The 60,948-nt window shown below is 34.4% G+C and overlaps 3 protein-coding genes across 3 annotated transcripts; 1 reads left to right on the top strand and 2 right to left on the bottom strand.

Annotated features, from left to right (window-relative positions):
• Window positions 1–6,726: 6,726 nt before the first annotated feature.
• LOC115696321 (protein NRT1/ PTR FAMILY 5.5) lies at window positions 6,727–10,006 on the bottom strand. Its single transcript, XM_030623225.2, has 4 exons — window positions 9,909–10,006; window positions 9,585–9,799; window positions 8,333–8,886; window positions 6,727–7,797 (listed from the first exon to the last, which is right to left on the bottom strand). The coding sequence occupies exons 1-4, from the start codon at window positions 9,943–9,945 to the stop codon at window positions 6,903–6,905; spliced, it is 1,701 nt and encodes a 566-aa protein (XP_030479085.1). The 5' UTR covers window positions 9,946–10,006; the 3' UTR covers window positions 6,727–6,902.
• A 23,036-nt stretch (window positions 10,007–33,042) lies between these two features.
• On the bottom strand, window positions 33,043–34,692 carry LOC115696319 (protein NRT1/ PTR FAMILY 5.5-like). Its single transcript, XM_061118490.1, has 2 exons — window positions 33,939–34,692; window positions 33,043–33,251 (listed from the first exon to the last, which is right to left on the bottom strand). The coding sequence occupies exons 1-2, from the start codon at window positions 34,636–34,638 to the stop codon at window positions 33,043–33,045; spliced, it is 909 nt and encodes a 302-aa protein (XP_060974473.1). The 5' UTR covers window positions 34,639–34,692.
• A 22,224-nt stretch (window positions 34,693–56,916) lies between these two features.
• On the top strand, window positions 56,917–60,764 carry LOC115697488 (dihydropyrimidine dehydrogenase (NADP(+)), chloroplastic). Its single transcript, XM_030624512.2, has 7 exons — window positions 56,917–57,840; window positions 58,419–58,682; window positions 58,763–58,933; window positions 59,634–59,746; window positions 59,836–60,022; window positions 60,203–60,312; window positions 60,402–60,764. The coding sequence occupies exons 1-7, from the start codon at window positions 57,571–57,573 to the stop codon at window positions 60,556–60,558; spliced, it is 1,272 nt and encodes a 423-aa protein (XP_030480372.1). The 5' UTR covers window positions 56,917–57,570; the 3' UTR covers window positions 60,559–60,764.
• The last annotated feature ends 184 nt before the right edge of the window (window positions 60,765–60,948 follow it).

Genomic DNA, 60,948 nt, shown 5'->3' with positions numbered 1-60,948 from the left:
AGAGGTTCCAATCTATGGGCCGCCACCACTATCTCGGCACAGGCGGCGGGGTGTGCCACCGGAACTACGGGCCTTTGGGCTGCGGGAGCACCCCGCTCGTCTCAACCTCCGAATCTCGAGGTCTTGCTCTTCGATCCGGGCTTGCATCTGCGCAAACCGTAACTCCCACCCTGGGCTCCCCGATCGGCCGGGGAGCACAGGCAGCCTATGGCGGGTTCTCATCACCCCGACCACGAGCCCTGCCTCGGGGACCTCTACCTCGGCCCCTAACAGGTGGGGGAAACTGAGCTCCCTGTCCTTGGTTCGACCCTACGGAGTTGCCCTGACTCCTGGTAGTCCGCCTGGCGTCCATCTGATTAGAACCGCCTGCGAAACCAAGAGTTGGCATATTAGGTCGTATTCAAGGAGAGCTTATTAATGCCGCTTAATTTGGAAATTAAAAACGAAACATGCGCCTATTCTACTATCAGGCTACTAACATGCTTCCTAACAGGCTTTTCTTTTTCATAACTGAATAAAATAAACTACTAAAGCAATAAAGGCTTACTGAACCGTGAAACGAGCTAACTGCTGATGATGATTGTACATGTCGTGACGATCTTCAAAATTCAACCTGGCGGCTCTGATACCAAATTGTAACACCCTAACTAACATAGGCGTATTACGTGATTTTCAAACATACTGTGCAGCTCGTTGCTAATCAACGAGGTTTATGGAAAAACGTGATTAATTAAAATTTTGCTTTTTAATTAAACTTATAAAACAATATTACAAAAGACTCGGGATCCCGATTATAAAATTATTTATAAAAGATTTAACTGTTTAACTGATACATAAAATAAAGGTCGTCTAACGACCAGTTACAAAAATTAGCCTCGCTGTCCCGATGATCGTACGCTCCAGGCCTAACCGCCCCGACATGTACAATCTTCACAAGCTCGCTCACGGCCCATCAGCTTTAGCCTTGCCTTTACCTACACATAAACGTAAACTGTGAGTCGACAGACTCAGTAAGAAAAGCATAATAATACTCATACATAAGCCTAACTGTCGTGTCCAACACGATACTGAGTCCCGCTACTGCCGTGTCCAACACGGTACTGAGCCACTACTGCCATGTCCAACATGGTACTGAGTTTTGAACGTTCACAGGGACGGTACTATTGACAAGTATCCTCCTGATCGGTCGAACCGGTCATACTCATTCTTGGTCATACTCACGTACCTACGGGATAGGTCAATAGTACGGAACCACCAACCAAATGTCGGCTGATCGGTCGAGCCGGTCATACTCCATTCTTGGTCATACTCCAGCCTGTACCGACGTGACAGGGTTGGATGGTTCGAAGCCAACATACATAACTAATGTAATCTAACAGGCTTCCTACATGCACGCTAAACATGTAATCTACATATGCATACTGTTATACTAATCTTACCTGGATTCCGAATTCAGGTGTGCCGGTCAACCTGACTGGAACTTTAGCCGACGGACATGTGCTCCTAAACCATAAAAATCACAACACTATAAGTGACACGCTAAATCACTTCCCGGGGACTTAAACTAGGAACTAAAAGTTTCCCTATCGATAAAAAGCATGGCAATACCCCTTAAAACATAAAAACGAGGAAAAACACGGAATCTGAAAATTCCCCAACCGTGACAGGGTTGCCCAACCGGAATTCCGGTTCTGGGAATTACTGAACCCTCATCCGGAATTCCGGTTGCACAACCGGAATTCCGGTTCCTCGCAGGAACTTTTCAAAAATTCCTAACTCACTCAAATCAAACCCAATTCAAACCAAACTTTCCAGACCTGCTCTAAATACCCCAAAGAACATTTTCAAAGCATAAAAACAACCCAGAAACCTCAGATACAAAATTTGCCATTAAAGCTCAAGCTTTGAGTTCTAAACTCAAACTTGAGCAAATCCCACAAACATGCATTCAAACCTGGTTAATTCTACTTAAATATGCATGATTAAGCTTCTGAAAACAAACCAAAACAACAACAACAACACAGAAACAGATTACACAACATTTCATCAAAATCACATATTTTACATAGAAAACTCAAAGCTTTAAACAAGGTAGCAAGCATGCAATAAAACCTAGATAATCCATTCATTTTAAACCTAATTTAGTTTCTGTAAACAACAATTAAACACAGTAACAAACAGCCATACAAACTAACATGCAACCTACCATTTTCACCTCAAAAACTTCAAGAACATAAAGAAAGGTTGAAGAAAAACTTACTAGCAACTAGGGATCACAAAATCTACACAAGATGAGCTTGAATTACCAAGGAAAATTCCTTTTTCCTTGCTGCACAACCCAGCCGAAAAGGAGAGGAAAAGAGAGAAAGAGAGCTTTCCAATTTCTATTTTCTAAACTTAGTATTTTTTTTGTAAAATGAAGAAAATGAATTAAAGCCACATATCATATTACATTTCAGCCAACAATTAAATAAAATAACATTTATTTTCAATTTAATCAAGTCACTAAAAGACAAAAGTCATTGGGGCAAAAAGACCATTTTGCCCCTCCACACTAAAATCACATAAATCATACAAAAGGGGTATTTTTAGGAAATTCTAAATTCCCGGCCATTCCCGACATTCCCAATGTCTAAAACCCGTCCCAAACTACTAACGTACTAAATTGTGATTTCTACTGAGCCAAACCCCGAGTTCCAAAATACCGGGCACCGGAAATGCAAAATATGAAAACTACTGAATAACATAACCATGCATTTCTGAATTCCATAAATAACAGTATAATAAATTATTTAAATAGCTATAAATAATTTTCGTAATTAATCATAAACAACTGCTAATTTCCAAATTAACTAAGCGGGCTTTACATAGATACTCACTTAGATCATGCTGGCTTCCACTTTCATCACTTTCAATAGTCTCAATTTCTCTTTGACTAGCAGGTGCTGGTGTAGATTGAGGCTCCACCTCAATTTGTACATTCTCATCTGGTGTAGTTTCATTGTTCTTAGAATTGTTTACAGCTTTGAGAGCCATTTCATCTTCCTTGAACACTACATCCCTACTAATCATACACTTCTTATACCCAGGTTCTAGGCACCATAGCCTATAACCTTTAACTCCTTCAGGGTAACCCACAAATATGCATCTCAATGCTCTTGGTTGGAGTTTGTCTTGCTTAACATGCATAAAAGCAGTACAACCATAAACTCTTAAATGTTCTAGGTTAGGAGCTTTACCTGTCCACATCTCTTGAGGAGTTTTAAAGTTGTTGGGCACTGAGGGTGATCTGTTGATTAAGTAGCATGCTGTTTTGATGGATTCTCCCCAAAATGACCTGTCCATTCCAGCACTCAGCAGCATGCATCTTACTCTCTCAAGGAGGGTTCTGTTCATTCTCTCAGCAACTCCATTTTGCTGAGGTGTTTTGATCACTGTTCTATGCCTTTGAATTCCCAACCTGCTACACAATTCATTAAACTCATTAGAACAGAACTCAAGGCCATTATCAGTCCTTAATACCTTGATTTTGTTCCCTGTTTGATTTTCCAGCAGCCTTTTCCAAGTGTCAAATGTAGGCAGTGCTTCATCCTTGCTTTTCAGTAAATGAATCCACACTTTTCTACTGAAATCATCAACCATGCTTATGAAATAGTGAGCTCCTCCTTTAGTTTGAATTCTAGAGGGTCCCCAAAGGTCTGAGTGCACATAACCAAGCTTTTCAGCAGTGTTGTGTTCAGCCTTAGGAAACTTCAGCCTGCAAGATTTCCCTAACACACATTCATCACAAAACTCAAGTCCCTTGTCAATTTCTTCTTGAATAGACCTTGCTTATTCAACTCCTCAAGTCCTCTTTGACTAACATGTCCTAATCTGAGATGCCAAAGCTTGACATGACTCAGTTTTTCTGAATTTACAGCAGGTGCAGCACTCCCTGTTGTAGTGTTGATGTCCAGAAAGTATAGACCATTCTTAAGTGTTCCCTTGAACACAGTTTCTGACCCTTGGTCAATTTTCATTACTCCATTCTCAATCTTGACAATAAAACCTAGTCTATCAAACATTCCAATAGAAAGAAGGTTTCTTTTAAGATCTGGTACATACCTCACATGCTGCAAACTTTTCATGATTCCATCATGATTCTTTAACTGAATTGTGCCAATACCTTGTATTTCACAAGCCTTGTTGTTCCCTAAGAGAACTGTACCCCTGTGATTCTCCAATGTTGAATCAAACAGTTCTTTATTTGGTGTCATGTGAAATGAGCACCCTGAATCTAAGATCCATTCACCATCTGATCTCGAGCTAGATACAACAAGTGCATCTGATGACACATAGCCATCTGCAACATCAGCAACACCATGTTTCTTGAACTTGTGCTGATTCTCTCTCTTTAACTTAGCCTTCAAAGCCAAGCAATCATCTCTAAAGTGCCCTTCTTTCTTGCAGTAGTAACATTTCTTCCCTGCTGCAGCATTGGAATTGGAATTCTCTGAGTTGTTCTTTGAACTGAACCTAGACTGGTTTCCTCTGAAACCACTTATGCCATGCCTTCCTTTGAACTCTCTTCTTGGGACTTTACCAGTAACAATGAGCAAGCCATCACCATTGTTATTCCCTTTCTCATCACCTTTCTTCTGAATTTCCTTAGAGTTCAGGGCTGCCTTTACCTCAGTCATTGTCAATGTCTCTTTGCCATACAAGATTGTATCAACAAAGTGTTCATACATCTTGGGGAGTGAGCTTAACAGGATTATTGCTTGATCTTCATCCTCAATTTTCACTCCAAGGTTGTTTAGATCCAAAATGATCTTGTTGTAGTCATCAAGGTGCTTCCTTAATTCTTTAGTTTCATCCATTCTCGGGGTGTACAGTTTCTTCTTGAGGTAGAGTTTGTTTGCCAAGGGTTTCTTCATATAGATTGAAGACAACATGTTCCAGAGGCCTAGGGCCTTTTCTTCATCAGCAACTTCTTTCAGAACCTCATCTCCAAGACTGAGCAAGATAGCACTGTGTGCTTTTGTTTCAATTTCCAGCTTCTTTCTCTTGTCATCGATCAGGTCAAATGCATCAGGATCCAATGCCTCATAGATCCCTTGATGCACCAGAAAGGCTCTCATCTTAATTCTCCACAAGCTGAAATCATTGGAGCCAGTGAATTTGTCCACCTCAAACCTTGCAGAAGTCATTTCAGATTAGATTCTTGAAGCTTGAATCTGATTCTTGATGACTTGAATTTGGTTCTTGAAAGTTTGAAGATGAATCTTGATCACTTGATTGCTGTTCTTGATCTTCAAAGACAGCCTTGCTCTGATACCATTTGTGGTGAAAAACACCCTCAATACTTGGCCAAATCAGTGCCAATTAATAACAAGAACAACAACAACATAACAAGCAAACAAGATTAATACAAATCAGAACAACTAAAACCAGAAATGAATGAAAATTAATTAAGACTTAACATTGAATCAATTGAACTTTATTCAAAAATGTCTAGCACCTTTACAATCCGATTCATGTACTCAATTTGAGTCTAAGTGTAAGACACATTACATATCAAACCTCACATGGTAGAAGTCATCTCATAGGATGAGCAATTCTACTTTTACAACCCTCCTAAACACTCACAAGATTGGTACAGAAAATTAGAGAGAAAGAGAGAGAGAATTCTAGGTGAGAGGCTCGGATTGGACTCACTCCTTCTGTAGCCTTGGTGCCTTTCTTTTTATAGGCATTGGTCTTGAATTGAGTAGGTAGGTATGCTTAGGTGTCAAGTTTATATAACTAACTTAACTAACCAATGACAAGGATAAAATAATATGGTGATGTGGCAATAGCTTAGTTGAGACAAATCATACAACAGGTACGAGTTTAGGAAGTACAGGCACAGGCACGACTAAACATTATAAATTAGAGCACGATACTACACACAAAAAATATAACACACAACACTATATTAATATAATGGGTAAATACTATTTTAGACTCTATATTTTCAAAAGTTATCAATTGGATCCTCTGTTTTGTTAAATGATAAAATGGACCCTCTGTTTTGTTGGTAAAAATAAAATCCTGAGTTCAATTTTCAACAATTTTTTTTAATATAATAAACTTTAAAACAATTTCTAAGAGAAGCAGATACAGAAAATGTAACTAGGTTTGTCATAACATCTCTAGATCGGAATATTATTAAGTTTTATTTTGACAAAAAATCAATTCATGGTCCTATTTGTACAATTTTGAAAAATACATGGTCCATTTTGACATTTAACAAAATAGATGATCCAATTAATAACTTTTACAGAACACAAGGTGCAAAATAGTATTTACCCTAATATAATTGGTGTTGTATATATTTTTGGTGCCTTATAATACTAGGTTTCTCATTTCTGTGTAGTGACTAACATATAATAATGTCCACTCATTATAGAATTTTGATATTTTGTTTAATAACTACACATAAGGATTAATTAATGTAATAACTAAGAAAATCTAAATTGAAGAAAAGAGTAATATAAAAATTTAACAAGTAGATTGGGTAATGTAAAATTCTTATTGGCATATTTGATAAATTTGCCAAAATTAATTTATGATTATATTTTTGAAATATATTATGTATGATATTTTTGAAAATTGGCTGTTACTTATTTTGGGGTGAAATGTTTATAAAAGGAGAATATTTTATTCATGAAAGTAAATAAATTAATTTTTCTATACAAAGTATATAATATGGAGAAATTTTATTTCAATTAATTCTTTTTATTATTGATTTGTACATAGTCAAATACATAAGACTTGATTTAGTACAAGAAAAAAAGACTAATATACCATACTATAGTTTAAAAGAAAATAAAATAACAAAGAATTTCATTATATGGCCTCACAAATTAAAAATCATATGATTAACTTTGAGCATCATCCTCAAAAGGCTCATTAGTAATTTCAACATTTACTTCTGGTGCTTCTCTGTCTTCTGATTTTGAATCCCTATGAGCATACCAAATTGCCATCAAAATGAAGAAAACAAGATTGACTACACATAAAATAGCCAAAAGCCAATAGTACTTATCTAAACGACTCTTATTCAAAGTGTATTGGAACCAACTAGGCTTAATTCCTTTAGAACTAGCCTTACCAACAACATAAACTGATAAAACACTTGCTAAAATTCCAACCCCAGATATTCCAGAAGCAAATATAGTCACATATGGAGCCATGGTTTGAGGTAATTGATTGGCTAACATTCTAGTTATGTTATTCTCTAAAATTCCATCTAACCCTCCAAGGAGAAGATATTGTGGTAACAACCAAAACATGGTCATGGGAACTGTTTCTTCTGGCTTGTCAACTAAGCCATGACTTACAACAACTCCTAATCTTTGTTCCTCCACCTTAGCTGCTGTGATGGAGCATAATATAGCAAATATCATCGACACGGCGATCCCAATTGGAGCAACAAAGCCGCGGTTTAATTTTGAAATACGAGACAAAGATCTTGCGAATTGTGAGTAGGAGGATGCGTAATAAGATTTCGATTGATCGTAAAACCAAAGGAAGATTGGAATTGGAACAGTTAACTTTCCAACTTTTTGATTCATGTGGTTTGCTTGTTCAATGAAGTAAGTGTTTCCAAGGGAAGATACTAATCCTAGCACTAGGAAAGATAAGCATATGGGAATCATACATATCATGCTCTTGGTTTCTTCCACCTCTGAAACCCTACAAAGTCTCCACTTATTCTTCTCTTGTTGTTCCAAACTTTCACTTTGAACTATAATCGCAGCCTTGTCTAGACACCTATATATGAGTAAAACAATCATTGTTATACTTTCATATAGATATAAAGAATGATGATAAGTGCACACTCGATCCCTAATACATGTATAAAACAATATAACACAATTATCTGAAATAAATATGATTAGTGTTAGACTTTTATTCAGGCTTAATTAATAGTTAATAGGCTTAATATCTGTATGTAAAGTCTAGGTGAATCAGAAGTGTGAGCTTTTCTAGTTAATTGAAACCTTTGATAAGCAAGATCAGTCCAATTAAGGTTCTGTAGGTAAGTCCCTTCCCTACTCTATAAATACATATTATTTCATCACAATTGTATATTTTTGATAATTAGATATAAAATAAAAACGACTTCTATAATTTAAAGACATATGGAGGAAGATTTAATTGATAATCAAATTGAGATTACATGCTATGGGTCAATTAAATACACATATCTAATGTGTTCTATATTATATACAAATTCATCTTAAATTTATTATTAATTTATCTAACAATTAGTACTAAAAAGAAATTGTCATATTTTAATAAGTACCTTAGGCGAGGAGTATGAGGATGAGAAGGAAGCTCGATTTGATGTTTCTCATATAGTTGATTGGTGTCTGTTGGGAGTTTATGGAATAATTTAGAGGCAAAGGCGATGAAGACTCTAAAGACAGTAGTAAGAGGACTTCCTTGTGGTTTGGCATACTTGTAAGAACATGAGCTAGTCAAGAAAATAGTGGTTGCAATCACAGTACATATAGCTGGGATTCCAAACCTCAGAGACCATGGTTTTATGAAAGTAATTGCTAGAATAATGGCTATGTAGACAATAACCATACCAAACATTCCAAAGCAGAAAGACCAAATCTGACTGGCTTGAACTTCTTCTTCTTCTTCTTGTGTTTGTCTTTTTATAGTGGCATGTTCAATCATGAGTGAATTTAGTGATGTTGAGTGACCAGCCATTCCCATGACAATTAGAGCTAATGCTGTGTAAAAAAGGACTTTTTGTGCTTCACCAATGCACTCAGGCTTGTATGCACTACAAGTTCCTGTTGCATCTGCCAACACTGGTGGAGTTGACATTGTAATAAACCCTAATCCCTACACACATTAATTTTATAAAAGTTATATTTATTAATATAGAAATGTTATTAGAAACGTAAGAATTTCTAACATTTTATGATATATAATATAAAATATCACGTCATATAAGACAAATTTATCTTGTCACTAAGATTTTTTTTTTTTGAAAACAAGTCATGTATTATAGCACAAACAATTTACAACGTAAAAGCGCCTAATTAATTAAAAGGTCTTTCAATCAAATATTTATACAAAAATTGTTAATTCATTGAATATATCCTCATTTTTTATTTTGCCTTTGTCAAAAGCACTTAATCTATTTACTTGTCACTAAGATATTTTTTCATCGTGATATATATATATATATATATATTATATTCAAGTGTAAAATTTTGGTTAAATATACTCAAGAAAAAACCTCAATATATATAGAGTTTGTCATTTTTAGGGAGATTAGAAGTTAAGACTTCCTCTAATAATGTATAAAATGACATATATATATATATGTATGAGCATTGTTATTGGATACTAGTAGTGCTAGCACTTCTAGATATGTCGTTTTGCGATTGATTAACAACACTTTCTAAAAGCTATTATATTAAACTATACGAGACTTGATATTTATTTAGACTAATAATAATATTAATACATAAGAGGACACCGTTGGTATCTATATATGTAATATTTAAAATGATTAAAAGATAGAGAGTACTGACCGCACAATATGCAAAACTGGATATAAGAACCATCCAAAAACTACCCATGAAAGTATCAACAATGAATTTCAGAATCAAAGGTATAATGTGAACTAAACCCCAAAAGACATTGACAATAGCAGCTGCATGAGTGAAGCTTATTTTCCACACATCTGTTAGGTATGCCATCATCAACCACATAGCATAGAATGACAGTAAGTCTGCCCATATCAAAACTACACCAAAAAAGAAAAATCAAATATTGTCATGATTAGTTATACATTACAACTTATTCAGTTATTGATCAAGAGTTGATCTTATAATAATTACATATAATATATATACCTGTCATTTTCATTATGGATGTTAAACTACCCGCCATTTTTTCTTCTGAGAAACCCCGATTGAGAAAGAGAGATGATTTAGAAGTAATAAGTTGATTAATGAAAACTTTATGGTCTTTATATATATTAGCTATTGATGATAATAATTAATTTGCAATAAGCTGTTGCAAAGTCATGAAGTCTAGTTTGACATAGTAATATTATTCTCACGTCAATGTTTATACATATATATGTCAAGTAGACAAATATAATATCAGTGACTGAGCTGGAGAGACATCGTAATAATTATAGAGTTGGTGTGAGTTGTATCAAATAATATAGAGAGGTACGTAGAGTCATATTTAATTTATTACGTATATATAGTCCCCTACGTTCATGGGTCAATATAAATTATTCGACTCGGGTTTTTAACCTTAATAATCTATCTATGAGGCCACGTCATAACCAGCGTATATATATAAATATATTGACTTTTACAAAATAATGGTCAGAATACTTATGGTTTATAGGTTCTTCCAATCATTATTTTCTATATATAAAATAAAGGGATATGATTTTGTCCCGTAATAACTAAAGTAGAGAGCTAACTAATCTTAATCGATTAATTGTACTAACGGTCAACTAACAACAATTCTACCTTGATCATTAGGACAGTAAGAAACAATAGTAGACAGTTAAGAAAAAACAGAATAAAATTATAATAGGAACAACTTAGAACATAGAACAATTCTCATTCCAAAATTCTAAGTAGGTTCAAACAATGTTTGAACTTTGTTGTAGCAAACAACCTTGATTAGCATGTCTGAGGGGTTTTCAGGAGTAGAGACCTTGTCCAACTTGACTTTTCCATCTGCAATTACATCTCTCATGAAGTGTAGATGCACATCAATGTGCTTGGTATGCTCATGAAATATTTGATTCTTGCTTAAGTGCAGTGTACTCTGACTGTCACTAAACACTTGCATTTGTGTCTATTTTACGCCAAAGTCAGTTGCCATTCCTTTTAGCCACAAAGCTTCTTTTACTGCTTCAGTATAGGCTATGTGTTCTGCCTCTGTTGTTGATAGAGCCACTATAATTTGTAAGTTGTCTTTCCAACTAATTGTACAATTTTTTAGGCAAAAAATATAGCCAATTTGTGACCTTATGGTGTCTAAATCACCAGCATAATCTGAGTCGACATATTTTGTGATTTTTGGTGTTTTAGATTCTGAATGATACTTTAGACCCAAAGTAGATGTTCCCTTTAGATACCTCATCATCTATTTGACAGCCTTCCAATGCTCAATTCCTAGATTTGATTCGCATAAACTTACTGACCATACTCATTGCATAACATGTCTGACTGAGTATAAATCATGACATACATAATACTACCTACCAAACTTGTGTATGGAACCTTCTCCATGTACTTGGATTAATCTTCTGTTGAGGGTGCTTGCATGTTGGACAGTTTGAAATGTTGAGCTAATACTGTGGTAATAGGTTTGGCATCTTGAAAACCAAATCTGTTGAGCAGCTTTGAGATGTACCATGCTCGAGATAGAACCAATTCTTTTGACTTCTGTCTCTGCATATCTCAATTCCAAGAATTTTCTTGGTTGGTCCAAGATTTTTCATTTTAAATTCTGTACAAAGCATCTGTTTCACCTTCTTGATATCTTCCATATACTTTCTTGCAATCAACATATCATCAACATAGAGTAATAAGTAAACTGTTGACTTTACCTTAGAACTCTTGATGTAGACACAACTATCATATGCACACCTTTTGAAACCTGATTTGATCATATACTCATCAAATTTTCTGTACCATTGCCTTGGTGATTGCTTGAGTCCATATAGTAGCTTCTTGAGCAAGCACAAATGATTCTCTTTTCCCTCAACCTCAAATCCCTCTAGTTGCTTCATTAGAATCTCCTCATCTGATTCCCCATGTAAGAAAGCAGTCTTAACATCTATTTATTCAAGTTCAAGGTCCTAGATTGCTACTATTGCCAAGATCATTCTTATTGATCTATCCTTCACAAATGGTGCAAAAATCTCATGAAAGTTCACCCCTTCTTTTTGTGTAATGCCCTTGGCAACCAATCTAGCTTTGTACCTTGCTCTCTCAACTCTTGGGATCTCCTCTTTGTATCTATAGACCCATTTACAACCTATTATTTTTCTATCAGAAGGCCTTATGATCTGTGAAGGCTCGATTTTGACCGAGTAAACAAAAAGACAAAAGAAAAAAAAAGATTTCATAAATATGGTGGGACCCTTATTTTAGTTAATAAACCCCTTTCCCCCTATTTTCCCACCGGACAATCTCTCTCTCCCTTTCCCACTTCTCTTTCTCTTTCTCTTCAAAGCTTCAAAGAAGCCATAACCACCACCACCACCACTTTTTGGTGACCACTCTTCGCCCATCATCCGACCCCATGTGCCAAACCATTCAAATCCCCAGGCACCGATGACCTCAACCCCCAAGTGGCGGTACCCCTTTTAACGCCGTTAGCCCAGGATCACTAGCCAAAGTTTGGAGGTTCAAACTTTGAATAGATTTTTTGGCAACCTCTAGTGTCTGTTTGATGAGTTGTCTTCACCACTAGAGTCAGCTTCTTGAGGAGAACAATCTGCACTAAGCCATTTCACCCAGACCGCTACTTTTTTCAGCGACGATTTTGTAGCTCTGCCCTCTTCTGGCAACTTTTCAGCGATATCATGCACAATTTTAATAAATAGTTGGCATGGGTGTGATCTACTTGTCGAGGTTGTCATTTTGATATATATACTACCTCTATTTTCAGTGATGTTTCTAGTACACCAATTTCTATTGCCACCGATAGTTAATGTGCACCGCTTAGGTAAGGTTTTGAAACTTTAAACTTTAAATATAGTCATGTTATATGTCGTTGGACTCGGTTTTGAATATAGAATAAAATGATGATAATTATTTTGCCATTTAATGGTATAGGTAAGAGCAATATCTAAGATTTGACTAAATAATTAGAGCTCGAGACTTGAGAGCTTAAGATTATCTTTTTGGACAAAGTTTAATGACTTGGGAGAGGTAGGGAATCAAATGGACTATTAGACTTGATTTTATATGTGTTGAATAACATTAGACATATTGTTGGTTTTTATGGTCCATATAAGAGTTATAAAAGTAGAAGCAGAATTTTGATAAAATAATTTTGCGACCCTTCTTGATTAGGCTACAATCTTGGATTGGCTAGAGCCTGGCTGACCATACCCTGGGAGTGGGTATGTTCAAGGCTGGCCAGCCCTAAGCCGGGCAACTAGCTTTGGCCAGTTAGCCTTGGGTTGGGAAAATAGCCATGGCTGGCCAACCCTACTTTGGGCAGCTATTCTTGACAAACCAGCCCTATGCTGGGTAGGATCTGGTCGCCCGTTCTTTCTTAACTGGCTGGTTCAGCCTGTGCATTGCCAGGGGGTAGATCACGCCAATTGCTGGGTGTTTCCACACGTTCCCAGACCTAGCCGTTTAAAGACTGGCCTTTGGGTTACTTGCTCCTAGATGTTCTGGGATGGGAGTTCACTTGGCTGGCTGTAGGTGCACCACTAAGGGGCTGGCCGACCAAAGGTTTGCCAATTGGGGGTGTAGTTGTGCTAGAGAAACCTGGCCAGCCCCCTAAGCCGTCAATTGCTAGAGTCTGGCTGTTCTCTCCATTAGATCTTTATGGCAAGACTTGTCCTCCTTCGTGGGGAAGGTCTGTCCTAGTTAGACTGTCTGTTTGTTGACCCTCCCCATTTGTCGACTAGTCTCCCTTGGAGAAAATCTCAGATGAGATCCTGACCTCTTCCGACAGTTCTTTCATTGAATCTCCTTATCAGGTCGCTAGCTTTTCTGTTACGGTGGTCTAGTTCCGCTTGGTGAGATTGGAGGATCTACTCTTGCTCATCCATCCATCTCAAAAATTTGCATCTCTGTTGGGTGAATACATTGATGCCAACAACACGTTGTCCTTCAGTTTGGCACACCTGACAGACGACCTCTCTAAGTTTGGGTAACTCGAGATCTTCTCCCAAGTGTACATGGGGCTTGCCAATGGCTGCTCGCCAATTCTTGGCCTCGTCACTCCAACATAATATCGGGGACCAGATTTAGTCGTGGTGCTCGGGAGTTGCTCCACGTTGGCCATTCCTTCAGTACAAGGCACCAGTGGAGCGTCTGTTGGGATTTTATGCCCTAAATAAAACCCATTTCAATGTAATCTGATTTATTATCAATGAAAGATTAGAAGTCATTTATGTTTGCATGTAGTTTTCATGTTTATGGTTTAATATATACAAAATCTGTTAAGTCCAGAACATATAGTCATTCATAATTACAGTGATGTCAACATAGTAGAATGTGATTGTGATTATATGCTTCAAAAGACAAAGTCCCTGATTCATTAGTGCACTGGATTTACACTGATGTGATAATCACCGATGAAGTGTACTTACACTTTGCATAAGTGTTATGTTCTTTCCAGAACATTGGCAAAGTATGTTACTTTCGAATGTATAGAGTATACATTGGACTGGGACCGATATTGATCTTGGTAAATATATTATAATCTTACCATTGTATCTTTCTAAGTCAATATCACTAGTTGATCTTAGATCAAAAGATCTTAATCCTGACATGCTTAGGTTCAATCTCAAGAGTGTTATTCATGTTCTTTGATTTGTTAGTTAAGCCTACTTTCTAGTCAGGGTGATACGTACATTTTGGGAACATGGTAGTGTAATTGAGTGGGAACGCTAAACATAGATATGGAATCTATAGCTTCTATCAGGACATAGAAGTAAAACAATGATTTCCTTCGAGCTTGGCTTAATAGAGGTAAATGGAAGAGCTCTTGTTTCAGTGATTGTATATTAGTTCACTGAAATATCATTTATAGGAAGTTAAGTGTTTTAAGGATAAAATACATTGAGGGGTGAAACAGTAAATTTATCCCTACTTGGTGTAAATCATCTATAGAGGATCTTTGATTATTGAGATTAGAACGATGGTTAAATGTTTATAGCGTATTTATATCGTGGAACATATAGAGCGTTCTATATGACTGAGAGTCCAATTCCAAGTTCTATGGGGGATGCAATAAGGAATTAACAAGTTAGGGAATTTACTTGGTAAATTCTATTTCTGCTTATTGAAAGCTCAGTTGTATAGGCCCATGGTCCCCATACTAGTTGAAACCATACTGCTTGTAAGACTCAAATAATTGATTTTAATTAATCAATTATAATTCTAAAATTAGACTATGTCTAGTTTGTGAATTTTCACTAAGCAAGGGCTTAATTGTGAAGAAAAGAGATTCTAGGTCTTATTTATTAATTGAGAGACTTTATTATGTCTAATTAATAAATACATTAAATGACAAATTTATTTGATAATTAATTTTAATTATTAAATAAATAGTTTTGGCATTTAAATGGTTAGAATTGGAAAAATGGTATTTTTGAGAAAATAAGGAAAATTTGTCAAAAGTGGAAAAATTCCAAAGTGGCGCCCATTACTATGGCCGGCCACTTGGATGGTAATTTCCACTTAATATTTCCATTATTTTAATGCCTAATAAATCCTAACCTAAATCTAGGTGGTTGCCTATAAATAAATAGTGATGGCTCACACTTAAAAGATGATGAAATTTCTTGCCTTTAGGAAAAATTGAGCCATCTATTCTATACCTATATTCGAACCAACCCCTCTCTTCATTCTTTATATATTATTTTCATACCTTGAGTGATAGAGTGAGTGCCCACACACATCAAGTGGTATCTCAATCATAGTGTGTAAGGCTGTGAAAAATCCAGAATCAAGAGAAGGACATTCGAGCTCAGATCTTGGTGATACTCTGCTACAGACAGCATACAAGGGTTAGAGATCTGAGTGGAAGGAGCCATTAATATTCCGTTGCACCCACTGTAAGGTTTCCTAAACTTTATATGTGTTTATTTACATTATTTTAGAAATTCATATTTAGGATGTTAAATAACATACACGGTAGTAAATCTAGATCCTGGTAAAACATATTCCAATAGGGTCCTCCTTGGGCGGCAAAGGTTGGTCATTAAGACCAACCATGTTGGTAGTGTCCACCTAACCAGTCGCGATGGCCAGGTTTGTGATGCCTGCTGAGATGGCAAGGTTGGCCACATCCATCAGGTTCGTGGAGATTCTAATTGTTGCTGGAACACGAACATTAGGATCAGCTTCCATAGGGTCTTGAGAAAGACCCGATGAGGCAGAAGTTGAAGTCGGAGTTCCCCTTATGTTAACCATGGTGTTTGATCAGGTAAATTGACAACTCAATTTCAATGAAAGCACCAAACTATTGACCTCAAATTTGGCCAACTGACAGCGGAGTCGTATTTATTACTGATGCTTTTCACGTGTTACACAATAAGAATAGAAAAGTAAATAAGACACGTGATTTAATAAAGGTTCACCCCCTTAGTTAATAAGTAATGATCTACTCTCCTTTTGGTTGTATTAATACTAGAGATAATACCACTCAGATCACAAGTATTGTGGAATTTGAAGTGGCTCTCTTAAGATTACAATATGAGAATGGAGATGGAAAATCTCAAGTGATGGAGAGAATATGCCTATGACGTGTGAGAGAAAGAGAGAAGAGAGTTGAGTTTCAAACTTAAAGCTTGAGAGTTAGAACTGAGAGCTTAAGACTTAGACTTAGGGATTAGGGTTTAACTAATGCCCTTTATATAGTAGAGATTATATCAAGATTAACCACTAATAATAGGTAAACAAAGCCTTATTTACATAATTAAATAATAAACTTTAAATGAGTTAATTATCCCTTGAGAATAAAGAAGTTGTTGATATTTTCCCCTATTTTAGGGGTTCTGAAGGCCCAACTCGTAGCTTAGCATGCTATCCACAGATGAAGGCTGCACACCAAAGGCTTTCCAGGTAAAGGCTAGCTAGCCATGCACTTGCTAAGTGCAGGCTGACCGACCACACAATGTTTGTAGGCTGAGGTTTGGCCATCCATTTGCTTGCTAGGTCTGGCCGACCATGTTCTTGTTATGGTCTCGCAGGTCATGTTCCTGCCAGGTCATGTTCCTGGCGGAATCTGGCAGGTTAAGTGCCTACCAACTTTGGCAAGTGTTGGCCAACCTTAATAGGTGTTGGCTAACCTTTGTACAACTTTCCTTGCAAAGGTCAGGCTACCTTGGTCGAACGGGCCCCTTCTTGGTCTAGCAGTCACCTTTGGCTACCTAGCTTGTGTTCAAACTCTGGTTAGCCATACAAGCTCCTTCTAGCCAACCTATGTACTCCTTTTGGCCGGCTAGACATGGTTGTGCAGCTTCTTGACGACTTGCTTAACTCCTCTTGCTTGTTGCTTGTTGGTTTTGCCATGCCTTGTAAGTAGACTTTGTCTTGCTATTGACAAGGGTTTATTCCACATGTCCTCAATCTTAGCTTATGTGAATATGCTACTTTAAGTGGACAAAATTTAGGATAACATTATTTAAGTAGAGAATCTGGAGATGTCATATTGTCAACCCAATTACAAGGTTTTGTTATAGTATTAGTTTCCAAATCTTTTTCAATAAAAAAGTCTCTTACTTGGGGTGCCAATTAAAAATATTCCTAGAATCATGACCCACATCTTTAGCCACCTTTTCTGCCTTTCCTTTTTCAACATAGTCAAATTGTCCAGCGTTATGACCCTCTATAGGATCACCGTGTACGACTTTTTCCTGCTCACAAAACTGAACATGTTTAGTACCAACAACATAAGCTTTCGCTGGAGCAGGAACCTGTATCCACTCCCCATATTTCAAAATGACATGTTTTGGAATATTTGGAGGCTTCAACTCTTTAAATAGGTAATAAATAATACCACAAAAGAAACATATGTCGGACGACCTCTCATAACAAAGTGGGAAGACAATCTTCAGAGACATTGCAATCAACTTCTACAACCTCACCAACAAAGTGATCATAAACCCAACTTTGGCTCATACCAAACATAAGAACTTTATGAATCTGAGCCAAAAAAAATCTGTTGTCCCCACCAGAAAAAATCCTGTCCCAAAGGAGAGAAAATTGTGACTTGTGAGTAATATTAATAATTGTGCAATTATGTGGGAAAAAAATCAATGATTAAAAATTTTACTTAACCCACTTTAAGGTTCACAAATATTTTCCTTCTCAATTTTATTGCTTGTACCCATATTGCATCCAAATCTAATAATGGCATTATCATAATCAAATAAAATAATGCAAAACATTAATATAACAAAATAAAAAAAAGTTCATATGATATATAGTCCTAGTACACAAAAATAACATGCATACTAAATTAATCTGTTACAATAAAAATACTATTAATAACTAATAAATACTCTATCCAATTTCTATGAGCGTAATTACAATCTATGATTGAAACACTCCATTAACTACGTCGTCTAATCTGAACTCTCTCACCTTAGATTTAAAACTAGTACAATAGTAGAAGTTATTATAGTAAACAAGATTTACTATACTAAAGGTAGCCAATACAAAGTAATACTTGTCCAAACGACTGCCATTTAGGTTCTCTACAAACTAACTAGTATTATCTCTCCATGTAGAAGCCTTTTGAAACACAAGAACCAATAAAAGAGTTCTTATTTTTCCTAAATCATTTTTTGGATATAGAAAAAAGACCCACGACATGATCTTGAGGAGTTTGAGCTTGATTGTTAAAGAAGAGATGAATGCTTTTGCATAAAATCCCATCAAAGCTCCCAAGGAGAAAGAATTGTGGCACCAACCAAAACATGTTCATTGGAATTTTTCCATAATAATTAGTACCATGTAAATGATACATGTCTTTAACCACATCTATTTGCACTTTTCCACGTGTGAGGCAGAAAAACAACATAGTATTGTAAAAACTATGGACACTGTTATTCCAACACAGCCAGCATATCTAGAGGAGACCACATCATATGAATTATTACTATTAATATCGAAATGGAGTAGCTTTCTAATTATTGCCACATAAAGAATACTCATAGTTTTTCTAGATAGTCTGTAACATACTTGAAGTACAATTAAAGGTACTGCATACCTAAATGTGCTTGTTGAGATTCACTGTAATTGTTGTGTTGTGAAGGAGAAGCTAATAAGGAATGTTCTTTTTCAAAGGATGGTTAATGATGGTCTTTACTAGCTTCAAGCACCAAACTAAAATTTGGCTTCTCAATCTTCATGTTTAATCGAGTCCAATAGTTCTAAGAGTCAAATATTTTTTGGTATTACTACTAAGTCTAAGTCCAACGTAAAGTGATGTATGGCATATGAGATTAGGCCATCTATCATATAAAGTCTTGAGTCAAGTATAAATTTCAAGACAAGTTAAAATATCAAAAATGAACTCATTATGTGAAAATAGCGAATTCTATATAAACAAAGTAGAGTGAGTTTAGGAACGATTATCACTTTCCCTTTCTCTGAAATAGCTTCCCTACAATTCTTTAGTATTTGAATACAATCTTTGTCTTCCCAGTCATGAAGAACCCACTGCATATATAAATCCAATATTAAGTACTGATCAGTCTAAACTGAATAATTTTATATACTATATATATATGTATATAAGTACGTACCATAAGAACCTTCCTATTTCTTTATCGTTGTTCGTGATCGTACTTGATTCTCCATCGTTCTGATCCTCCAACAAACTATCACGGTAAATATCTCTCTCTCTGTTTTCTTTTTTTCTTTTTCGTAGACTGAATTCATTCCATTTTATATAGTCGTATTTCGATATTATGTGAATTGTGATCATGATTTTGAAGCAACTTTTATGTAGTTTAATACCTCTTGATCATATTCATTGTTCAAGCTACCTTAAGAGTTTTATTTTAATTTTCTTTGTCTATCGTTTGTTGCTGTAAATGAGTTCAATATTTTTCTTTCTTTTTTGTTTCATAACTCCTTTTTTTATTCTTTCTTTTTTCAATGTTTTTCTTTTTGTTATAAGTTTGTTTTATATTGATTTTGTTCTATTTTGTGCCATTATTTATGGCTTTGGCGCCTTACAAGGCTTTAGCACCTATTATATGGTTTGGCCCCTAATTATTTAGGGTAGTTTGTTTAAATTTTCACGTTTTTCGGTATTAAATGTATAAAAAAATTTGACACAATAATATTTTAAAGTTAATAAGTTATGCACTATACAGATTTATTAGTCGGAATAAAAGGATTATTTTGGTTAAGGTATGATTTAAATAATATATTAAACTGAAATAAGGTTTAAGAGGGTTTACTTTAAACGCTAATTCCTATTAGCTATGTTTTGGTTTATAATTTTTTAGGAATTTTCAGCATACAAGGAAAGTGTTTAGAATTTTAGTATTCGGATTCTAATATTATAATTAATTAAGTAAATTGAAGAATAAGAATCTTGAGGATCTTGTAATAAAGGGAGGTGGAAACACTAATGGTCTAATGAGAATATATTGGTTCAGATATATTTAGGAAGTCAAATTATTATGGAAATTTGGTTTGTTCTCAATATTATGGGAATGTACTAAAATGATTATATTATTTGTATTTTTAAAGAATTTCTGGATGAGTGGTATTAGTTTTTATGGAAGAAATGGAAGTACAAATTTGATGAATGAGCTGTGCCATTGTTTATGGCTTTGGTGCCTTTTAAGGTTTTTGCTCATGATTTATGGCTGGCCCCTAATTATTTAGGGTAATTGGTTAAAATTACAAGATATCATGAATTGTAAAAATATTCTAAAATTTAATAGCTAAAAATTATGGTATATAATTATGAGATTATTGCCTTATTAGTTTATTATAGATAACATAATATTAATTTTGGGTATATAAATTATAAATATGAGTTTATTATAGATAACATAATATTAATTTTGGTATATAAATTATAAGTGTGAGATTTTGTAATAAATTGGAGGTAGGGACATTAATTGTGAATTGAGAATACTTATTTTATTTTATTTTTTATTTTTGGAAAGATATTGAAATAAATGGGAAGTAAATGCTAATGAAGTATTGAGATTATTGCCTTATTAGTTGTATAGGAAGATACTAATATGAATAGTTTTTATAATAATTTGAATGGTATAATAATTAGGAGGTTATCTATTTAAATAATAAATAAGGAAGTATTATGTCATAATACCGAATTAGATTAATTAATATTAATTATTATTAATTAAATTTATGATGAAGTGGTATTAGGAAATTGGTACTTTTGAATGTGAAAGTGCAATCTTACGTTTTACGCTATAAATAAAATAATAAATAATTTGATTTATTAAGGATTTTGACATGTTTTAATCTATAAATAAGTAATATTTTTAAGAGATAAAATGAAATAATTAGTATATAATATTTTGAATATTTAAGGAATAATGGGTATTAAAAGGAAAATTTTATTTATGTTTGATTTTAAAAGGGTAAAAGTAAGGAATATGGATCCTATGAAGGTTATGAAGTAGAATGTTATAATTTAGTTGTTACTAGCCAAAGGGTAATCCCTTTGGCTAGTTTTAGTATTTTTTAGGGAGATCTAGTTGCTTAGTCTTGGTGGTTGGTTGATTCTCTTCAGTTTGAATAGTTTTCTAATTAAAGTTTTATGCTGTTTTTTGAATTTTTTTCAGGTGGAACTCCAGTATTTTATTGAGTTAGGAGCGTTATTTGAAGATGTTATAGCTTTATTGTCTAAATTTCCGGGGGCAGTTTTGTCTCATGGGGCTTGCTCTAAGATTTTAGCGGCCCATGGTTGGCAAAGCATGCTCTGCGGTTAGACGATGAGCTATCCTGGTTCGAGGAGGTTCCAGCGCCGGTGGCGGACGTGGGCGTCGTAAATTCACGAGTGATTTTAATCACTTTGTCAAAAAAAAAAATATCAAAAATGAAATGAATCATTGCTTGTCAATTTGATAAATCACATGCTCTACCTTTTAAGTCTTCCAATATCAAAGCTAGCAATGATCTTAATCTTGTGCATAGAGATCTATGGGGTCCCTCTCCAATCATGTCAAACAATGGTTTCTATGTTGATGATTGTACACATTTCACTTGGATCTATCCTCTAAAAACCAAAGTTGAAGCTTCTAAAATTTAAAACTCTTGTTGAAATTTAATTCGAAAAGAAAATTAAGAGTTTAAGAATGGATGGGGATGGGGAATATCAATCTCTAGAAAGCATTGATCACAAATATTCTTTTGAAGCATTGTATGCTAGGGAAACCAAATTATGCATTTCTTAGTCTTTGGTGTAGCATGCTTCCCTTGTATAAGACCATTCCAAGCTCAAACATTTCAATTCCACTATCTGAAATATGTCAATTTGGGTTATAGTGAATGTCACAAAGGCTATAAATGTCTCACTCCAATAGGAAAAGTCTACATCTCTAGAAATGTAGTTTTTAATGAACTAGAGTTTCCTTTCCAATCTTGCTTTCTCAACAACTATCAACCAACAAAACCTGTCATAATTCAAAGTGATTTCTTGTCTGTGCTCCCTTCTTTCCATTTTCCTATAGGTTCACCTTCTATAGCACCACCTTCTCGACCCACTTCCTTAAGCATGCCTAAAGAAGTTCCTTCCAAATAAACAGAGTCTCAGGTAAACTCTTATGACCCTACTCATGTTATTTAATCTCCTATTACTTAACAAGATGCTTGAGCGTTAAGAAGTGAGAGGAGAATTTCATATGTCTTATCTTTTCCACCAGATGATGCTACCATTTTGTAGAAGATGTTGCTGCTGCTCACCCTGCTATCATGCATGATCCTCCTCAAGGACATCCCATGACAACTTGAGCCAAGGGCGACATCTTCTAGCCTCAAGTCTTCATTGGGACATGTTGTGTGGAATCCTAGTTCATCTAAACCTTGCAGTGTTGAAGAAGCACTTTCACATCTAGGTTGGAGTAAAGCCATGAATGATGAGAATACTACTCTCAAAGCTAACAACACTTGTGTACTTTTACCACCAACCTCATATCAAAATTTGATTGGCAACAAGTGTTAGAATTTATGCCCTGAAAAGCATAAATGTTAAGTTATTAATATTTTTTTATTAAATAATTTATATTAAATATTAGAAATTTTCTCATTTATATTTGAGATTGTGGCTTGTAGCTGTATAGAAAACTAACATCACTTAACTATGAATAAAATAGTCAAAAACATATTAAAGTTATAGAATCTTCAATCAATGGTTGCTAGTAACAATTCACTAATGCATGTTCTATGGTGTAAGTAATCTTTGTTCATATTACTGATGTAGTGAGACATCTAAGTTAATCTATTGTATGTAATACAGATTATATATGACAATGACCGATATGAATAAAATTATCTTTATTAACATGTCGTTTATCATAAAGACCTAATTCATATTATAATACTTATCAATAGTAGATCGACCTAAATCTTAAATTATCATGAACTCTTATTATTAGTTTTTTTTGATTCACTCATTAAAGTTTCTCAGATAAGATAATTCTTACAACTTATGTTTTGAGAATCTAACAATATGGATGGCTGGAAAAATGATGTACAATTATAGAATCCTGACTTTCCTAACACATCAAATGTTGGTTCCCTTTAAGTGTTAATTCTGGAATTGGAGTGTTGTGCACCAATTCTGATGGGATATTGAATTATACTTCCGCTAGTAAATTAATGATACTAAATGATAAAGAAGTAATTAGAAGAGTAAAACAGTAATTTGATAAAAACTAATTACGAACCAACACATGGAGGGCTAATCACTGAAATTGATTATATCAATGGACACTCCAGTTAAACTCATTAATATAATTCTACAATTACTAAGAGTTCAATTCTATATTTATAGTAGCGTAATCATGAAATTATTAAACAATAGATTATTTGGTTGATGAGACTCAATAAATAATCTAGTTTATTAGAGCTTAAAATTATAGGTCTATGGTCCCCAAATTACCATCGTGAAACTGTCAAGGGTAGGGATAAAAGAGTTGTATAAAGATATTTGGAAAAATTTATTTTGAATTGACAAAATAGTAATTGTTTATTTTTGTAATAAATAAATAATTTTTTAAATTGATTAAATAGGGAAAAGATAAAGATTGTTAAGATAAATTTGTCAAGACAAAAGTTGTTAGGAAAAAATACACCAACCTTGTCCTAAATAGACACGGTAGGTGCTTATAGCGTATGCTATCCCTATAGAGTTTGTTTTTTTGAATTAATTAATTATTTAATTAATTCAATTAGGTAAATATCTATTTGGAAAAGTGCTTATAGATATTTTAAGGTTGTTGAGATCTTCTCTCAAGTCGTTGAGAGATTCTCTCATAAATATCATTAACCGAATTTGGTTATAGATATTTATTTATTTAAACAATTCAATATGATTTAATTAAAGGAATTTAACTACTATAAATAGAAGCATGATTTGAGAAATCAGATTACTCTTCCTGAACTTAATTTTAGAAATTTATAGATAGAAAAAGAAATTGTTTTTCTCTCAGTTTTTCTTGCTCATGTGTTGAGAACTCAACAAGAACAAATGTTATACACTTTATCCTAATTGCCCACACTATTCCTTGTGTGTGGTGAAATGATTTGGAAGATACTGGTGTGAGTCCAATTGCAATTTCCTCATCATCTAGATTAAGAGATACAATATACGGAAAGTTTTAAGGATACCTTGATACGCTTCAAGAGGTATACTCTAAACTTATTAATTTTTTTTATTTTGAGTTAATGTACACATATTTGGAGATCTATTGGGATATGGTACGATGATAATCAGATAATATGAAACTCTTTTATTGCGTACTTGATTTAGTAGCATAAAACTAACAACAAGTTGATATTTCATGAATGATTCAACTGTTATGGATCATTTCAAAGGTATAAAGCTTGACTGGTTGCTAAAGGGTTCCATCAAAGACCTGGCATTGATTTTGATAAGACATTTAATCTAGTTATCAAAGCTTCAACTGTAAGAATCATTCTAACCATTACTATTACTCGAGGTTGGGAGATTAGATAGCTAGATATTAACAATGCTTTCTTAAATAACTCATTGGAGGAGGATGTTTATATGGTGCAACCTCAAGGATTTAAGAAACAAGGAAGATAAGAGTATGTTTGCAAGCTAAAAAGAGTCACTATATGGCCTAAAACAGGCCCTTAGAGCATGGTTCGACAAGCTAAAAGCTACCCTGCTCAGCTAGCACTTCAAAGGCTCCAAATCAAAAACTTCTCTATTCTTTTAAAAACATGGTACTAATATCATTGTTGTTTTGATATATGTCAATGACATCATAGTGATAGGAAAAAATAACAACAAATTCAAAGGGTTGATCACTGAACTCAACAGGAAGTACACTCTTAATTGGTCCTTTACACTACTTCCTTGGAATAGAAGTGTTTAGGGATGAGATATGCCTTCACCTACCACATATTAAATACATAGAAGATTTGGTAAGAAGAACAATTTTACAAATCTAAAACCTTGTTCTACACCAGCTACTACAGGAAAGCTTGTGTCATTAACTGATGGAGAAATACTGTCTAATCCTACTGCCTATAGGAGCATAATTGGTGGCCTGCCGTATCTTTGTCACACAAGAATAGATAACTCATATGCAATTAGCAAGCTCAGTCAATTTTTAAAGGCTCCCATCGCAGTTCAATGGAGTGGTGCCAAAAGAGTGTTGAGATATCTTAAGGGAACAATGCATAAAGGATTGCACATCAGTGATGAACCATTAAATACTCCAGGATACTCAGATACAGATTGAGCATGTTTCCCTGATGATAGGACATCAGTGGCAGGATATTGTGTGTGCTTTGGAAACACTCTAGTGTCCTGGTCATTAAAGAAGTAGGTTGTGGTTGCAAGATCAAGTACTAAATTTGAGTATCGAGCCTTGGCACATGTTGCAGCAGAGATTGCATGGATTGAATCCTTGCTAAGAGTACTTGAATTTCCAATACCTATGGCAGTTAGTTGGTGTGACAACATGGGAGCTAGTGTTGTAGCATCTAATCTAGTTTTTCATGCTCAAATGAAACATATAAAAGTGGACATACACTTCATTCGTGAGAAAGTTTTGAATAAGTAGCTAGATATAAGATATGTTCCCTGTTCAGATCAAGTGGTGGATTGTTTAACCAAAGGCTTATCAAGCTTCAGGTTTCACTTCTTAATTAATAAACTTAGAGTGATTGAATCATCCTTGCCTTTGAGAGGGGATGTGAAGATATAAAACGAAAGGATTTTTCACCCTTACTTTGAATTCTATTATGCATTGTGGTTCTAAATGGACATGAGTCAAAAATGTTGATTCCTAAGCACATTGTGTCATTCGTACTGCAATGATGTTTGCATTATGGTGTATTATTATTATTCCCTTTTATGTTAGAATTAGTGCTATTTGTATTTGAGCCTTGTGGCTCTAGATATTTTGTAAATAGCCTTTAGGCTTTAGTCTATATAAAGGAACACTTTGGCTCCAAAATATGTGAGTTGAGTTTTACAAATTGCTTTCAATCTAAATTTTGTCTTTTAAGATCTTTTTGAGTGTCCATTTGCTAAAATTATTCGGCAGCTTCTCCTGGGCTCAATTGATTGATGTTTGGAGGAAAATTCTTGTTAAGGTAGTTATTCATGATCATACTATGTGGTTGCCTAATGATGAAGTAGTTGTTTTTTTTTATTCATGTGCTCTGGTTGCTTTAGTATGAACAGAATAAGGCTCGGCATGGGGAGAAGGCAGGTGATCCTAAAGGGGTTCTAGAAACAGCTTCTTTTTGCATAAATTTCAAGAGAACTCAAAACTTTTATCCTTATCGTATCCTTCCCTGAAGGTTAACCATTAGGTTCAAACAGGGGAGGAGGTTGCAGTTGGTTCCGCTATGTTCCTGCCTTCGCAGAGTGTTACCAGGTTGCCAATTTGGAAGCCTCTAGAGGTAGGGACTTGGAAGATGAATGTTGATGCTGTGATTTTTGAGTAGCATGGATGTATCGGGATGGGGGCGGTTGTGCGGGACAATAGTGGTATTGTGATCAGCTGTTATAAGGTTTCTTTTGAAGTTATTCTGTCTCCCATCACTGCCAAATTGATGGCCATTTTAGCTCTCAAATGGATTCACCATGAGACTATTGCTATTTTTCTTTTGAAAGTGATTGACTAAATGTTATTAGAGTTTTTAATCAGAAAGGGGAGATGACACTGTAGATGAAGTGATTGTTGGAGATATTCTCTATTTGATGAATCTTTGCTAAATTGGTTCTTGTTATTTTATTCCTCATGAGGGGAATAAGGTAGTCCATTTGTTGGCAAAACTGAGTCTACACTACTACAATGTTGGCCTTTAGAGGCTGTTTTTTCACTCCCAGTTATAAAAAGGGAAGCTAAAGGGTGTGAAAATACCCGTTTTTTTCGAAATTGACATTTAGAGGCGGTTTTTTGATAAAAACCGTAGGTATAAAATTGCATTATACCATTTAGAGGCGGTTGGAAAATAATGTTTTTTTTTTTTAGGCTCAGCCCTATGGCGTCGGTTCCTTTATAGGAACCGACGGCATAGGGTACACGTGTTTGCTGACACGTGTACCCTATGCCGTCGGTTCCTATAAAGGAACCGATGGCATAGGGTTATAAAACAAACCCTCCCTCAGCTTTCTTCCTCACTCGACCAAACCCAGCCAAAGCCAAAGAACCAGTACCTAGCAGAGACGAAAAACCCTCGCCGACCACCGCCTCCATGCACCACCCATTTCTCCCCCATTTCTCAACCATTTGAGCCCATTTTTGTTGCAAAATCTTCTATTTTCGATACTTAATCCTATACACCCAAAAAGTTTTAATTTTTTTCCCTATTTAACTGTCATCCGAACCTATACAAAAATAGTGGGTATAACTCCGGCCACCATTTTTTGTTGAGAAAACATTGAATCTCAACCTCTTCTAAGGTATAAATATAGTTTCTATTCATTTTTATAATGTACATTGTTTTATTTTTAGTTTTTGTAAATTATTTTTTGGATTTTTTAATTTTAATGGTAATATTGTTGTGTTGTATGTGTATAGTGCCCGGATTTTGTACGGAATTGCTCGTCGGATTGCGGTTATTAGGTAAAAATTTAAAGCTCAATATATAGTATATATATGTATTTTTATATTTTATTGAATATGTGTGTATATAATGCGTGTATATATTGTGTGTATATTAGTGTGTGTATAGTTTAGAAATAAAAATTTTAAAATTGAATTAGTGTGGGAAATAATTTTTTTTTTTTGAGATAATAGTGTGAGATATAATTGATTATATATATATGTATGTATAATTTAGTAACTAAGTAACTTGTTACTATTTTTAATAACTAGTTATAAGTAATGAAATAATTAATTTTGCAATTTCGTTGTATTTGTTTATATTGTAGGTTTGGCATAATTTTGTGTGTAGTGTATTTGAGCTTGCATTGATAGGTATATACTTTAACTAACTTTTTCTTATTATATAATTAATTATCAATGCATGTTAGTTGAGTTTGAATATCTTAAATATTCATCCGTAGTGAAGTAGGTTCTGCGAATACATGTACTGCGGTCGGATGGGTGGATAAATTTTGTATTGGTTATCTATTTTGTTTGTTATTTTAGGCACTTTTAAAATTTTTGGGAACGTCCAATTACGGTAGTTATCTTTGCGAAATTTCGGTAGAATTAGGATAAATCTTACTAAAAAAATATTAATATTTACATCACCCAAAGAACTAATTAATTATAACATAGTAATAAGATGTTAGGTCACTAAAAAATAATCTAACCATTTGCTATGTCAGCTTACTAATCTAGTGAAAATGGTGACCTTAATTTTAAAATTTCATTCAAAATTAGAATCAAACATGCCCAAAAATTCATCTTTGCCATAACTAATAAAAACAAAAACAAATCCCAATATCATTTCAATCATCTTTCTTTTTGGGTATAGTTGATGACCATTGTAATGATTAGCTACATGGTCCACAACATGTTTAACACTTTACTAAAATCACAATCCTTAAGCTAAAAGTCATTCATCATTACACATAATAATAGTAATAAAAAAAAGTTACTTTAATTTTGGAAGAAGAATACAAATGCAATAACTAATAAAAATAATAAAAGTAAATTAAAGCAAAAAACACATTTCTTATGCTTAAATCATTGACTCATTGTTCTGTTAACCTAAAATAGAAACCCAAAGAAATCAAACGAGACTTACTTCCATTAACATACTCCAAGTCGGGAATGACATTCAATACTTAACAATTTTTTTATGCATTTAATATTTCGTATACAGTACTTGTTATATATATAGCTAACTTTAAATTTTGTTTGTTAATGGTGTAGACATGGCCAACTCGGAATCAGGATCTGATTCAGGCGCAGAAAATGAGTGTCCAAACGTAATACCTACACGAGGGCCGACGCAGATGAATGAAATATCCAAACTAATGGATCAGGGCAAAAGAGTGGCCCTCGAGGTTAATGACAAAGGACAATACTGTGGGAAAAGCTATGCGAAGCTCGTATCCACTCTAGGAGTCAGATGTCGGCAGACGATAGGGTTGTCCTATAAAAATTGGAAAGAAGTCAACCCGACTCTGAAAAATAAAGTTTGGAAAGACATACAGGTAAGCTGTTATTTGTTAGAATTTTGATTTGTTTTTCTATTACTTCAAATGTTGACTCTAACCGTGTTTGTTTTCCTTCAAAATAGACGGGGTTCATTGTGCCGGACTCCTTCAAACATGATTGTCTCATCCTAGCTGGGAAGTTAATGAAAGACTTCAAGAATAGGATGACAAAAGACATCATAATGCCCGCTTTGAAAGAGAAGGATCTGGGACGACTGGCACAAGTCCCTGAAAAGCACCCCGAGATCGACGCTGCTGATTGGTGCAAATTTGTTGAAAGTCGACTAACTCCTGAATTTCTGGTACGCTAATTATATTAACACTAAGATAAACTCTTAAATACAAGTACATGTATCTAATGTATTTTTTTGGCATTGTAGGAATTGAGTAAGGTGCAACGTGAACGTTCATCGAAAATTCAATCCAGACATCGAAGTGGTCGGAGTGGAATGGTGAATGTACGGGAAGCTGTGGTAAGTAATGCTTAAAATTTAATGTGCTATAATGTGCTATAAAATTTAATTGGTACTCATTTAATTGTTATAACGTTATGTAGAAAAAGGATCTCAAAGTTGCAGATCCCCCCCGCCACCGTGTTTGGATTAAATCTCGCACCAAAAGTCGAAAATTTGTCACTGATTACGACAAGGAAATTGCAGAGAAGATAGTAAGTATATATTAATCCTTAATTCAGTTCTACTCATGAGTTAGTGTATATAATTCATATACTAATTGCTTGAATATATGCGTGCATTAGGCTCAGTTAGAGGAGAAGCTAAGTCAGGGACAAATTCAGGTCCAGGGCCAAAACGATATCCTGACGCAGGCGCTCGGGACACCAGAGCATCCTGGACGTGTCAGGGCTACTGGGTATGCTATTACTTGAAATGTTATTTATTTAGTTACACAAATAAAATCGTAGCTAATTTGCATTTTATGATTTGTAGGTTCCTGACCAGGGCATCTCAACTGTTCGGCAGGAAGAAAAGGGAAGTGTCTGATGTTGTGGCTCGGCAAGCGAAGGAGATTGAAAAATTAAAAGCCGAAGTCCAATCCCTTAAGCAGCAAAGAAACACTGCCGAACAAGAGGAAGAAGGAGAGGTGGCTGGTGAGGCGTATGTTCCACAACCATACGCTCCTCAGGATGAGGTACAATCACAAACTTATGCTGAGGAGTTTATTTCCCTCAACGACCAAGGTATCCTGTACAATTTCGATGACCATGCGGCCCTTAATCAGCAAGTACATCTCTGCTCTGACAACATCGATAACATTGTGGCCCGAGGGTATTTGTACGAGCATGTTGGTATAATCCAAGTTCACTGCCAGAACTACGATGATTCACATGCCCGGATTATGGTTTTGGAAATCCTGCAAGAGGACGCTGAAATCCCAGTCCCAATTGAAGAGTGCAGATATGTTAGGGACGTATACCAGATGTTCCTTCCTTGGCCTAAACACTTAATTCTAACAACCGAGGTAACTTCGCTTATAAATTAATTATTAATGATTAATGGAGTTTGAATATCTTCAATATTCATCCGTAGTGAAGTAGGTTCCGCGAATATATGTGCTGCGGTAGGATGGATGAACAAACTACTGTTATATATGTGTTATTTGTCGTTATACAGCCATGTTTAAAATTTTTGGGGTCATTCAATTACAACCGTTATGCTGCCGAAATTTCGGTAGAATTTGGATAAAATTTGATATATATATATTATGTTCTGTTTTGTTTAGGGTCCACTCGCTCAACCGCCCTCAAGACGTGATGCGTTAAAGGGGAAAGCTCCGATACTTTCTCCACAAGGCCGTGGTGCACGGGAAGATGACTTGTTCACGGAAGAGAAGATGTCGTTGATCCCTAATTCGCTAAAATTGATGATTCATGAATTCTTGAGGCTCAAAGATAAACGTGATATAATCAGAATTCCTGTCCCCCGAGGATTCATTGCACCGCGTACCCAGATCACGTTATCTGGAGAGGATTTGCAGCAGGTTGCTACGTGTGACTACATCGGCAACCAGGGAATGCTGTTTGGAATGATGTATACTCTTCTTTAATCTAATTAACCTTATATCAAATTATAGTTAAATTATTATAAGACACTAACACTTTTTTTGGCAGGCACATATGGGAGAGCATCAACGGTCTGAGGAAAATTTTCAAGTTTTACGACCCAGAGCTTCTCATAGTGCATGGGATCACCGATGAAGAAAAGAGTCAGTCTTTTGAAGATGCGGCAAGAAGATTGGCTAATTGGTTATCATTAATGAACAACAACCACCAAATGTTCTTTATTCCTTGGAATATCGGGTAAACTTTATTAAATTCTTTAGTGCTAATTGTTCATTTCTATATTATGTCTTCAAATTATTTTTATACTATCTTACTTATATTCCAATATAATTTTTTAGGATGCATTGGACGCTAGTGGTGGTTACGCCAAGGAAAATTATCCATTTAAACCCTTTAAGTGGCCGCCCAATTCTCGAAGTAATAGAACAAATGATCAGAAGGTAATAATTTAATGACTTCTTATGTAACTAATTTAAATTAACTAACGAATTGAAATGCTAATATAATTTTCCAAAACAGGGCATTCATGTATATAGGGAACGCATATGAGTATCTTGGCCTGTGGCAAGGAATTAACCAAGTAAACTGTCCAAGACAACCTAAAAGCCAAGAATGCGGTATTTATGTTTTGAAATATATCACTGACATCGTCGCACGTGCCAACCCCAGCCGTTACATACAAGATCAAAAAGCTGTAAGTTTTAATTATTGATTATAGTATATAAATTCTATAATAACAAATATATAATATACATATACATAAACTAAAATAAATTTTTAATTTTTTTAACAGTTTGGGTGTAAGAAGCAATACGATCCAAAAACAGAATTGTTACCACTACAGCGAAAGTGGATCGAACAATTGATGGCGGTGATTCACGGTGACTATTGAGGTTGAAAGGTCCAAGAATTTTTCTTCATTATGTAATTTTTATAGATTAACTTGTAGTTAGATTTATTAACTTATTAATATTTTTAACTAATTTTACATTAGTGTTTGTGTAATATTTAATTACTTTTATGAAATTAAATTATGTATTTTACCCAAATTTAAATAATATTTAATTTACATTTTAAAAAATAAATATGTAATTTAAATTAAATAAAATAATATATAAATTAATAAATATATAATTAAAATGTAATTAAAATTATATAATTAAATTAAAAAAAAATGAAAAAACTGAAATTCGCGTACCTATGGCGTCGGTTGCTACGCCACATATGGCGTCGGTTCATATAAACCCTTTAGCGTCGCCCTGATCAGCGTCGGTAGCGAATTTCGCGAAAACTGACGCTGAAAGAGCTTAAAAACTGTCTCTAAAGGGGGTTTTTGTAGTAGTGCTACAAGCTGAGTATAGTCAGCTGTCTTGTATTGAACTTGAACATTCATCTTTCTCACCTTCTTGGAGAGGAATTGAATTATTAAAAATATAAGCCAACTTCTCTTCAAAAAAGAAAAAAACAGCTTCATCGAGGGCAACAATATAATCAACAACAATCAATCCAACATGCAACAACAGTGGTTGAGGAGAGGTTAATTGGGTGTACTTGTTGATTCTAATGTGCACTACAAAAAAAATAGTTACTTTTAGTGACAACTTTTTAGTCACAACATAAATTTTTTGTGACTAAATGTGGCTTTTAGTCATAACGAAATGCTACTTGTGACTAAAACATAGTATTTAGTTACAAGTATTCACTAATTTAATTTTAGTCACAACAAATATTGTTATTAAAAACACATTTAGCCATAACAAATTATAATTTTTGTGACTATTATCTTTAGCCACGGATCAATTTTAGTCACAACATAAGAATGTTTATAATTAGTCACCTTTTTTTTTTTAACTTTTAGTCACAAATTTTGTTGTGACTAAAAGTAAAATTTTTTGTAATGGTGATCGAGAAGATCGTATGTATAGCCGAAGGCCCTACACAACGTTGTACATAGTTAGATTGCGGAACATTGTTGTACTATGCTTTTATTTGTTGACATCATTTGAATTGGAGAGTTGAGATAGTTATGGAATTGAGATAGATTATAATTACTCCTCAATATTATAGTAATACATCAAAATTAAATTTTACAAAACACGGGAAACAACTGACAAGTAATCTATATATTCATGGAGTAATAAAGATAATAAATAATCTTAAAATTCTTAACACTAAGTGGTATGATTTACCACTCTCACTTCTGACCTCAAGCTAGTAAAATCATACAAGATTTTGTAGTAAACTATATTACATATACATAACGCAGCCAATATCCAATAATACTTATCCAAACGACTGTCGTTTAAGTTTTCCACAAACCAACTAGTATTATCTCCCCATGCAGTAATCTTTTGAGCTATAAGAGCCGATAAGACACTACTAACTTTTCCAAAACCGATAATGGCCATAGAAAAAATACCCATGACATGATCTGAAAGAGTATGAGCTTGATGATTAAAGACTAGGTCAATGCTTTTCTCTAAAATCCCATCAAAACTCCCAAGAAGGAAGAACTGTGGAACCAACCAAAACATACTCATGGGAATTATATCATCATTTTTCATGTAAGGAACTTTATCTAATCTGCGCTTCTCAATGTTTGCAGCAGCAAAACAACATAGTATTGCGAAAATTATCGACACTGCTATTCCAACACAACCAGCATATTTTGAAGAGGCCACATCATTGTCATTTCTGCCTTCACTATCGAAATTGAGTAGTTTTTTCATAATTACCAAATAAATTATGGGAAAGATTATTTGGGAAAATTCATAGCATAGTTGAAGTACACCGAGAGGAACTTTATATCTTCCAACCATGTTGTTCATAGTGTTTGCTTGTTCAATAAAGTAAGTTTCTCCTAGTGAAGATACAACACCTAACATGAAAAAGGTCATGCAAAATGGGATTTTACATAAGGCCTTTTTAGTTTGATCAATATTTTCGATAATCTCCATTCTTTGCTCCTCATTGTCATATGGTAATGTTATTATTGCTCTATCTAGGAACCTGCAAAAATTGTTGTATAATTAAATAAATCTACGTGCTATGTGTGTATTGTATAAATCATTATGAGTGCTACGTTTATCAATAGAATGAAAAGAGGGAGATATATATATGCTATTATATCTAAAGAAATCTACAATTATTGCAATTTTTTTTTAGTTTATAGCTTAGATGATAACCTTAGTTTGATAATTAGATGTGACTAAAACACTTAAACTATAAATATGAGTAATGATAAAAACACTTTGGTATCGTTTCATAATACTTTAAATTTAATAATTTAATTATAAAAATAAAAGTAAAATTTGTATTTTTAAAATTTTATTTTTAAAAATTTTCAAAAAAAAAAAAATTTAAAAAATTGAAAATGTGTTCTATAACTACTTTTGTTTTTTAATTTTAAAAATAAAAAATAAAAGCTATGCTTTTATTTTTATTTTTATTTTTTAATTGTATTTAAGTCGAGTCGAGGTTTGAGTTTGGGACTAAGGGTGTGGTCCGAGTCCAGGACTGGGGCTGTGGTCCGACTCCAGGGCTGGAGCTGGGGCTAGCGTCCGTGTCTTAAGGTCCAGGTTGAGGTTGGAATCCAAAATATTAACTAAGAAAAAAATTGTTTAAAAAAATTTTGAAAGTGTTTTTTTTTTTTTTTTTTTTTTAAATTTTGATTCCCAATTAAAAAATTAAAAAGTGAAGAATATGTTTTTGGAAAATATTTTTACTTTTCTAATTAAAAAAAACAAAACTGATTAAAAAAGTGTTACCAAAAGTACCCTTAATTTACACAAGATGAATAATTTTAGTTATAAATTTTCTTAAGTAGAGATAGAATTTTTTTATGCTGAAAAAAGAAAGAAAGAAGTGGAAAACTACTAAATTATGTCTATTAGACCAATACATCAAATTTAATGCATGGTTAATGATAATTTTACACATCATGGTGTGTGACAATCATTCAAATTAAAGGTACATGCAACATATATATTTCAATAAAAAAATTTATAAAATATATAAATATTTTTTATTTTATTATTTATATTACTATAAAGATGATAAAAATTGAAAAAGTAATAAATTTACTATATGTAGGATTATATATTTGATATGATAAAAGAAACTTTTTCTAATTATTTTTTTCATAGTTGTTTATTTACTATAGTGATTGTTTGTTTAATAAACTCCAACTTCATTAATAAGAATCGTCTTCCATAACAATAATACGTAATTTAGGAAACTATCTTGCTCCTGAAACACACGACATGTGGAAAATTAAGAACTCCATGCCAAACAATGGTGAGTAATCGATCTATTTGTTTACAGATTGTTCAACAAAACAAATCGAAACATTACTCAGACTAGCTAATTTATGTTTGCAATCCTGGACCAAAAAGCCAAATGGAGAAGGCATATGAAATTGACTCTCCAACACTTGCACACACACCAAACTATTCGTTTCCACAACGACATTCACCCAGATGCTCATCAATCCAACTAAGAGCCTCCTTTATACCAACTATCTCAGCTATTTCGGGTTGCACAGTCGATAAACTCGATAAACCAACTAGCAAAACTCAATTCATACTCTAGACAGTGAGAACTAATAAGAACATGATGCTTTTGTAGCTGAACACACATAGGTAGTACTCCAGACACAGGTTGTCACACCAAATTAGTAACCTCTGGTGGAATCTTTAGATTCCATAATCTCTTCTAGAAATTAGTGGTACTATCATCCACCCAACCATCAGTAGTTCCTTCCAAGTACCTATAAATACTCTTTACTGGATAATGCCCCAACTTCTCAAACCTTCAGAACCAATTATCAACACTCACCGAAGAGGCAAGCTGAATAAGCAGAATTTGTTATTGATCTCTTAGCTCGATCAAATGAGAAATGATCTCTGTATCCCACGACCGAGAATGCAGCATCATCAAACTACTAGCTTGCTTACAAACTAGAGCAGGGTGAGAAGATAATACAACAGGAGGATCTCCATTGATTAACCAAGGGTCAGAGAGGATACTGACAGTTGCACACCAATGGACCCTTGAGCCCCTGCTACCAACAAAGATTTAGCTTCCATAAGAGTCCTCCATATAAATCTGGGGTTATTACCAATAGAAGCACTGAGAAAAGTCCCTCTTGGATAATATTGGGCTTTGTAAATTCTATATACTAGAGCATCTTCAACTGTTAATTAGTAACCACCAACACTATTTTCCAAGCAAATCTATATTAAAATCTTGAAGACGTCGAGTCCACATCATCTTGTTAAATTTAGCGGAAATTGTTTTCCCCCATGGTAGTCTTTCTACTTGTATAAGGTTGGCTTATTATGAAAATGACCAACCCTATCGAATACATAACTAACTACGGAGAACTGCTTATTTGAACCTACCCCATCTTTTACCTTTGGTAAAGTTCATTTGTAAAATGGTTTTTGAGCAGTAAAGACTTCACTTGCTCAATTTTTTTTTTTCATGAAATCCCAATTCCTATTGCTTATGAATAATAGAATCAAAACTGTTCAAGTAGAATTTTGTTTCAATTAAGTTAAATTAGCTCCATCCACTGGTAACTAGATACATCGCTATCCATTAGTAGCGGGATGAACCACTTCTACAGAGGAGTGTGCTATTGCATGACCAACACAAGAAGGGAAAATGAGCCTCTCATACTAGCATAAAATCAAATTATTTGTTGGTATAAAATAAAGCCTTGTTGAAGAGTAGTGTGCTAGTGCATAATCAATACGATAGTGGACAAGCGTGCATCTCCGATTAGAAAAAATTACATCCAATCAATGGTAGCTTGATGCACCATTATTCTTTGGTAGCAGGATCAACCAACATTGAAGAGGAGTGTCTTATTGGACAATTAGTGCAAGAAGAAAATACGAATCTCTTAACTCAGTATGAATCAAATTTGTCTACTGGTAGAGGGATAAACCACTGGTGAGTAGCAGTGTGCTATTTCATGACTAATGTTAGAAGGTTAAACAAGCCTCTCAGATTGAAATAAATCAAATTTATCTTGTGGTAGCGGGATAAAGCACTGCTAAAGAGTACTATAATTTTAATAGTACTTGTGCAGATGTTCAACGTTCTAATATCTTAATACAAATTGGGAGTTGAGTTGTTTGTCCTTCCGAGTCAACTTTCAAGTTTGAGGTTGTAACATATGTAGCCATATAGGCCTTGCTCATATGAAGATTGATTGCCAATCTTAGCTTTTCTATTTTCATTCACGAGAGGGTTCTCACTATTACTCCCTGTGTTTTGTTGCTTGAAGGAGCGGAGCTTACTTCAGCACTTTGGGCAATACAGGTCACAACAGTGGGTGGGTCCAACCCATCTGCCCTCCTTTTGACTTCTTCCAATTCGATGAAGTCGACTGCTTTTCCTAAAAATTCATGGGTAAAATGCACACGATTTTCTTTTTAAGTTGAATAAACGTGATAATTTAACCTTGATTTGTGTGTGCAGCCGCTTTCATGAAACATTGAATATATTCCTTTAAGGACTCCTTTAGTCCTTGCTTAATTTCCAACAGGTCATTAGGCTCGATCAGGAGAGTTTTGGTAGCGTAGAAGGCTCTTAAAAATGCTTCGCATGAGGTGATGGTCCCAAAGCTATTTTATAAAACTACTGTTCAGCAGTGTTACCAAAGGTCACTAAGAACTTTTCACACTAAACAATATCTTCGACTCCTTATAGATATGTTTGGACTTCAAAATTTTGAACATGAGATAAAGGGTATTCCTTCCTATTTTATATTTTCCAAGTAGGCAGGTATCACAATGCATTAATAATGTCTTGCAATGGAGACCTCCTTTCCCTATCAAGGTAACTGTTATATGCTTGAGGTGTAGTGAATTCATGTACCATCTTGGTGACATTGTCCAGTTTTCCAAATGGTTGTACAACTAGTTTGACAACAAGAAGTTTGTTAAAAGGCAAAAAAGAATGTACCAAATTCCACCTGGCACCCTTCGCCTTTGTGATTTTTATGGAGATTGTCCCTCAAGTCTTCATGTTGTCTATCTTACATGATGAAGGCACTACAAGTTCAAGGATTTCCCTCAGCATTTTGGCTATCAGCCTACCTAGAATTGGAGGTTTTTGGTTATTCCTATCACCTTATTGCGGAATAAGAATGTTAGGACTTTTGTTGTTGTCAGGGGGTTATTCCTTCTTCCTATCACTGATAAATCTATAAAAATATATTTATTTAACTCTTTTTATGCATTAATTTAGTTTTGTTCTCAAGTAATTTTTAGTTTATTTTAGTAATTTTTTATTATTTTTAAATAAATATTAACTTTATTATTTCTAAATGAGTATTCTTCATTTTTACCTTTTTTAATTTTGTTCTCATTTTATAAATAATTAAACTCAATATTGTATATTTGTGTAAGAATTAAATATAAAATGTGAACTTGTTTCTTGATTGTGGGATCAAATCAAATTTATAGACTTATTATCATAACCCAATACTTGTTCATTATTTTAAGTGAGCTAATACTTCATCAATCAAAAAAAATATGTTGTCAAGAGTATTTTAAATTAATTGTAGAACTACAACTATAAGGCACTGGAAAAAGTTTATGAACTTGCTTGAAATTCTAAGTTGACAAATCTCATTTTGCTACAATACTCCTACCAGTATATTATTTTTGCATTTTAAGCCATTTTAATAATTTTAGCTTGTTCCTTCATCTAGTTATGTTTGTTAATTTTTTTTACTTTCTCATTACTATATTTTGTTTTGTTGAAACTTATTTAAAAATAATTAGCTTTTTGAATTAATTTTTAATTTTCAATCTTTGTTGAGATGATACTGTGTACACTTACACACAAATTTTCATAACAATCACCTTGAAGCATAATAGGAATTTCATGGCACGTACTACGAGTATCTTGCCTATTATCTCTGTCACCCTAGGGAAAAATAGGGTTTTTAGGGACTCATTGACTAGGCGAAGACACATATTGTGCCCCCTAGGTGTTGATCATCCTGGTCATAATATATGTTGTCAACTTCATCATCATCGTAGTCATTGATGTACATAGTATGATAGCCGCTATTGATCTCAAACTCCTCTCTTCTTTACCTTAGGTGTTTGATGCTGGCTTGTTGGCCAAGGATAACAATGTTGATCTCTTCCATCGTAATTACAATTATTGGGATGATGGGCAGGTTCCATGTCACTGTTATTTAGTTGACCACCACTCAATTGTCGTGTATTTTGTTAACTTGCCTCGTCATTAGCTAATGGATCATGTGGGATATCCCTAGAGTGTCTACTTAATGCAGAGCATAAGGCATTGGGAAACCAAGAACATTGATAATTTTCTTGATAATTATTGGGTAGTACGTGCTCATTAGTAGGAAGATCTCGATGATAGGTGATTAGCCAAGGTCCCCAATCTGCTGAATTACTCTTGGTAACTACCAAAGAAGGCCCAATTCGTATCTCACTCGGTGGTCTAGTACCTCTGTGATCAATGCTCCTTGGGTGAGCCCTATCATAAACTATTTTGATGCCATGGTTTACTCTTGAGCCTTGACCTCCAACTCTTACAGTACCTACTCCAAAATAGTTGATGTATAAATCTTCTTGTACAAAGCGAGCATATACAACGGTCCTCTTGTCAACTTACTCTTGATGAGCTTCCAACTCATTTTACCTGCGGTAGAACCTTACTATTTGAAGTCTTCTTTTTTTCTTCCATAGTGTCTCGTTGATAGCTCCTTAAGTAGCTATCTAATTGGCAGTCATAGTTTAAAAGGCCTCTCACCTCTTTCAATTGCTCAACATAAGGATTGAAGTCTTCCCCTAAGTCAACTTGAGGTTCATTGTGGGCTACTACACTTGTACTAACACCTTAGTGGGACTCACTTGGGTGTTTTATGAGGTACAATCTGTGTTTCAGTGTGCCTCAAAGGTATAGGTATGCCAGAGATGGAAGGTGTCGTCTCAACAGTTGGATGTTCTACACTTGTAGATCTGGTGATAGCCATGGAATATGATTTGGATTTTTAGAGGTTCTTGCCCTCAATTAAAACACCAAAATATTGACTGTCGTAAAATCCAATGGCAATATATGAAGAAAACAATAATTATAAATATAGAGAGCAGTGTAATAAAATAAAGTCAAGAACTTTTATAGTAATTAACATCCTTTCATTGGTAATAGAGCTATGTCTACTTTGAGATTATATTCATTGGATTAGGACAAAAGATAACAAGAAGAAACTCCATTGAGTTTCTTATGCTCTAGGTATGAGATTATAATTGCACAATGTTTTAGTATCAAATGTGAGTCTCAGAAACAATGAGGAGTTAAGGCTCCTATTTATAGGATTACATGATGGACAGATTGGCACATTTTTCCATAGAGATGGGACCCTGTGGGGACCCGCCCCTAATGGGCGGGGATTCCCCGTCTAAATGGGGAATAGGAAGGGGACGTGGATTAATTTTTGTCCCCGAATGTTAAACGAGACGGGGACGGGGATCACACTCCCCGCTCCGACGGGGACCCATTTAGTATTTTATTTTATATTTTTAATAATATTTTATAATTTATAATGTATGTTTTCATTTTTTTAGTATATTAGTATTCTTTTTGTGAATTTAAAGTTGTATTTTGAATAATAATTAATTTTTTGAATAATAATTAATGTGCAATATTTTAATTTTTACGTAATTTAATATTTTTATATATTTAAATTCTTATTGTAAACTTTTTTTTATTAGGGGATTCTCTGCTCCGACCCTACCCCCATTAGGGGATTCCCCGTCCTATCCCTAATCAAAAATACGCGGGGATGGGGATTAAAATCCCTAATGGGGATGGGGACGGAGCGAGCACTCCCCGCCAATTCCCTACCTCGTGTGCATCCCTACTTTGCTAGATACATGGGATAAAACTTAACAAAAGTCCAATTGTTGTTCGTGCTCTTATCCAAATGACACGTGACCTCTTAAGGGAGGCCTAGCAGACAACAAGCCCATCTTTGACCTAAATAGGTCCATCTGGATCGAGAACGCCTAAGTCCAATCTGTACACATGCTCCAAGTCCGGGCAATTCAAGACACCATCCTCGTGGATGATTATGTTACTACATCTAATTTAGAGATTAATTCAATCCACAAACAACAACAACAACGAATCCAAGAAGGTTATAGGGATTTGAATACATCCCATCCCATGGTCCTGGATGAGTAGTATGTTGTAAGGGAGTCCTCGACAACTTTCCTCTATAAAAATTTGATCTATGAAGGTGTGAACAAGAAAAGAATTTAGGAAGAAGACCTAAAGGATCATATGGGATTGTTTACCGACCTGAACACTTTCTACATGTCACATTTCTAAAAAATTCCACAAAATCTAGATACATGTCCAAGTTACTAACTCATAGAAAGGCTATTCAGAAAAAAGTTCAATCAAGCTTGGAATTGTCACAACCACTACTCTAACACAACCTTTTTCCATGCTCCAAACAACAATCCACGTGTTTCTTGTCAACGTCAATGTTACTATGAACAGAAGTGGTTCGTTGCTTTTAGGATTAGGCTTCTATCATTAGGCTTAATCTTCAACATTGATGCTATTTATCTAAATACAATTTTATTAATATAGTGGGCCAAATATACACAAAAATACTCTTATTAGGCTCGGATTAGTCTAACCCAAAGTGCAAGGTTGTTTATAAAATAGACCTCACCATCACCATGAAGGGGATTCAAAACTCAGTCTTTATAGAGCAAAAACTCAAAGTGTAAAACACCACTATTAAAAGCTTAATACTATTGGCTCTAAGGTTAAGATTCATTAACACGCGAATCATGTTAAAAATTTATTCTCATAATTAGTTTCTGTAAAACTCGATGAACACCTATATTTCAGTCTTGTGATGATAGTTTTAGAAGAATTTTTACTTGGCAAAAATGTTCAAGAAATATACAATTTGGTAGTAAAAATAGTTTGTGGGTCAAAAATCCTAAACCAAAAAAAAAAAAAAGAAATATAAGTAAAGTTTATATCTATGATGGAATAGAAATACTAAAAATATATACTAATAAAAAAATCAATCACTTTGACTAACTATATTGTATATAGTATATAGTACCTGAGGTAACGACCATAAGGCGGCGAGATTTGAGAATGATGGTATTCTTGGTTTAGGTGGTGATCATTAGTTGATTTTGAGAAACTTGCTACGATAACCGAACGCATAGTAGTTAAGAAACTTCCAATTGGAGCATTAAAATCTTTGTGGTTATCACTCACGAACAACACTGTTACCACCAACATAAACATAGTTGGAACCCCAAATCTAATTGTCCATTGTTTCAAGTTAGGAAGTGCAAATGTTCCAACCAAATGAATCACTGCCAAAATAACTATGTTCAACAACTGCCACCTTTTAGATATTATTGTTGATGATCTTAAAATTGAATTTAATACCACTTCTTCTTCCCTATTAGTAGCACCATTTGAGTTATTTGGTCTTATTATTGATCTTGATGATGAGCCCTGATCTTGTTCTAATTCATGAGTAGGAATCGCTACTTCTTCGACGGTTGGTGATAATGAACTTACTGTTTGTTGTCCTTCTTTACGAAGAAGCTCTTGTATTGAATTTAATCGGTGAAAAGAAATACCTCCAATTAATTGAGGTAACGCTATGTAAAATAAAAACTTGTATCTCTTTTTAACATGACACGATGCCTTATGTTCTTCGTTGCAAGTCCCCAATGCTGATAAGGACAAACATACTAATCACTGAAATCCAAAAATTTAGTGAAAAAAATATAATGGCACGAAAACATAACAATGAGAGAACATATGATTAAATTATGTAAATATCTCTTAATTTATTTATTCATATTACAGAAATGATTAATAAATTAATTGCGGTGAATAAGAAACTTACACTAGTATACATTAAAGTAGTTAGTGAACCCATCCGATAGTTACCTAAGTAAGAATCAACAAAATATTGTGTAATGAAAGGAGCTATATCAATGATGCCCCAAAATATATTAATACCCATAGCAGCATTTTGGTAATTAAGCCTCCATACATCTGTCAAGAATGGTGCCATCAACCACAGAACATAACTAGCAAGTATATTCGCCCATGTCAAACCTACAATATTGGAATAACATAATTAAATTATTTAAAAACAATCTTTACCTAATATTTTTTTTTAATTTATATATATAATATTTTTCCTAACGGTTTAATACTACATACTACATATATAAATTAGAAAAATTCTCTAATACCCTAAGATTAAAGAATCAGATTAACAAACCCTAACTAGTTAAATATATATTAATGTGGAATTATATTATTATATAATTTAATATATATGAATTATACTGATAAATGACATGTTAAGACCCTGTTGGTGAAACAGGGGCATTTTCGTAATTTTGACCCGAGAAGGGTAAACCGTAATTTTAGTGTTAGATCGTGCTTATGGACTATATTATTATATAGTATCTTTGTTCTGTCTTTCTGCAGGTATTTTCTGACAAGTTGGCCCGGTATAGTCACAACCGGGTATTTTGGGCCGAACGGGGTTCGGGGTCCGAAATACATTTTTGAGATTTTATTTTGGTATTATATGAAAAATTGAGAAATCTAAAATTTATTTAAGTTATGTCTGTGTGTGATGAAATGACAACTTTGCCCTAATTGTATGCTTATGTGATTTATTAGCCCTAAGGGCATTTTGGTCATTTGACCATAATTACTATTATTAACAAAATTGAATATATGTAAAATGAAAAACATAATTCCTGAATTTTCTAGCCCATAACCGAACCTCTCTCTATCACTCTCCATTTCTCACTTTCTTGATCTTCTTCAAGTTAGATTTGGGTGGTTTAAGCTTGGATTTGGTGTTGTTGATGCTAGTTGTGTTGGAGAGCTTGAGGTAGTTTCTCCATTTTTTAATTCTGAATTTGTTGCTGAATAACATGTTGATTTTTTCATTATTTTTGGTGTTGATAGCTTGTTGGTTTCATGTTGGAAGGAATTGATGTAGAAATAGTTAATTTCTTGGTTGTTTGAGCTTGTGGGTGTTTGTGTTTTGCATCTAGGCTTTTTTAGTGAGATTTCTTAAGGTTGGAATTGAGATTTTTTTTAATCTCTGTAATTTATGTTTTGAACCTGTAGGTTGGTGCATAAATTGTTAGAGCATGATTTGAGAATTTGATGCTTTGGTTGTTGAGATCAACTTAGTTGATTGTTGGAAAGTTGGTGAAATTGTATGTTTTGATGTTGTTTAAATCTTGAAATTATGTGTTAAATTCACTGTTATTAATGGCTATAATTTGTCTATGATGAACTTGGGTTATATGCATGGTTAGGGTTCTGCTGTGAGATTTGGTGTTATTTCGAGTTGCTGAAATGGTATTTTCTGGGTTTGGAACCCATGCGCCGCTGCATGCTCTATGAGCACCATGACCCGCTATGTTGAAAGTCTAGGTTTTTCAATCCAGGCGCCGCGGCATGCCTGGGGAGTGCTGCGGCCCGCTTGGGTTTATTTGGGCAGATTGCATGTTGAACTTATATTGTCCATAACTTTTAAATCCAAACTCTGTTTGGGGTGTTCCAATTATCGTTGGAAAGCTCGTTCGAATCTTTATATGTTTATTTGTGTTTGAATGCCAATTATATGATTATGTGAAAGTGGATTTAGGGATTAACCCTATTTGTGAATCTCAAGAATTGTGACTAGGATTACCAGCACTTGTTCAGGAGCACCCAGGGATATGAAATCTCCACGTACTTAGGACATCAAGTAAGACATTAGTTAGCACATAGAGTTAAGCGCGGTGGTGCTCATGTTTAATTTTATAATTGTGATTAAATGAGAACTAGGATTAGGGTTATTACCCTAAAGTGAGCGGTTATATGGTCTAGGATTATTACCCTAGTAATTGAATAATTTTGAATACTATGCCTGCTATATATGTTGAAGTAAAGAATTATGCGTTCAAGGTATAATTGGTTAGACTCGGTAATTAAAACCGAGATAAACCGTTCTAAGGCCTTATTGTAAATATACGTGTGAGCATAACACGTGAGTTTATGCCACATAGACATCAATAGGCGTGTGAGCGTAACACGCAAGGCTATGTCAAATAGACAATTAATACAATGGTATTAAAAATTATGTAATTTATATATTAATGTATATATTGGTATTTATACTGTCTTGTTGGGCTTGGCTCACGGGTGCTTTACTGTACATGAAAGGGTAAATCTGTTAGTAATCAGCCATGAGTGTGGGAGCTTAGCGATGGATTGTACATATTCGGGCCATATTAGACCAAGCAAGTTGGGTCTACCAGTAGATATATTTTGTGTTCTAGGATTTTGCCCTTAGGTCGACATGTAAAATGACTTGTAATATTTTGCGAAAAGTTTTATGGGATCCCGAAACATGTTGTCTATTTGTATTGATTGTAAAGTTTAAATTATTACAAGTTATGTTTTTATTCAATTGTAATCAAAGTTTAAAATTTTCTGCTCTTATTTTCTAATAATCCCAGTTTAGCAGGATTAGGATATATTATCGGTTGTCGTAGCGTGCCAAATTCTTAAGGCGTTACAAATTCTATAATACATCTCCTTCAAAGCGGTGTATCAATTGACACAGTTATGGAAACCAAAGGAAAAAAGGGGCATGAGTTTTCGTGATTTGAGTTTGTTCAACCAAGCACTCTTAGCTAAGAAAATTTGGCAAATCATTCGAACACCATCGTCCTTATGCAGTAGGGTGTTGAAGCCTTGCTATTTACCATACAAAGATGTGTACTAGTTGCCAAATGTGGGAATCATGCTTCATTTTTGTTGTGCAATTTAGTTTGGGGTAAGAAGATAATTTATGGGGTTATCCATGGCGAATTGGTGATAGTAACAAAGTGCGTGTACTGGAAGACCCCTGGCTTCCGAGACCAATCACTTTCAAAGTATATGATAAATCAGTACTGCCTGATCAATTATATGTTGTTGACCTGAAACTTGCTGATTGTACTTGGGATATGAATTTTATTCATGTTAATTTTAACCAGGAGGATGTGCAATTGATATCTAGCATTCCAAGTGGTGATTGGGATTTGGAGGATAAGATTATATGGCATTACAACCAAAATGGAGAATACTCAGTATGAAGTGGATATAAAACAGAGGTGGAGATGCGAGAGAAAGAGGTATTATCACAATCACACTCCCAATGAATGACTACGTGGTGGAAAGCTTTATGGAAAATAAGAGTACCACAAAAAGTTAAACATTTTACATGAAACGTGTGCTATTCTTGGTTACCAACTAATGATACATTGGCCAAAAGAGGGGTAAAGGTGGAACTGAAATGTCTTTGCTGTGTTGTACATAAAATTAAAGATGTGTTTCATCTGTTATGAGATTGTCGAAAAAGTATTAAAATATGGAAAAAAAAAAGTAGTTTATGGAGTCAAATCCATCAACTGAGAACAAATGTTGCTATTTCGGTATTTAACAATTTTAAAAGATATGGCCAGCTGAAATTTTTGATTTTTCCTTGTAATATCTTGGCATATATGGAACATTAGGAACTCTATTAACCATAGAGGATATACTTCGAGGGTGAGTGATGTAGTGGAATGGTGCAAAAAGTTTTTGACTGAGTTCCAGAAGGCTAATGATAGGAACAAGGAGAAGGGCCAAAGGGGTGTGAAGCTAAATGGTGAGCACCAATAACGGGAAGCTTTGTGATTAATGTTGATGTTGGTATTCAAAGCCGTGATAATACATTCGCTGAAGGTTTGGTGATTTGAGATAGTAGAAGGCTTGTATGCAGGTTCCCAATTCCTTAACAAATGAACTATCTGCTATAAAGGACAGTTTAAAGATTGGTATTATGCAATGTGGTGCCCCTTTCAGTGTTCAATCAAACTACTTACAAAGCGGTGTTACTCATCCAAAAACAAGAAGAAGGGTGTTGGGAGGTTTATATGGTTTAATTCAGTAGTGTCATAAGCTACTGCAACATCCTCTTGTTACTGGTTTAACTTTTATTTTTAGAGACACCAATACAGTGGCCCATTGTTTAGCCAATTACGCTTTATTAACCAAGGCGATAGCCATGTGGATTGGGGTTTCACCATCTTATGTGAGTCAAGCTATTCGGTTTGACTCACCATTTCCTTTGTAATTTCTCTTCTAGTAATAAATTTTATCTAAAAGAAATAGGTGTATCAATGTATCCTTATCTGTTTTGGTATTTAAAAAAATTGTCCAAATTTTTTTCTAGTCATATATATATTGTAGTTATTTAAGACATTTAACAAAATTTTGAGAAATTTATAAAAAATTAAGACGCTAAAAATAAAGTTTGAAGAGTCTGTTGCACGCATAATTTTTTTTATTTTATACCCGTGTAAAATAGATGGTTTGAACATTGATTTGTATATTGTAAATAATTCTTAATTTCACAAAATTTTATAGGATGTCTTAACTAACTGCAACATACACAACTATGAAAAAATTTAGACTAAAAAATTCTTACAGATATTGAAACACTTAGAGGTTTTTTTTTGCATCAATACACCTATTTTAATGGGGGTGGACTATAGAAGTGCTCTATAAATTAATAATTAACTAGAAGATATTACATCGCTTATAATATATTTTTTTTCTTTCCAAATTTATAAGCATATTAAACATAGAGATTTTTACAAAAAAGACTATATTAATGAAAAGAGTGAGAAAAATTTGGTAAGTCGATATTTTTTTTTAATTTACAATTCGAGTTTTTTTTTAACTTTGTATAGTTTGTTAAGCGATAGCGGTAAATGAAAAAATAATATAAAATAAAGAGCACACCAAAATTTATAGTAGTTCACTCTCCATATTACGATAGTTTTAGAGCTACGTCTTCTTAGAGGTTTTATTATCACAAAAAATTAATTGTCTTACAAGAGAACTCAAGAAAAATGACTAAGTCTAGCTTCATTTCATAATTTCTAGAGAAAGAAGCTTTGAACTTATAGAGATGATGGAAAGTGTGCATAATGAGCTAAGGGAGCTTTTTTTTTTTTTTTTTTTTTTTTTTTTTTTTACGGGAAAGGAGGTCTAATAAAATTATAATCAAATCATAGAAAAAATCATAGAAAATTCGCTGAGAAATCTAACTTTATCTTGTGAGTCAATTTTGGGACCCAAAACTTTTGAATTGCAGCGGGATTGTGACATACACTTAGATCCACCTTGACCCTAGCTTTAATTGGCCACTTGAAAGATTATTAGGATAAAAATTGAGAGAGTTATGACAATTTTAAAGAGCAGTGTGCACTGCTAAAACTGGCTGGGAGATCAGGTTGATTTTTTGGGCATCGAGGTTAACGTAGGTCAACCTGGGCACCCAGAACTTGGTTTCTTAAGCTTTAGGCATATTTTGAGATGCTTGAATAATGTGATAGCTATCCTTAGTTCATTATTTGATATTGGCTAAGTTCTCTTTTGGCAATTCTACTTTGATATGCAAGGGTGATTCCCAGTGATTCGTTAGTGACGACTAGGTGACAATTGGGTGATCACTAGTGCACATGGGTGTCGTGGGCTTGCGCGTGACATATGTACATGAGATATTCACTTGTGGAATCATTTAAATCTTATTTTGGGGACAAAATAAGACCGATGCTTTGAGCAAAACTAATGTTCAAATGACTATTAACCTAGCCGAAGGCCAATTAGGCACCCAGTGTGCTTGCACACTAGTGCCTGGTGATGCCTAGGGGGCTAACTCACTACTTGAATGATATTTTCTCCTAATTCTAAGTCTCATATCTTTTTTTTTTGATAAAAATAAGAAGAATTGCTAAGATAGAATAACAATTGGATCGATGGAACCACCAGAAGTGTGGCTACATCAACCTGGGCGCCTAACTCTTCATTTGGGTCCTCGATGGGTTCGTTTGCTTTGCGAAAGTACTTGTATCTTTCTTGTGGGAAAAATTAAGGGAAAGTCCTGGGAGGCTTCTTTGGAATGACATCCCAAGATTCTTCGGGTTGAAATATGTCAACTTGGGCGCCCAAGATAGTCTGAAGGCCTCCATTGGGCATCCGGGTAGGGGTTCACATTTTTGAAATTAGTCTCGTTGATGTTCAATCTTCTTTTTCATGAAAATTGCTCCACAAATTTTAGTTTCCTCAAATTTTCACGAGCAGAACTTGGTGAAACGAAAGTCCTGCCCAGGTTAAAATGTTAACCTAGGCGCCCATAGTTGTAGATGGGCTCCTTCAGAATGTCATTGATGAAATATCATGTCCTTTCATTGTTCCTTTATGGATTGAGGAATTGGGGTCCAAGTATGTCCCCAAACACTTAAACTCTAGCCACAGTGCACCCAAATTGACTATATGTCAACTTAGGCGCCCATTAGGGCTTCCAGGTGCTCGGGTTCCATTTCATGTAAACTCATGTCCAAGGTCTAAAACTTGGTTAGGGCATGTGTCTCATGTATTATAGGATAATGGCTAAGTAAAATGCCCATAAGAATTTGATAGGAACTAAAACTGATGTGAGACGACGCACATGATGTTAACGTGGACGCCTAGCAATGATGTTGGACCTAGGTTGAGCCCTGGGATGTCAACGTGAAATCCTAAACTTCCTAGTTCTTTGTTTTAGAGTCATGGTGACCTATTTGTTGAAGGATGTCACTCAGAAACGACTTCACTAAATATTTGTGCTTACCTAGGTGCCCCTAGTGTGCAGTTAACACTATCATATCCTGGGATGTGGGGCCCCCAAAGTTCTTCTTTCATGCCACATTTTAAAAATAGTGTCCATGTGATCAAGCTAACTTTTTGGGTGATCATTTGTCACCCAAGTCAGTATTTTATATTGTTACAATGCTAACTTTTAAGATGTGAATAATTCCAACTTCTTATCGCGAAATAACTAGGTTGGCATTATTTTTATACTAGCTCCCCTTAGCTTGGGCTCCCTTGCATCTTTTCTCAAGTCCATATCCTCAATGTGGGGGTCAACATCTTCCCCATTTTGGATGCACATTAAAATAGTGGTAGGTTCGATATTATTCATTCCCCAATTGTAGCCTTAGAGGTCTTCAACATCTCCTCAGCTGTATTCACAATGAAGGAGGCCTTCTTCATTTCCTCAACTATTTTCTAGTAGAAGAGGTCTTTTCCTTCTCCTTGATTGTTGTTACAGTAAAGGAGGTCTTGGTTATCTCCTTGGATCTTGTCAGAACAGAGGAGGTCTTGTTTGTATCCTCAACCATTTTCACAGGGAAAAGATCTCTCTATTGAATGCCAACAAAGTTTTGTAGCATTTGCGAGCTACTCTTTGGTTTATCGAAGAATTTTTAAAAATACCATTTACTTTTTCAATAAGGGCCAAAAAATTATTTTTCCTAAGGCCTAAATCAACTCAGGGCTGACCCTACTCAGGAGGAGTTTAGCAACCAAAAGAAGACCACAACTAGTGAAGCGTCCCGCTCCCAGAGGGTTTCCTGCAATCAGGGAGAAAATATCTGTTGGATGCAGCGTCTTGCTTCTAGAGAGTTTTTAATGATTGATGTGTTTTTCGTTCTTTATTATTTGTGTACTCCCTAGAGGAGAACTTGCACAAGAACTTCAGATTTATAAAATTAGTCACTAGGAGAGATCGAAGCTACAATCAATGCCATTTTCAACAAAGATAGTTGATAGCTTTTTAGGACATGGTTGTCACCCGTTTTCTCTCCATAGTTTAGTTTTTTTTGGTCGGTCTAGTCTGGGTGGATTATTTTCCTATATCCACAGCGACCTCTAACAATTTTCCAGGTACAAATATAATTTGCACGTGTGGTGTGATTAACTTAATGAACTCACCAACACACACACACACACACACACACACACACACACACACACTTTAGGTTTATGAACTATATTACTATAATCGTTGGCAACCTTCAACATTCATTAAACTATCGAAGTACCACTCAATTGTGTGAAATTCATTTTCATGTATGATGGTGTCTGAACTCCCCAAGTGATCGAAGAAATCATTTCCTTGGTCATATGCCATACCAAAGTGCCATTTGAATTTCCAATCACGAGCCTTGGTGGAATTTTTTAACATATTGAACATTGATGTCACTCATCCGAAGACTTGTGATTTAGCAGAGTTAACTCATTAAAGAGACAATTGGGATTATCTCAAGGCCACCTATCCAGGCTGGCTTCTGAGGTGCAAATGATTGATTAAAAATAAAGTACCAACAAAATGATAATCTATTTCTTTATTCATTATATTAACAATCAAGTTATATAAGAGGACAATTGCGGGTCTCTAGCTAATTTGAAAAATATAAGTGAGGCAACTATGCAGGTCTCGTTTATTCAAAAATGATTATCCGCTACACTGGAGTAGGGCCCATCATGTATAAATTATGTGAATTTTATTCATCAATAGAGAGATATTATATTGGGTCTCTTCAAGTAAATAGGTTCCTTCTCATCCACTAACAAAGTTTAATGTGGACCACTATTGAAGAACATTGTGATTTTAAAGATCGTCTCATATGCTCTCCGGTCTAGTGCCTTGGTAGTGGCATTGGAATTAAGCTGAGGCAATTAGAATGCAAACTATGCATGTTTCAGGTACTAAAACTTTTGTGATTCCTTGAGGTTCTCCCTTTTCTCTTGGGAGTCTTCAGTGTCGCTTCCTTGCTCAGTATCATCGAGTGACTTACTTGTAATGTCTTCATCACTTTCCTCCATTCCTGGTCATCATGGGAAATAGAGGGAGTATTCTTGCCACTACTCCTACTCTGACTCATCTTCAGAAGAAGAGGGTGATTCTTTATTGTTGTCTCATTACTCGAGGTCATCCTAGGAGAGAGGGGGAATCTAGTTCAATGAAGGTAGTAGATGTTGATCACTCCTTCTTTTCATAATAATTATCGAATTGAGACTCGGGGAGTGGACACGATGAGTAATGCAAAGATACTAGTGGATCAACACCACTAACCTTCTTGGTGGCCTCTTTGAGCTTGATGAAATCATCATCTCTAACTAGAAACTCTTGAATATTGTATATTGCTATGAGTTTCAAGTCCTGCAAGAATGGACTCATATTAGTAAGTCATGTAGCCATTGCAATGACTTTTTCATCTTCATTGAGTATCCTTATCTGGTAAAGTATTCCTGACAGTTTTTATAATCGTCACCTATTTGACCGTCGCAAAATGAGTGGAATAGACGACAGTTCAAAACTGTCGCCAATCAAGCATTTCTAACGGTTTAAAATCATCAGCTATAGTCCATAGTATAGGTGATATTTTAAAACTGTCGCTAATGGATTCCATCAAAGAAAAACCATCATCTTCATCCTCCTCGAAACCACTTCTTGCATATGTCGCAGCCGCTCCAAAACCTTTTCAAGCTTCATCCTCCTCCACTGTCACTATTCTCGTCTTCATCCTCCTCAACACTTCTTTTACAAGCTTTGAATTACTTTTTGCTTGACGATCCTTAAAACTTTCTTCGGATTGGATACTTTGGATTTCTTTTACACACACAAAGATCAAGATCAACAAACCAAATCATGGCTAATAGAAATTTAAACAGTAAATAAGAGAATGTTGCGCTTACATTTGTGTTGCCACGAGAGAGTGGGGAATAGGGACAAAGTGAGAGAGAGTGGAGGAGAGGGACAAAGTGAGAGAGAGAGAGTGGAGGAGACGGATGGTTCAGCTAGTGGTCGCAGAGGAGAGAGAGAGAGAGAGCTAGTAAAATGAAATGAAATTTTTAAATGACTTTGAAAAAATGAAATCTATTTTTTTCTTGGTTTCTAGGGGTTTGATATCATAAGAGGTAGAAAATAAAATTTATGATGCAGGAAATGAAAATTTAAAATTTAAGATGCAAGGGAAATGAAATTTTAGATTTGAAACCTGTTAATTTTAAACCGTCACCTATACATTGCCTGATGGTTTTAAACCGTCAATAATTCCCATTAAGAAAACACATGTTTCCCACTTAAAAGTGGTCACCTATACATCCCGACAGTTTAAAACTGTCAGGAATACCCTATTTTTTCTCGACAATTTTAAATAATTGCTTAATTTTTTTAGCGGCGAATCCCAAAAAACTATTTTTAAGACTGTCGCAAATATTCCTTTTTGCACTAGTGCATATAGGCATCTCAACATGAGGTGTACCTGAGTAGTTAACTAACTTAACTACTATGGGAGCTGACTAGGCAAACCTATTTTATCTAACATCACTACTACAAAAACTACTATTCCTTACGGTCCTAAAAATGCTTTTTTTGAGGGACTGTCGCTAAAAATTGAGTGTTTAAAACCGTTAGAAAAATTGAATATTCCCGACAGTTTTAAACACTCGCAAGGTATTCCAACCGTTTTTATGTGTGCCTTAAAAAAGTGTAATTTTTTTTTAAACAAGAATGACTGACGACTTTAAACCGTGGCCTATAATACTATTACAGGCCACGGTTTTTAACAGTCGGCAATTAGTTCAAATTTAAAAATTTTCAAATAACACATCTTCCGTCGCTCTAATATAACGCATTTTCAAATCTGAAATTTCAAATCGTCGGTCTCTCTCTCTCTCTCTCTCTCTCTCTCTCTCTCTCTCTCTCTCTCTCTCTCTCTCTCTCTCTCTCTCTCTCTCCGACCTCCGCTCCCCGTTGTCCTCTCTCTTTCACATAGACAACGGTCCACGAGCTCCACCACTAGTCTCTCATCTCTCGCTCTCTCTTTCTCGCTTTCTCTTTCACGAGCTCCACCATAGATGAAAGCCCGTTCAAGCTCCACCACGGTTGATCATGACCACGAGCACCACCGTCACTCATCTCTCTCTCTCTCTCTCTCTCTCTCTCTCTCTCTCTCTCTCTCTCTCTCTCTCTCTCTCTCTCTCTCTCTCTCTCTCTCTCTCTTGTCTGAAGACAGACATGCGACCACGAGCCACCATGAGCACTGGTCAATCTTCTCTCTCTCTCTCTCTCTCTCTCTCTCTCTCTCTCTCTCTCTCTCTCTCTCTCTCTCTCTCTCTCTCTCTCTCTCTCGTCCACTCTTTCTCGTACCTTCTTTATTTTTATTTTTATTTTGAGATTTTTGTATTTCACAAATTGTCAGAGATCTCAGGATTATGGTTTCAACAAAATAGTGGCCCAAATCTCGACTCTTCGGCGCTCCCATCTTGGTTTTGTGGAGGATGAAGACAATGATTCTTTATTTTGGGAGAATTCTCTATAGCGACGGTTTAAAACCGTGAGCTATACTATAGGTCACAGTTTAAAATCGTCTGCTATATTAAGTTTTAAACTATGGCCTATAGTATCGACTATAGACGATAGTTTTCACAACTCTTGAGAATTTTTTTCCTTAAAATTTCTCCATCGTCGCCTATTCTATTCAATATTTGCAATACTCATATAGGTGACGATTTTATAGATCGTCAAGAATTATTTACCAGATTGTATAAAACCGTGAAGAATTTTGGGTTTTTTAGTTGTGCATGCTTCTAGATGAGACTAAGAGTATACTACGTTACGAAAATCTCCCTCATACCATAAATCTAAAACTTTAAAATTTCTATATTTAGGAAAAGCTAGAAGATTAGAGATTTTAAAAACTAAGTAGCTTTCGATTGGTTTTTACTTAATGTACATTAAGATGAAAAGAACAAGTATGTATTTAAGCAGCTTTTGATTGGTTTCGATTGGTCTTGGTGAAGACGATTCTTGTAAGTGGCTTCACATTCAAATTTTTATTTATTTATTAGAGACGGGATGGTGAATTCGTGATCATGGACTATGAAATGGTTGATTTAGTGTTTAAAGTTACATTGAGAAAGAGTAGCTGCTTTTGATCTCATTTTTCTATCTTTCTAGTCTAAATGCACTTATTATTATGATTTGGCAAGTCATTTTATGGTTTGCAGTAATTATTATAAATTGGAGCACTAATTATTAGATGATTAAAGTTACATTTGGATAATATTGGAAAAGGGAGAAAAAAAAAATAGAAATGTTGTTTTTAATTTTTGTCACTGGCCATTATATGTTCGTAATAATGCCATAATGAGATTTTTGAAAACATGGTAGAACAAAAGCTGAATGTACCAATTCCTGAGAAGAAATTATGGTTGTTCTGTTATTTAAGATCACATAACTCTCTTCTTCATGATGTATATTAACTTGTCATAGTTTCAAGAAAAAAGAAAATTAATACTTTTTAAGATCAGAAAAAGAAACCACTCATCCAGTTCCATTTCCTTTGAATATTAGATTTGGGTTTTCACTTTTACAAAAACAAATTTATGGAAAAGTCTACCATAAAAAAAAACAATATACTAAACGATAGCATACTACTAACTCATTCAACCAATAAGAAACTTAGAATCAAGGTGATGCTAATTTTTCCTATATTTTTAAATATGTGTAGGAAAGTTCTTACGGAACTTTCAAGACGTAATTAATTATGGTGGCGTTTGATAACACTTTTTTAATCAGTTTTGTTTTTAAAATTAGAAAAGTGAAAATATTTTTCAAAAACATGTTCTATAAAACTGTTTTCACTTTTAAATTTTTTAATTAGAAATCAAAATTTTAAAAGTAAAAAAAATCACTTTTAATATTTTTTTAATTAGTTTTTTTTCTTAATCAATATTTTGGACTTCTTCCCGACCCGAACCCAAATCCCCTCCCCACGACCATGGTGCTGAACCCACTTTCTGACCCGAACCCGAATCTGACCCGAACCTAGACCCGATTAAAAAAAAATTAAAAAATAAAAATGTAAATAAAATTTACAGAACACACTTTTGTTTTATATTTTTCAAATTGAAAAACAAAAGTGGTTACATAACACATTTTTGTTTTTCAAAAATAAATTTTTAAAAACAAAAATTTTACTTTCATTTTGTGATTAAAAAATTAAAAAATAAAAATGTTACGAAACGACACCTATATTTTTTATTTTTGATATATAGAAAAATTATAAATTTTTCTTTTATACGAAGGACTAAGTATATTGTAGTTATAGCAAGTATTTTAGATAATTTAAGTATTAATGTTTTGAAAAAAAATTGTAAGTAGGCCACACTTAAAACAACTCATATAATTGTATAAAAAAAAATTGTGTTATAATTTTTGTAGATACCAAAAATGAAAATGATCCTATTATAAAATTTTGAGTAGCCCATAAGAAATTCCTATATATATAATAATATTGATGTGTAGTGGATAAGCCTACTCACTAGACCACCAACAAATATCTTAATACCAAATAAATTAACATATAGTTGTGTTCAAGTTAAAGAGTTTGAGCTTTTGTTTTGCATGAAAAAGAGTTAAACTTTGATTGATCATACTAACACACATAAAAATGTACATGTAATATTTGTTAAAAAAAATGTATATGTGATTTAATTTACCAAAGTCAAAACTTTGAGTTTTCATAACAAGAAGTAGAAGATGACGATGAATATTATGGCTAGTTTTTCTACTAATAAAACTGTTTGTCAAATAAAAACTCTTGAAAGTTTCTTTTTTTTTGATGAACAAAACAAAACTCTTCAAAGTTGACATTTTTATATTTCGTGGGGTAGTGTCAAATGTAACATGGAATCACTTCAAAAATTATTAAAATAATTCATCCATTTCCAGCTGCCCAAATCAATCCAAATACAAACGATTCCTCTGATTATCCACGTTCTCTTCCGATCCCTTTTAATACTTTTAACGTAAGATTCAATTATTGTTTCCTTCTTCTTCTTTTAATAACGTCAGATTTATTTGCGGAGGACTCAAAATTTTCAACACTGTATGATCCATGGCGTCTCTAAGCTTCACTCATGTCAAATTCAAAAACCCAGTTGCTGATTTCGCCAGAACTCGTCCAAAAACTGGTTTGGCCTGCTCAAATAGAGTTGGGTTTAGAGTTTTTGCTTCTGAGACCCAGAAAGAGCCTGATCTTAGTGTGACTGTAAATGGGTTGCATATGCCTAATCCGTTTGTTATCGGGTCGGGTCCACCCGGGACTAACTACACCGTCATGAAGAGGGCCTTTGATGAAGGATGGGGTGCAGTGATTGCTAAGACTGTGAGTTTTATTTTTCATTTTTTCTTTTGGGTTTGATCCTTGATTATACCCTTTTTGGCTGCTGTGAAAATCTAGATAAAGAGAGAGAAATTGATCAAATTTTGCTGCTTTAACTTTCTGGGAAAGTGGCTAATTAGACTTTAATTATTTACTTGTTTTAAGGGAGGTCCCAGTTAGTATGATTTTGGGTCCCAATTGCCTTCTGCTATTGATTTTGAGGGCTAATTAATCAGTTCTGCGGTGAATCATTTATTAGATTAGAAAGTTTGCAATGATGAATCGTTTCTATGGTAAATCATTATGATTTGCACATGAATTTCAGTTTTCTTACTTTTTATTACTGCTGGCAGTTTCTAAACACCCTATGGTTGACACATTGTAATATTTTGCAGTAATCTTTGTACATTGAAAATAAGATCTTATATTATTGTTTTGTATTATAATGATAAGGTTTTCTTGTCATTACAAATAGCAGCATGGAATATCTTTTACTTGCTGTAAAATATGTTAGGGTCACAGTAGAGCTAAGTTTTTGTTTTTTGTTTTGATGGTTATTGTTCATTCTTTGATTTTGATAGGTGTCACTAGATGCAGCAAAAGTTATAAATGTCACTCCTCGCTATGCTCGATTACGAGCTGGTGCAAATGGCTCTACCAAGGGACAAATTATTGGATGGCAGAACATTGAATTGATTAGTGATCGGCCCTTGGAAACAATGTTAAAGGAATTCAAGCAGCTAAAGGAGGAATATCCAGATAGAATTCTAATTGCTTCAATTATGGAGGAATATAATAAAGCTGCGTGGGAGGAACTTATTGATCGAGTGGAGCAAACTGGAGTTGTAAGCTATAATGTTACAGAACTTTTACTATGTTCTTTGAAAATGAGATTTTTCTATCTAACATTCTGTTATGACTTTAGGATGCCTTTGAAATCAACTTTTCGTGCCCTCATGGTATGCCCGAGCGCAAAATGGGGGCTGCAGTCGGTCAAGATTGTGCGCTATTGGAAGAGGTTTGTGGTTGGATTAACGCAAAAGCTACAATTCCTGTTTGGGCAAAGATGACTCCTAACATCACAGATATTACAGAGGTAAACTTTTGTTCTTCATTAAGTTATCCCTTGTTGTAAAAAATTTCAGGTCAGCTAATCTTGAATTCAATCTAGTATAAAAGCAGATAATGTTAGATAGTCCCATATCACTAATGTGTAGAAAGATAATAGAATATATAACAGGAAAGGGCTACTCCTCTTATTGTCAATTAGTTTTGAGATGGAACCCCATTCACCTTATCCCAAATTCTAACAGATAATGTGCTCCATAAAGATCATAGTGGTCTTTGTTTTACCTCTTTTTGTACCTTTTCTCTCATATTTTATAGTTATCAAAACATCATAGTTTGAATTGAGAGTTAATGTTTTTGTTGTGCTTTTCTTATCATTGCTATGAGAAATTCCTGTTCCCTGTACAATAATATATTTCAAAAAATTTAGGGGTCAATTATTCAAGTATGTGATGAATAATTATTTGTTAGTGTTACTGTGTAGATCTATTTTCAATTTAAAGAAAATCTGGATATGGTGGAAGAAAATTGTTTGTTACTTACTATTTTCATCTTGTTCTGTTCTTATTCAGAACAAATAATAAGAATCTAAATTAAATAGAGATGTTTTTACCAAATCTCCCTAATTGTATTCTATACTTTTCAAATCTCGAAATGTGTTATTTAGAAAGTAGTTTGATAATTTATGTACCCAATAGCTAAATATCAATTGTCTAAATCTTCTGCAGCCGGCGAGAATTTCTCTGCGCTCTGGATGTGAAGGCGTAGCAGCAATCAACACAATCATGAGTGTAATGGGAATCAATCTTGATAGCTTACGTCCCGAACCATGTGTTGAGGGGTTTGAATCTAATACTTCTCTATACTTATAATTGTTTTAAGTTTTCTCATCTGGTATTGCAGAAGTTTATATGCCTAATTTTTCGTCAGGTACTCAACTCCCGGGGGATATTCTTCCAAAGCAGTACACCCTATTGCGCTTGCAAAAGTGATGAACATTGCAAAAATGATGAAGGCAGAATTCGGTGACAAAGATTACTCTCTTTCCGGTATTGGTGGTGTTGAGACCGGTGGTGATGCTGCTGAATTTATTCTTCTTGGAGCAAATTCTGTTCAGGTACAAGGAAAAATCTTTAACACTTTCCAATTTAGTTTGATCAAGTTATTTTTGTTTTATACATTTCTTTGTACTAAGACTAGTGAAAATAAAGTAAAGGAGTCAAAGATGGTTGGAGATAATTTTGTTCTAATCGATACCATATTTTTATACCAAAGTTTCGTTGAATGTTGGCTGTAGGTCTGTACCGGGGTTATGATGCATGGATATGGCCTTGTGAAGAAACTTTGTGACGAGCTGAAAGACTTCATGAGAAAGCACAATTTCTCATCGATCGAAGATTTTAGAGGGTAGGCACAATTCATGCAGCTAAGAATTCTTATGCATAATAATCCTACTGTTATTTCTTGGTTCTTAATCTGTTTTGCCAATTTCACAGGGCTTCACTTCCATACTTTACTACTCACACCGATTTGGTAAAGAGGCAGCAAGAGGCGATCAAGCAGAGAAAGGCCATTAAGAAAGGGCTGCAGTCTGATAAAGATTGGACTGGAGATGGCTTTGTGAAAGAGACTGAGAGTATGGTCTCTAACTGAATAACAAAACCATTGGAAACTTTCTTTGAACTTGCTTTCAAAATTTATTTTCAAGTTTGACAAAGGAACTCCATTATGTGGATATTCAGCTAATAATGCTTCTTTCTTACATTTCATAATCTTTTTATACAAGTCAAGCAAACTAGTGCCAATGCCAATCTTTTAGAAATACAAAATGTTCCAATGAAATATTATATGTGGAAAAATGAATGAGGATAGCAATCTGTGTGAAATATTATTGATATTATATTCTCTTTACCAATTATACAACAAAATAAATTATTAATGTATTTTGGGATAACATAATCTAAATCTAAGACATGTTAAAAAAAATTCATACCACTTATGTATCAAATTATTTAGACAAATAGAAACAACCATTTGTTTTTT

The sequence above is a fragment of the Cannabis sativa genome, chromosome 7 (genome assembly GCF_029168945.1).
Source record: "Cannabis sativa cultivar Pink pepper isolate KNU-18-1 chromosome 7, ASM2916894v1, whole genome shotgun sequence".
Taxonomy (NCBI): domain Eukaryota; kingdom Viridiplantae; phylum Streptophyta; class Magnoliopsida; order Rosales; family Cannabaceae; genus Cannabis; species Cannabis sativa.
The sequence above is the reverse complement of the archived record's forward strand: the minus strand, read 5'-3'. Positions and strand labels throughout refer to the sequence as shown.

Bases quoted from the DNA above. Each gene is read 5' to 3' on its own strand.
- LOC115696321 (XM_030623225.2), bottom strand. From the start codon at position 9,945: ATGGCGGGTAGTTTAACATCCATAATGAAAATGACAG. The intron at 8,887-9,584 runs GTCAGTACTCTC...TAATGTGTGTAG, and splicing joins CCAGTTTTGCATATTGTGCG to GGATTAGGGTTTATTACAAT. The intron at 7,798-8,332 runs GTACTTATTAAA...ACTCATATATAG, and splicing joins CCTCATACTCCTCGCCTAAG to GTGTCTAGACAAGGCTGCGA.
- LOC115696319 (XM_061118490.1), bottom strand. From the start codon at position 34,638: ATGGAGATTATCGAAAATATTGATCAAACTAAAAAGGCCTTATGTAAA. The intron at 33,252-33,938 runs GTATATGTAATA...TTTTTTTTGTAG, and splicing joins TTGGATATTGGCTGCGTTAT to TGCACATTAGAATCAACAAG.
- LOC115697488 (XM_030624512.2), top strand. From the start codon at position 57,571: ATGGCGTCTCTAAGCTTCACTCATGTCAAATTCAAAAACCCAGTTGCT. The intron at 57,841-58,418 runs GTGAGTTTTATT...TGATTTTGATAG, and splicing joins GTGCAGTGATTGCTAAGACT to GTGTCACTAGATGCAGCAAA. The intron at 58,934-59,633 runs GTAAACTTTTGT...AATCTTCTGCAG, and splicing joins ACATCACAGATATTACAGAG to CCGGCGAGAATTTCTCTGCG.